Genomic DNA, 72,089 nt, shown 5'->3' with positions numbered 1-72,089 from the left:
AGAACTCTGTTTTAAATGTCACCTCCAAGAGGCCTTCCCTAAGCCTAAGAGTACTGGCCATGTCCTCCCTCCACTTATTCTTTTTGCCACAGTCACAGGGGCCCTGAGGCTGTAGCCCCAGGACATGACCGGGCTTGATGGCCCACTCCAGCCCCTCAGCAGCCAGGTTTGAGGACTAACCCTGAAATGTCTCCCTAGGTTGTGCTGCAGCAGTCCCCAAGTGAGCCTGGCTCTGACAGCGGCCGTGGCAGTACTTGCTTGGCTGGTGAGGAGGCGGGGGGGGGGGGGGGGGACATTGGGGGAGGGACTCTGCCTGTGGCAGCCCCCAAAGCCAGCTGTTGAGGGGTAGGTCCTGACAATGGCTGGCAACCTGGAGTCCCAATGAGTATGGATAGAGATATTCTGTGTGTGTGTGTTAGAAAAATTAAAATTGTCAAAATGGGGACTTTACCCAAAGCAATCAATATGCACATTCAATGCAATCCCTATCAAAGTTTCAATGGCATTCTTCAAAGAAATAGATCAAACATTACTGAAACTCACATGGAGCCACAAAAGACCCAACATCGCTAAAGCAATCCCGACAAAAATGAGAATGAGTGTCAGTATCATGCTCTTAGACCTCAAACTCTATTATAGTTACAATATTCAAAACAAAACAGATACACAGACCAATGAAATAGAATTTAGAGCCCAGATATAAACCCACACACCTATGTGTGGGTTTATATCTATGACTACTAGGCCAAGAATATACACTGGAGAAAAGAAAACCTCTTCAATAAATGGTTTTGAGAAAACTGGACAATCAGATGCAAAAAAAAAAATAAAAAGAAAGAAAGAAAGGAAAATAGAAACTAGATCACTATGTCATACAACACAGAAAAATCAACTCAAAATGGATAAAAAAATTAGATGTAAGGCCTAAAACCATAAAGGAAACATAGAAGGAAATATAGGACCTTCTATAAAGGAAAGGAAACATAAAAGGAAACATAGAAGGAAATATAGGACCTTCTATGTTTTCCTTCTAAAACATAGAAAGAAATATAGGCAAAACACTCCATGATATAGGCTTCAGAGATTCATCTCCAATATCAAGGAAAACAAAAGAGAATATAAACAATTGGGACTACATAAAACTAAAATGCTTCTGCATGGTAAAAGAAGCCATCACAAAAACAAAAAGACACTACTGAATAGGAGAAAATATTTGCACACCATACATCCAACAAGGGACTGATATCCAAGATCTGCAAAGAACTCTTGCAATTCAAGAGAAAAAAAAAAACAAACCCAATCAAAAAATGGGCAGAAGAGCTAAATAGTCACTTCTCCAAATGAGACATATAGATGGCCCACAGGCACATAAAAAATGTTCAGTATCACTTATCTTCTCTTAAATGAAAATCAGAATCACAACGAGATACCACCTCATACCTATGAGAATGGCCCATCAAAAAGATCAGAAACAGCAAGTTTTGGCAACGATGTGGGAATATAGGCTGGTCCAGGTCCTATGGAAAACAGTATGCTGGTTTGTCAGAAGATTAAAAATGGATTTGCAATGTGACCCAGTAATTCCACTCTTATGCATCTACTCAAAGACTACCAAAACACAAATTTGAAGGAAATATGCACTCCTATATTCATTTCAGCACTACGTACAATAGCTAATCTATGCAAACACCCTAAATGCCCAAATACAGATGAGTGGATCGGGACTATGTGGTATATATACCCAATGGAATACTACTCAGCAGTGAAAAAAGTTTCACTTTTGCCATTTGGAACAGCATAGATGGAACTGGAGAGAATTATGTTAAGTGAAATAGGTCAGAAGGAGAAAGATGAATACTGGATGGTGTCATTTATATATGGAATATAGAAGAAGCAAACAAAGGGTCAGATAAACTCAAACTAAGAACTAACCCTAGAAATATGATTATACACATGAACTACCAGAGGGGGAGGAGAAGAGGGAAGGGCAAAAACTAGGTAAGGAGGGAGCACAATGGACTATTGTGATGGATTATAGTGTTGATGGAGGGTGTAGTGTCATAACAATTCTGAGAGGGGGATCCTATACTCCTAATATGCTAATAGCAATGTAAGCCAATATTACCACAGTAAAAAACAAAAACACAACAAATCCTTCATCATGGGACAGATTGCTTTCCATATGAACATCCAAAGTCTTAAATGTTATAAAACATATTCCTCCCCAAAAGACAAGAAAATTATTATTTTAAGCAAGAGAACCAGCTCTTTGAATCTCGTGTCTCGACAAAACAGTAATAAAAGACACCAGTTCAAGCCATGTAAACCTTAGGATGCTGTGTTTTCTGCAGCAACCCTGGAGAATCAACCTACAAGAAAAAAATTTACTTGAGCTCTGAGCTACTATTTAAACAGCAACTGTCCAAATGGAGGTAATGCTGCTAGCTCAGAAATCCTGCGGTTAGGAGGCTCTTCAAACATTTGTCCCATCCTCTTGGAGAAGTCTCATAACTGATGCTGGCAGGCCTCCACCTGAATTTACCTTCAGGCCCTATGAACCGTCAACCATTTCTTCATTAATTGGACACTTACTATGTGCTCATTACTGTGCTAGGTGCTTTGGAGTAAAAACACAGTGGAAAAGCATTGGAATGGGAGTTGGGGGACCTGGAGACTATCCCAACCTTCCTGTTTTCCCCATTAGTTAGCAACCTGATTTTTGCAAAGATTTTGAAACATTTTTGGGCAAATATTTCCTGATCTGTAAAACAGAAGGGCATACTCTATAATTTAAAATCTTCTCTAGTTCTAAAATGCTAAAATCTTGAAAGTAGACAAATCATATCTAAAGATTTTAATCAAGTATTCCTAAGAGAAAGGTACTATGAAGATGATAGACTCCCCAAATTCCTTGGTTTAAATGTTATAACATAAAGGGTATTCCAAATTAGGTTGACATAATTAACAAACTGTTGTACCCAGAAGTGACTTGACATGTGTTAGGTGTTCTGTCTTCTAGAACCCCCACTATGGTGAAGTGGAGGATGGAGAATCCCCACAGTGGTCCTGCTCAAGTCTTGGAAGTCATAATATATGAATTCCATATTTGTGTATAATATATGGGCAATTAAGGGTTAGATTTCTGCGTACATTTTTATAAAGCAATAACCAACTCAAATAGAGTTATACACCAGGGTCAATTACTTTGGCACGTGACACTGAAATGGCAGAAGATTGGCAGGATTTGGCATATTTTGATCCAGGAATTCAATGATGTCCCCAGAACTTGGTTTCTCTCCAACTCTTTTGTCTGCTCATCTCCATCTTGGCTTCATTCTCAGATTCCATATAGAGGCAAGATGGGTACCAGGAGCTCCTGGCCAACAGCCTGTCTGGATGAGTAACTGCTCAGTGTTCTGGAATTCACTCTGACTAGACTAAATTGGGAATAACTTAAGAGAGGACATTTGAGTTGGAACTTTTTTTTTAAAGATTGATTTATTTATTTATGCATACAAGAGCTGGTGTACAGGCCAGAGATGCAGGGGGTGAGAGGATTCACCAGACACAGAGTGGGGAACAGAACAGGCAGACTGACTGAAATACACTGCTGAGGGGAGCAGTGGGCGAGACAGGAGAGGTCTGCCGCGCCATGTGGGTAGCTCCCTGGCTGGGTGGGGATCAAACTCGTGCTACAGAGGCTGCAGATTGCTTCATAGTGTGGTGCTTAACCCCTCGTGCCACCAGGGAGGCCCTTGAGTTGGAACTTAAAGGAAGTTCTGTAGAACTTGAGAATTGCTGGTGGGATAATGGAAAAAGAATTGGCAAAGATAGGAGGCTATATAAGAACAGTGTGTTTAGGGAAATCTCAACCTCCAGTTCATAAGAAGCAAGTGTAGTGGGCCTTAGGGAAAGTGAATATTGACAAGTCCAGAATTTTACATAGCCTCTATATCCAATCTCTATAGTTTTGGAAGAAACCTTTTCTTCTAACATACCTATCTCATTTGAATTTTTTTAAAAGTTGAAAATGTCACCAAATAAAATGCAAGAGCTTAATTGACATAGACTTCCACCCCCAGAATTATGTGTTATATTCAGCTCTTAGGAAAAGTAACCAATGAGTTAATAGTGCCCATCCAAATCTTGGGTCATTTTATTTTATTTTTCTTGGGTCATTTTACAAAGAGGTGAGTGTCACTGGAAGGTTCCACCTAGGTTCCACCTGTTGAAAGGAGGATATGTGAATAAGGTTTGTCTTTAACCCTAATAAAACCCTAATTGCTTGCCTGTCTTGAAATGGGTTTCCCTGGAAGCAGGCACTGAAATTATGATTTGAGTGCATGTAGTTTATTGGACAGTGATCTCAAGTAATATCAATTAGGGAGTAGAAAAGTGAGTCAAGGAAGGTGTTATGGGTTGAATTGTATCCCTCCCTCCACACATTTGTTGACGTTCTCACCCCCTGGACCTTAATATGGGAACTTATTTGGGAATAGGATTGATGGGGGACTTGGCAGGAAGGGAAGGGCCCTGTACCTAGTATACGAATCTGCACACACACATGGGGTAAGCTGCATGGACACACTACATGACTAATGATCTGTTTTATTTAAACTAAAACTTATATTTTGAACTGAGGTTCCTGCCCTGATGATACCCAAAGAAGTGCCGGACATTGGTGTCATCAGATGTGCCAGGATCAAAATAACCCGGAGGCTGATAAATTCTGGGGCTGAAGGTGATAAATACCAGGAACATCATTTGTGATGGACTGTTTGATGGGCTGTGTGTTTATGACTAAACTGTCTTTGCCTAACCCATTATAAAAAGGTCAACTAGAGACCAGAGGGCAGAATGGTTTCTTCGGGGTTTATACCCATCATTCTCTCAGATCACTGGCCAGTGATCCAAAAAATAAAAGTGCTTGTAGACTCAATTCCTGTCTCTCCTTGTTGTCTTTTTGGTAGTACAGGCAGCACCAAGAACCCGGCCTATTCAGATGTCATGTTTACTGCACAAGCAATTAGATAGGATAGGCTGAGGTCATTTGGAGTAGATGGACTCTAATCAAATATGACTGATCCAATGTCTTTCTCAAAATTCAGACACAGACACACACAATATGAACCTGAGGGCAGAGATAAGAATGATGCTTCTACAAGAAAACTAAATATTCGAGGCAAACCAGAATGAAGGTAGGTTAAAGGCATGGATGATTTCCTCTCCCAGCTCTCAGAAGTAACCAACACCAACATCTTGATTGTGGACTTTAAGGCTGCAGAACTATGAGAATATAAAATTCTATTTAAGCCACCCCGTCTGTGATACTTTGTCACAGCAATTCTAGTAAACTAATACAGAAGGAAAGGCATCAATGAAGGATGTGTTTTCAAGCAATTACCAGTAGGACCAAGTGAATCTTTTTTTAAAAAAGATTTATTCATTTGTGCACACAAGAACTGAGGTACAGGTCAGAGGTGTGTGTGTGGGGGGAGAGGATTCACCAGAGACAGAACAGGCAGATTGACTGAAGTACACTGCTGAGGGGAGCAGCAGGTGAGACAAGAAAGGTCTGTTATGTCATGTGGGTAGCTCCCTGGCTGGCTGGGGATTGAACTCGTGCTGCAGTGGTTGCAGATAGCTTCATAGTTTGCATCTTAATCCTTTGCACCACCAGGGAGGCCTTCAAATGAATCTTAATCCCAAATGGAAAGCCCTGTAGACAGTGCCGACGTGCACCTCAAAATAATCCAGCCAGCTACAACTCAACAATCACAAGACAACCAACTTTAAAATGGGCAAGGCTAGACAATGATCCAAAGAATATATGAAAGTATGCAATAAGTACAAGAAAAGATGATTAGCATCTGTCTTAGTTTGGATTGTTCTTACAGAATACCATACTATGTAACTTAAGCAATATATTTTTTTAATATTTTGATTTTCAGGAATAATTTTAACCAAAAAAAATACTGATTTTAGCAATATCCTTTACAGATGCTAACTGCTTCTCTGCAACCAGTTCCCCTTTGAATGGGCATCAGTTTTTGGATAAAAAAGGAGAGTGTTGCAGGCTGGAAGTTCAAGATCAGGGTGCTTGATCATTCTGTCTGGAGCGCGAATGACCTGGAACTAGTCAACATTTCAAGCAACCTGCTTGCTCCGAGGCATGATTTTGAGCGTAGGCCTACCTGAGTCCAAACCCCCACACTCTTCCTTCTGCAAGTTTATGCAATTTTTTCATAAGTAAAATGGCAGAAAGGTAGCTCTGAACAGTGATGCCACCGGAGACTTACACAGTGTCCCTAAGTGCCAGTATGTTTAGGTTCTTGGAGAAAGTCCTTTTGTGGTTTGTAAATGGCAGTCTTTCTGTTGTAGCCTCATGTGCAGACTAGCTCTCTTCCTCTTCTAATCTCACCATGGGCCTCCATCCATACGACTGTTACCTTCCAAAGTCCCTCCCGCCAAATATTTTCATATCAGAACTTCAACTATGAATTTTGAATACAAACATTCAGACAGTCAGTGCATAACAACGTCATTTGTTGTGAGAAAAATGCAAATAAAAGCCACAATGAGCCAGGATGACTGTAGGAAGTCAATGAACTTATGGTGAAAGTCTAAGTGGCTTTGAGATTTACTGTAAAAGATGGAAATCAGACTATAAAATATGGACTGTCTCAAGAGAAGCCAGGTTGTCAGAGCCAACGCTGAGGCCACTGTACATTTGCCTCCAACAGAAGCAGCTCAGGAGGGCCAGTTTGAGGTGGGGAAGCTCTCAAATAGTAATTTCCAGTTGAAAGTAGGATTAGGCAGGATTTTTTGTTTTTTGCAGCTTCTGAGTTTTTATTAACATGACTTTTTAAAAATAAGCAACTATACCAATGAGGGTAAGTAAGGGTGGGAGAAATGATCAGGGCAGGGCAGAAGGACAGAATTCTGCATCAGGGGTAATAAATCTCCAGGTTCATCCTATTATAGATTTCATAGTCCCCCAGGACATGTGGTCTTTCAAAATCCTGTACGACCTTTTCAAGAAAATCTTATTCCAGTGGGTGCCAGTTTTGGCTCTGATCAGCTGCTAAAAGTCCCGAGGGTGTCATCCTTGTTGCACTTAACTTAGACCTTCTTCCCCAACTAGGTTGTCACAAAAAACCTTGATCATTCTGTCTGGAGTGTGAGTGACCTGGAACTAGTCGACACTACAACCTCCTCGTTCCTAGGTAGGATTTTGAGTGTAGGCCTACCTGAGGCTAAACCCCACACTCTTCCTTCTGCAAGTTTACGCAATTTTTTTGTAAGTAAAATGGCAGAAATGTAGCTGTGAACAGTGATGCCGCTGGGGACTTGTACAGTATCCCTAAGTGCCAGGTGCAAATTAAATGGTGTTATTAAATGCAGCTACAATCACAACAATATCTAAGTCTCAAACAGCTGGTGGCTGAAGTTGCTAGGCAATTATATTTGCAAGGCACAACTGGGCCACTGTGAGCAGGTAAATGATCTACATCTCCGGAGACGCTCTCCTAAGCTTTTGCTCTTTCTCCATTTGGTAAAAACCTCCTGCTTGGGTTTTTTGGTCCTAGTACATCTGTCTCCATTCCTAAAGCCCTTCCTTCATTCTCTATTTTTACTACATAGCTCTATGTGTCATCAAAATCTCCTTTTTTTTTTTAAAAAGATTTATTTATTTATACACACAAGATCTGGGGTACAGGCCAGAGGTGCAGGGGTGAGAGGATTCACCAGAGACAGACTGGGGAGAAGAACAGGCAGATCTACTGAAATACACTGCTGAGGGGAGCAGGGGCAAGACAGGAGAGGTCCATTGGGCCATTTGGGTCAGCTCCCAGGCTGGGGATCAAACTCATGCTGCACTGGCTGGAGATAGCTTGATAGCGCTGATATTTTAACCCCTGCGCCACCAGGGAGGCCCTGCTCTTAAAAATTTTTGAGGATGCTAAAAGGTTTCTGTCTCTATAGGTTGTTTCTACCAATATTTATTGTGTTAGAAATTAAAGAGAATAATTATCAATCAGTTTAAAAATAACAATGAGTTTACAGGTCAACATAAGTAGTATGTTTCATGAAAAATGTATTTTTCAACAACAATTTGTCAGAACAATGGCATTATTTTACTTTTTGTTTTTTAGGGTGAACTCAAACAACCTATATTTGAAGGGGGGGGAAACCTTCACATTAATGGATAAAAGGAAAATGAAGGAGACAAGAGATCAAAGTACCTAGGCTCTAAATCCATCAATATATAAAAAAAATTTCAACAACATTCATGTAGTTATAGAGCCTATGTATGACAAGACATGTTTTCAAAGTGGAAAAGAAGTTATTAGAGTGACTGCTTCAGGCCCTCAGTGACCATCAAACATAAGTGACATCCTTGTAACTGAATGTAATCTTCAACCACTGCAAGATTTTAAGAATGCATTCTGGGATAATAATACATTCCAAACCTATTGTAACAAATCACAAACATAATTTGTATGCATGTATTCCTCATGTGTCATTATAAACATCTTTGATCATTAGGATAGAATAGCCATGTTGAAATTAATAAATTTAAATAAACTCTCCCTGACTTAATATATTACTAAGACAAGGTAGCTCAAAGCTTTAACTTCAAATAAACTGGACAGAATCATGTCAGGGCATGTTTGAGAAATTTGTCCTTGTTATCTGACCACATTTCTGCTTTCTTTAATGAATTCATAAGAGGAATGTTTGAAATGAAAAAGTGGCCTATGGCCTCTGTCATTGGGTAAAAGCAGAACGTAAGCAACTTTCAATATACCTTTTTATGCACACCAAAGTGGAGGCCAGTGGAATGTACACAATTAAGCCCAGATAGTATTAAAAAGTGAAAAAAAAGTCATAGAAAAATAAAGACAAAAGATGGTTATGAAGAAGAAAAGGAATGCAGTCAATATATTTGGATCATTTGCAATCTATAATTGTATAAGAATTACTTGAATTCAAACATCTTTTAAATAATATATTTGGTGAAATAAAACTCCAAATATATAACTTGGGATTCCTCCTTCTCCAAAGTAGAACTTAATAAGCTAACTAGGTCATTTGTTCTCTGAAATAGTCTGCAAATTCCAAGTGTGCAAAGTAGGATAGACTGTAAATGATATGTTTAGGTGAACAGCTACGATAATTCTAGTTTTTGCTACCTCAGGAAAGTACTGTACACATATCACATGACTATATTAGAAATGGACAGTTTCTGAGGACACAGTCTACATTTTAAGACTAAATCGGAGGAATGTCTTTTAACAGGAATTCATTGACTGCTCTCAACGATATTTTAAAAATTATAAAAACACGTCTCAAAATTGTCCTGAACATATTTTTTATACAAAAAGCAGTCAGCACCCAACTGCTTCAAAAATGAACACAACTGGTGACAATATTCATTGTACCTGCTACTTTATGCAATTTAAAGTGCAACTCTTTTTCTAAGCAAGATGGATAAAGCAGGCTTAAATTGTTGGGGTAACAGGGCCTCCCCGGTGCCGCAGTGGTTGAGCGCTGGGCTGGGAAGCATCAGTTTGATCCCCGCCGCCGGGTGAGGGTCCCACATGGCTTGCGGACCTCTCCTGCCCCCTGCCGCCCCCCGCTGCTCCCCTCAGCAGTGTACTTCGTCAGTCTGCCTGCTCTGCTCCCCGCTCTGGCTCTGGTGAATTCTCTCACCCTCCCACACTTCTGAATGTACCCAGTGCTTGTATAAATAAATAAATCTTTGAAAAAAAATTGTTGGGGGGACAGGATGTCCTGAACAAACCCCACAAACTGGTTTGTTTTCTATACCCCACCTCCACCCCAGACCGGAGAGATCCAAGACACCAAGGACTACAAATCCCATGTCATCTTCACCGTAGGGAGGGTTGCTGGGAACTGAGGGTGGAGTTAAGCAGCCAGGTTTGGCATATAACCAGACATGCGGCCCTTGGGGGCCGTTGGTTTTTCGCCAGCTTTCAGCAGCATGCTATCGGAGACTCCAGCTCTGCGGAACTGGTCGATGCATTCACCAATCTCTCTCTCTTTCTCCCTGATGTATTCATTTCTTCATCTCCTCCCCCCCTTTTTCTTTGGTAAATAAATCCTTTATTAACATTTTGTGTGTGCCTGCAGCTGAGTCTCATTGTAAGGCCCTGTGAGCATGGTGAGGACCCACAGTCAGGCCAACCCATTTCACACTGGAGTTGCCCTGTAACAAAATGACAGGACCTTAACTAGAGAAAAAAATGTGCTGCATTTTTCCTCCTGTTACCTAAAAACATAATGGGTATACATATATTAATTATATTCTTAAAAATATCCAGGTTAAGAGGGCGGAGCAACATGGCGGCGAGGAGACGCTGCGAGTAAGATCTCCCATTAAAAAAAGTTAATAGGGAGGAAAAGCGGCAGGTCCCAGTGAGAACTGGGACACGGAAGATAAAGGGACGACTCCAGCAAACTGCCCAAAGAAGAAAGTTGCCATAAAAGAGGACCAGAAGGGAGGGAAGCGCAGAACCCTGCTCCCCTCCCCCGCCCACAGAGGCGGCACTCTCCGACCGGCAGAGAGGAGGGAAACAACAAACCAAAATGGCCAACAAGAAAAACGGACGCAGCAAGTGGGAATGTGAGTGGAAAGGAACTATTTCAGCCACCACACCCTGTGAACGGGAGCTGTGGAGAACCCTGCAGGATCCGCGCGGAGGTGAGCTCCAGGCGCCATTAAAGAGAGCCCCGCCCCCCAGGAGGAGACCAGCACCAGCACACAGCCCCGGCCACCCGGTAAGCTTGCGCAGAAAGCAGCGCGCTGATCCAGATCGGATGGCAGCTGCCCAGGTCCCCGCGCCTGCGACCTAGGCTTGCGGGGAGACCGCGGAGGCCCTCCCTGAGTGAGCAGGAACAAGGCGCCCAGGCAGGGGAGCGGGATCAAAAGGCGCCATTCCCGCGCCACTGATCTGGGCTACAGCCCGCGTCCTGGAACTGAGGGCTTTGGAACTGAGACCCGGGGCACGAAATTAGGGGCGTGGGTTCCCCACGACGGTGGGGCACAAGGCAGACACAGCACCCCAAAGCCGTTGAGGTGTACCCTACCATCCCCGCTCTGCTCCCTGTCCCACGGGGTGGAAAATCACCTCCCCAAGGGCTCTAGGAGAGATCTCTGGCGCCACCTAGCTACTTGAAGCCAGCAGAGGCTCCTGAAGGAGCTAGTGGCCAGCTGGGGAGTTAGCCCACACCGGGCCCCTTCCGAACAAGTAGTCTGAGCCCACAGGGAGAGCGAGCACCCACAGCCGGGGCAGACCAGGCGCGCAGAAGAGTGTGCCTGAGACCAGACGCGCAGGGAGTGTGTCCCACATCACCATTTTAGAACAGGGACACTTCTTCAGTAAAGACTACCTGCAGAAGGCTTCCTCAGGAGCCAGAGGTGAGCGGGGGAAGTTCGCCCACGCCAGACCCCCTCTGGCCTGCAGTCCAAGCCCAGAGGGGAGCAGGAACCCACTGCCGGGGCAGACCAGGCGCACAGGGGAGTGTGTCCCCACATTGGCATTTTAGAACAGGGACCTTTCTCCAGTAAAGACTGCTTGAAACTGACAGATGACTCCTGGAGGAACCAGAGGGGTACAGAGAAGCCCACCCAAGATGCCGGCCAGTCCCATCAACACAGTGTCCCAACGCATACGGCAAATTAGAAAACAGACAGTAGGGAGGAGAAGAACCACACGCAACCTAGCAACTCTCCAGAGAAAAAGCACACCACAAAAAGAAAACCAGCCCCCAGATTGCAACGACAATAACTTGGAAGAATTTCTGAGCCTTCCAGAAAGAGAATTTAAAATTGCCGTGATTAAAAAACTGACAGAAGTCATAAAGGAAAACAATGATAAGGGAAAAATAATCAACGATCAGAAGAATGCAATTAAGTCCCTAGAGAGGGAAAACAATGGTCAGAAGAAAGAAATTGAGTCCCTAAAGAGGGAAGTAAAAGAAATGCAGGAGATCAAAGAATTAATGGAAGAACTAAAGAATTCTGGGAAAAGCAATGAAAGCAGAATAGATGAAATGGAAGAACGAATAAGTAATCTTGAAGACACAGAAATAAAAAGAAACAAAACAGAAAAGGAAAGAGAAGTACGAAGGAAAAAGAACGAAGAAAGACTCGGGAACTATCTGACTCCATGAGGAAAGGAAATATAAGAGTTATAGGAATACCAGAAGGAGAGGAGAGAGATGTAGGAACAGAGAAAATATTCAAAGAGATAATTGAAGAGAACTTCCCAAATGTGAAGAAGGAGCTGAAAATTGATATACAAGAAGCAAGAAGAACACCAAACTTCCACGACGAAAGGAAAAATACAGCAAGACACATAATAGTGAAGCTCCCAAGAATCCAGGACAAGGAAAAAATAATGAAGCTGGCAAGAGGGAAGAAACAGATAACATTCAAAGGAAAACCAATCAGGCTGACATCAGACTTCTCCTAAGAAACACTACGGGCAAGGAGAGAGTGGAGGGACATAGTCAACAGACTCCAAGAAAACAGATGCCAACCAAGAATACTCTATCCCGCAAAGCTCTCCTTCCTCTTTGAAGAAAGAATATGGACCTTCCCAGACAAACAGAAACTCCGGAATTTCATTGCAACTAAACCCCCACTCCAAAAAATACTACAAGGAGTCCTAAAGCCAGAACCTCAGAGGGACGAATAACAATGAAAGAAGGCCAAAAAAAAAAAAGTTATTAAAAGAATAAATAAATAAAATCAAAGGAAAGACAAACACAATGGCAAATACAGATGTTAACATATCAATATTAACTCTAAATGTAAATGGACTAAACTCTTCAATAAAAAGACACAGAGTTGCAGCCTGGATTAAGAAACAAAACCCAACCTTTTGCTGTCTCCAGGAAACACATTTAGCTACAAAAGATAAAAATAGGCTCAAAGTTAAAGGATGGAAAACAATCCTACAAGCAAATGGACCAAAAAAGAAAGCAGGAACAGCTATACTTAGATAAAACAGATTTCAAACTCAAAAAGATAAAAAGAGACCCCAATGGTCACTACATTATGATCAAGGGGACAATACTTCAAGAAGAAATAACATTCATTAACATATACTCACCAAACGAAGGAGCACCAAAATATATCAGACAACTGTTGTCCTCTCTGAAAACAGACATCAGAGAAAACACATACGTAGTGGGAGACTTCAACACACCACTATCAACAATGGATAGATCAACAAGACAAAAAATAAGTAAAGAAACCAAAGCTCTAAATAAGGACCTAGAGCAATTGGGCTTAACAGACATCTATAGAACACTGAACCCCAAAAAAACGGAGTACACATTTTTCTCAAGCGCACACGGATCATTCTCCAGGATCGATCACATACTGGGGCACAAGACAAACATCAACAGATACACCAAGATTGAAATCATATCAACCATCTTTTCTGACCATGAAGGCATCAAACTAGAAATAAACCATAAAAAGAAGGCAAGGAACTTTCCTACCCCATGGAGATTAAAAACCACACTACTGGAAGACCATTGGACTAATGGGGAGATCAAAGAAGAAATTAAAAAATTTTTTGAATTGAACGACAAGGAGGACACCAATATCCTAAATGTATGGGATGCAGCAAAAGCAGTAATAAGAGGAAAATATATAGCAATAGAAGCTCACATCAAGAAACAAGAAAGAACGCAAAGAAACAACCTAATCTCGAAGCTCAAAGATCTAGAAAAAGAACAACAAAAAAACCCCAAAACCAGTAGAAGAAAAGAAATAATAAAAACCAAAGCAGAAATAAATGAAATTGAAACTAAAAAAACAATCCAAAAGATCAATGAAACCAAGAGCTGGTTCTTTGAAAAAATCAATAAAATAGACAAACCCCTAGCCAGGCTCACAAAGGAAAAAAAGGAGAAAGCACAAATAAACAGGATCATCAATGAAAGAGGAGAAATCACAACGGACACAGCAGAAATCAAAAGAATAATCAGTAACTACTATGAACAGTTATATGGAAACAAGTTTAACAATCTAGAGGAGATGGACAAATTCCTACAACTCTACAATCACCCAAAGCTAGATAAAGAAGAAATAGAACACCTAAACAGACCAATTACAATTAGCGAAATTGAAATGGTAATCAAAAACCTCCCCAAAAACAAAAGCCCAGGTCCTGATGGATTTACAAATGAATTCTACCAAACATTCAGAGACGAATTAGTGCCTATCCTTCACAAACTCTTCCAAAAAATTGAGAAGGAAGGGACAATACCAAACACGTTCTATGAAGCCAACATTACACTAATACCAAAACCGAACAAGGACAACACAAAAAAGGAAAACTACAGGCCAATCTCCCTAATGAACACTGATGCAAAAATCCTCAATAAAATTTTAGCTATCAGAATCCAACAATGTATCCATAAGATAATTCACCACGACCAAGTAGGATTCATTCCAGGGACACAAGGATGGTTTAACATCCGAAAATCAATCAACATTATCCAACACATCAACAAAAAGAAATATAAAAACCATATGATAATATCAATAGATGCTGAGAAAGCTTTCAACAAAGTGCAACACCCATTCATGATAAAAGCCCTTGAAATTCTTGGGATACAAGGAACATACCTCAACATCATAAAGGCCATCTATGACAAGCCAACAGCCAGTATCATTCTCAATGGTGAAAAGCTGAAAGCAATTCCATTAAGATCTGGAACAAGACAAGGATGTCCACTCTCACCACTGCTTTTCAATATAATACTGGAAGTCCTAGCCAGGGCAATAAGACAAGAGAAAGACATCCAAGGAATCCAAATAGGAAAAGAAGAAGTCAAACTATCACTATTTGCAGACGATATGATATTATACATAGAGAACCCCAAAAACTCCACAGAAAAGCTAATTCAACTCATCAATCAGTTCAGTAAAGTGGCAGGATACAAAATCAACACGCAAAAGTCAGTAGCCTTCCTATACACAAACAATAAATCTGAAGAAGAAGAAATCAAAAAAACCATCCCTTTTGTTATTGAAACAAAAAAAATCAAATACTTTGGAATAAATCTAACAAAAGAGGTAAAGGACCTATACAAAGAAAACTATAAAACACTGTTAAAAGAAATAGAAGAAGACACAAAGAAATGGAGAGACATCCCCTGCTTATGGATTGGAAGAATAAACATTATTAAAATGGCCATCCTTCCAAAAGCAATATACAGATTCAATGCTATTCCAATCAAAATTTCAATGTCATTCTTCAAAGAAATAGAACAATTAATGATGAAATTCATATGGAATCACAAAAAACCCCGAATAGCCAAAGCTCTCCTGAAAAAAAAAGAAGGGAATGGAGGCATCACACTCCCAGACTTCAAACTATACTACAAAGCCATAATCATCAAAACTGCATGGTATTGGAACAAGAACAGACATACAGACCAATGGAATCGAATAGAAAATCCAGAAATAAACCCACAGATTTATGGTCAACTAATCTTTGACAAAGGAGCAAAGAATATGCATTGGAGCAAAGAAAGTTTGTTCAATAAATGGTGCTGGGAAAACTGGGTCGCTACATGCAAAAGAATGAAGCTTGACCACTACCTCACACCATACACAAAAATCAACTCAAAATGGATTAAAGAACTAGACATAAGACCTGAAACCATAAAATATATAGAAGGAAATATAGGCAAAACACTACGTGATTTGCACATCAAAGACATCTTTACAGACACATAACCCAAAGCAGTGATAGTGAAGGCAAAGATAAACAGCTGGGACTACATCAAATTAAAGAGCTTTTGCACAGCAAAAGAGACAATAACAAAAACAAAGAGAAACCCCACCGACTGGGAGAACATTTTTGCACCCAACACTAATGATAAAGGACTGATCACAAAAATCTGCAAAGAGCTGATGAGACTCAACAACAACAAAGAAAATAATCCAGTCAAAAAATGGGCAGAAGAGCTAAAAAGAAACTTCTCTGAAGAGGAAATGCAAATGGCCAACAGGCATATGAAAAAATGTTCAACATCACTTGTCATCAGGGAAATGCAAATCAAAACTACCATGAGATACCATCTTACACCAGTGAGAATGGCACATATTAAAAAAACTAGCAACAACAAATGTTGGCGAGGGTGTGGAGAAAAAGGAACTCTTCTGCACTGTTGGTGGGAGTGCAAACTGGTCCAACCACTGTGGAAAGCTGTGTGGAGATTTCTGGACCTACTAAACATAGAGCTTCCATATGATCCAGCAATTCCACTCCTAGGTATTTACCCAAAGGACACAGAAACATCAATTCCAAAGAGCACCTGCACCCCTGTGTTTATAGCAGCACTATTTACCATAGCTAAGCTTTGGAAACAACCCAAATGCCCAAAAATAGATGACTGGATCAAGAAGATGTGGTACATATATACCATGGAATATTACTCAGCATTCAAAAAAGATAAACACATGCAATTTGCAGCAACATGGATGGAGCTGGAAGGGATCATGCTCAGCGAAATAAGCCAAAAAGAAAAAGAAAAATACCGGATGGTCTCACTCATAGCAGGAATCTAGAAAACTTAAATAAGGGACCAGGAAAATGAATAACTATAAGAAAGTGAAAATCAAAATCAACAAAAAACTATGAACCAGAGACACTTTTAGGCGGGCGGGGGCGGGTGGGGAGGGATTGGGGTCAGAATGGGGGGGCTGCAATTGTATGGGGAATATAACAATAAAATTTATTAAAAAAAATATCCAGGTTATATTTATCAACTGGGATTCTTTTACTTAATGTGTGGGTATTCTGCAGCGTGATATTTAACCAAGACATTAACATGAGTAGATGGTTGTTGATTTAAGACAAATTTGAGATCCACTAAAATTATATGTTGGTTAGTCCTTCTGGTGGCTGTGGAAGCTTTGTATTTTCTCTGGACATCATTAGATGTCTTAGCTCTTGAAGTACAACTTTAATGCTGTAAGCATGTTGCTACTTTGCTGACGCTGGTATTCTTGGTGCACCCACCATTCCACTGGAATTTTTTTTTAAGATTTTTTTTATTTATTTATGCATACAAGAACTGGGGTACAGGCCAGAGGTGCAGGGGGTGAGAGGATTCACCAGAGACATAGTGGGGACCAGAACAGGCAGATCAACTGAAATACACTGCTGAGGGGAGCAGTGGGCCTGACAGGAGAGGTCTGCTGCGTCTTGTGGGTTGTTCCCTGGCAGGCCGGGGATGGAACTCATGCTGCAGAGGCTGCGGATGGCTTCATAGTACAGTGCTTAACTATGAAGCACTTGCGCCACCAGGGAGGCCCCACTGAAATTTTTTATTCCATTCATATTAACTTTGGTTACAAATCTGACTGATGGAGGAGTTTCCGGGTATTTAGGCCCACATTCCACTTTCAGGATATATCTTGTTCTCATAATTTGTCTGTGGTGGCCCAATAATCATGCCTGTCCACCTTGTAAGTGTCATATCTTCATCCTCTTCAAGGCCCTAGCTAAGGATACCATGACCCACCCCTTTTTGTCCTTCTTCAGTTTCTTTCAACAAATGAAAATTATGAGGATGATAATTAAATAAAATTAATTTTTAGTAATTAAATTAAATAATTAAATAAAATTATTTAATTCATGGGGGAATTGCAATCATCTTCTGCAGCCCCAGCATTTACATTTGGAACAAACTCTTTGAATGTTTGGCTCCATAGAAGAAATATAAATTCTTATTATCTGCCTCTGCATTCATCTGTTGCCATATCACACTGGAAAAGTCCACTGTAAACTGTGAGAGACGTCACAGGCATTACATGGTACCATTATTATGAAAATCATTTGTCCTTGCAGACCTCCCAGGAGTCCCCAGGCCATGTGTTGAGAACTGCTGCCGTTTGGGGCGAGCTTGCTTCCTTCGTATGGATCCAAATTTCCATCTGGGACATTTGCCTCCTACATAAAGAGCTTCATTTTCTTTTTCTTCCAATATGGATCTGTTAGTAATGAATTCTTTTAGCTTTTGTATGTTTGAAACAGTCTTAATTTTGTCACTGCTTTTGAAAGGTATTTTCACTGGGGTGGAATTCTAGATTGCTGCAGTATTTTAAACTGTCGTTTTACTTGCCATTGATGAGAAATCGACTGTCACTTTTCATCTTTGCTTCTCATGTCGTGTGTATTTTCTCTTTTTGCATTAAACATTTTCTCTTTATTCCCGGTTTTCAGTAATTTGATTATTATATTCCTTGGAGTTTTTTCCCCATATTTCTTGTGCATGGGATTCTGCATATGTAGATTTTAATGTTTTCATTAAATTTGGAAAAAATCTAACTATTGTTTTTCTTGATATTCTTTCAGTACCCCCATCTCCCACCTTTCAGGGTTTCCAATTACACATACATTAAGCTAGTTGAACTTGCTCCACACCTCACTAATGCTCAGTTCATTTTCAAAAACTTAATGTTTTTAAATAATTACAGCCTCAAGAAATTGCAAAACTATACATAGAATCCTTGTACTCTTTTCCCAGTTTCTCATTGATGTAACTATAGTGCAATAACAAATCCAGGAAAATAACATTGCTATACTTCTATTCACTAGGTTATAGACCTAATTTTCATCATTTTTAACGTCAGCACCAGTACTCTTGTGCTTTTATTAAGTAAAATAAGAGTTAATTGAAACGTAAGTATTCTGATACCACAGCAATCAATCTGGTATCTCGGAGGCTAAGTGACGCATGGTGTAATAGCTAATGCAGAGTTGAGATGCTGAACACAGGGGTGAATCACATCCTGGGTGGGTGGAGTGGGATGGTCAGAGATTATTTCATGGTGGTAAATTTGTGAATTGTTCCTTTCTGGAATTTTCCATTTAATACATTCAGACCATGTTGACTCCATGTTAGTGAAACCCCAGAAATTGAAAAGATGGATAAGGGGGAAATACTGTACATTAATATAACCAGCACACAGATGAAGGATAATTACAAGCACCAACGAAACTCTCATTAAGCCCCGCTTCAGTCGCTGCACCTCACCAAGTGTACCCTACTCTGATCAGTGTTTTCTGTTTTGGAGCCTTATATGAATGGAATAGTGTAATAGTATGCTTTTGTTTCTGGTTGCTTTTTTCTCACCCATGATGTTTTTGAGATCCATCCATATTGTTATAGGATGTTGCTGTAGTTTATTTATTCTTACAGCTGTTTAGTGTTCCATTTTGTAAAAATATCAAATGTTTATCCAGCCACTGTTGATGGACAGTTGTGTTGTTTCTAGTTTTGTTTTTTTAAGATTTTATTATTTTGTTTTATTATTTTATTTATTTTTATTTTATTTTATACATTTTTTACATCACTTTTCATTTTTGCACTATGTTTGCATTTTCATCTTGGTTATATTCCCCATACAATTCCAATTATGTTAATTTTTGAAGCAGTTCTATTGCAGTTCTATTGTTCTAGCTAGGACCTCCAGCATGATACTGAACAAGAGGCAATCTTATTTCATTCTTAGTCCTACTATAAAAGTTTTCAACAACTCTTCCTTAAGTGTGATTTTTTTATAAAGATTTTTGTAGGTACTTTATCAGATTTAGAAATTTTTCTTCTATTCATGGTTTGCCAAAACTATTTAAAAAACATAAAAAGAGTTGAATTTTATCAACTTGTTTGTAAGATGATTTGTCATTTGAAAAAATACATAAAATGTATTATAGGATTTGATTTATTAACTTCGTTTTGGGATTTTTACATATATGTTCATGATACAAATTATCTATACTTCCCTTTTTTCTTATGTCATCATATATTTATATCAAGATTACACTAGTATCATAACATTAGTGGGGAAATTTTTATTTTCTGGAAAAGTGTATAACATTGGTATTATTCCTAAAAAATACCAATTGGTTCATCCTTGAATATTTGAAATAATTTTTATGAAGTCATCTCATCCTGAAGTTTTCTATGGGGGAAAGTTTTTTAAAAATTGGATTAAATTTCTTTAAAAAATACATTGCTTTTCAGACTTCCTATTTTTTCTCATATTCATTTTGGTAAGCTGCATTTTTCTAGAAATTTTTCATTTCTCCCCTGGGAAGTACTATGGTGTTCTTTCTCTGATTATTTTTCTTGTAAAAAAAAAATTCCCTGAATCATCTCCAGTAAATAAAATTTTAAACTTTATATTATAAACTACAAATGCAAATATGCACATAAATGTATAAATTGTGCTTCATCTAGTATACTATGGCAAAAATTCATCTTTTTAAAAATAGTTGAGTAGTATTCCGTCACATGTATATGCCACATCTTCTTAATCCACACCTCGTTGTTGGACACTTAGGTTGTTTTTATAGCTGCCTTTGTAAATAGTGCTGCAATGAACATAGGGCTGCGCAGAGTCCTTCTAACTAGTGTTATTGTATCCTTTACGTAGATACCTAGCAGGAGAATTGCTGAGTCATATGGTATATCAATTTTTAATATTTTGAGAAACTTCCACACAGTTTTTCATAGCAACTGGACAAGTCTACTTTCCTACCAACAGAGTTTAAGTTTCCTTTTTCTCTATATCCTCTCCAGCATTTGTTGTTTCTGTTTGGTTTTTTGTTTTGTTTTGTTTTGTTTTTTGTTTTGTTTTCATAAAGACCATTTCATGGGAGTGAGTGATATCTGATTGGGGTTTTGATTTGCATTTTCCTGATGATAAGTGATGACGAACATTTTTTTTTCCATGTGTGTGTTGGTCCTCTGTATGCCTTCTCTGGAGAAATGTCTATTTATCAAGGGATTTTTAAAAATATTTCAGTAAGTTAGCGGGGATATTTTAAAAATAGAATTGACAGAATTTGGTGACTGACTATCCATGGAGAGTGAGGATGACTGCATTTCTAGTTGGGTCGACTGTGATTTGAGGTCAGTAAGTGGACAGTCTTACAGGGGTGGAGAGTTAAGTTCCACTTGGGATGTGCTGATAGTGAGGTGTCCTTGGATTTAGGTCCAGATTGAAAGTGAAGATTGGAGTAAAATATTTAGAGTCACACCTGGAGCCAAGGAAACAAATGTAATTACTTGAGGGAGTATAGAGAATGAGCATAGAACAAGAGAGAAATTTTGGGAGTCCCAGTTTTAAGAGGCAGATAAAGGAGCAGTGGTGAGAAATAGAGCATAACCAAGAAACAATTATGAGAAGATGGGAATGAGGGAGTGGTGACTGATGGTGATGAAAGCAGAGAAAAAGTAGAATGAACGAATACTGGAAGAGGCTCTTTGACTCAGCTGTTGGGTAATACCTTACTTTTGGAGGTCCTCTACCTAGCACTAAAAATCTGAGAGATAAGGGTAAATTGTTCTCCCTCCTTTGCACCTGGAGGAAAGGCCAGCCCCATCACCCATGCTCAGCCAGAAGAGTGCCCACTCATGACACTGATGTGGAAAGTCAGGCAGTTCTCTCAGTGTAGCAGATCTGTGATGGGAGGATTCGTTGGCATTGAGGACTTGAGTGGCCTATTCTGGTTGCCAGATATTTCTAAGTTCCTTCCTGTTTTCTAGGCTGACATTTCCAGCCTTCCCTTTAATCTAGGAAGACATTCACATGCATCTCTAGAAATTGCATCTTCTGCTTCCTCGAGCCGGTTAGTTCAATTCTTTGCAGAACTCTATAAAGAACTCTGAGGCATACAGAGATCTCAGAGTAATTTCAGGAGAACGTTGAATACAGAAACCGATATGAGTTAAACTGAGTGGAGAATAAAGATTCTTAAAAAGGACAGGAGAGAAGGGAGGGATAAACACTTGAGAGAGAAGTGAGGTAGACAGAAATTAATTGTTGGAAAAGGGGTGTCTGAACAATTTGTAGGCTGAATGGAAAAAATCAGTGGAAGAAGCCACTGGAGAAATTCCTTCCTTTGACATTTAGTCTTCTGCTCAGTGATTCCCAGACTCAACCCCCAATATTCCTTATGATTTAGGCAACTGAGACATTTAATATTTTCCACAAAATGCCCCATTTTTTGTTTACTTATTTGTTTTTATCCAAGATTTATGGTTTTGATTTGATTTCTGCATTTCATCCTGTATTAATCCCATTGGTCCTCTAAGGCTCTTTCTGACCCCTCAAATGAGTATAAATTCCACTGATTTTAAGATTTGCAAAGCACCTTATATCTCTCTTCTCCTCTGATCAGTTTATGCGCTTGAATTCTAGTTATATGTATATTCGGTTGTCCCTCCTTTTTAGTGGGAGCTGCTTGATGGCTGAGGCTGTAATCCCTGGGACACTCATGCAGCACCAGGATTTATATACAGGAGGTGCTCAGCAAATGCTGGTTGAATTCACAGCTAAGGAAATAGAAAAATTTTTAATAGGGATTCCATGCAACTGTCAGAGAGCTCTCAGGAAATTATTATTCCAGTCAGGAATCCACCCTCAGTGGACAATGTGGATCTCTCTGTTCATGCTGGACTGGGGAGATGAGGAAATGGAGCTGTGCTTAGAGTCTCTGAGTGAGGAAAGTCTCACACTTATCTATGTCATTCTCTCTTCCATCCTGGATGTGCTGATCATCTGTGCAAAGAGAGTGAAAGAACTGCTGTTACTCACAATATGGACCCCACAATGTTGACAAGTTTATTGCACAAGCGTCCATAAGATCATTCTATTTATATGAGGCTAACAACAGGAAAAAATTAGTCTACAGTGTCAAAGTAAGCATGGGAGGGAGAAGAATAAAGTGGCTGGAAAGGCACTGAGGGTTTGTGGGAGCTGTTCTCCTTCATGGTCTGTGTCACAGGGTGTGTTCACATTGTGATAATTCTCCGAGCAATATGCTTGTGATTTGTGCTCTTTCCTTTAGGTGTGTATTTTATTTTAAGAGCTTATTTAGAAAAAATTTGCTGTGTGTCATGCCCTAAAAATATAGTAGCAGAGGACACAAATCAATTAACGTCAAAATTCTGTCAATTTTTTAAAAAAGATTTATTTATTTATTTATGCATGGAAGAACTGGGGTGTAGGCCAAAGGTGTGGGGGTGAGAGGATTCACTGGAGACAGAGTGGGGAGCTGAACAGGTGGATCTACTGAAACACACTGCAGAGGGGAGCAGCGGGTGAGACAGGAGAGGTCTGCTGTGCCATGTGGGTCAGCTCCCTGGCCAGGGATGGAACTCATGGTGCAGTGGCTGGTGATGGCCTGATAGCACTGAGACTTTAATAACCATTTGTGCCACCAGGGAGGGCCCCAATTCAGTTAATGTTTTAATTAAATGAATGGATTATCCAATGAAGGTGTTCCAGCAGTAGAACATTAAAAAAGGCAACGGTAAGTTGGTCTCACCCAATATATTTTTTTTTAATTTTATATATATTTTACATCAGTCTTCCTTTTTGTGCAATGTATGCTTTCTCTTCTCAGGTGTAGCCTCCACATAATTCCCACCACCAAGTCACCCGTGCACCGTCACCATAGTCCCTTGTGCTCTTCCCTCTCCTGTTTTGATCCTTTTCCCTTCCCCTCCCCTGCGGAGTGACTCTGGTCCCACCCAATATTAAAGCCACTTTCTGTAAATGCAGTTTTGGCCGCCTCCCCTGCAAGAGGATCTTATGTTGCTGCAAGAGGGACTGAATTTATAGCACAAATTTTTTTGAAATTTTTTTTCTGATAATTGCATATGGTATCAAGGAACAACAAAAAAACCTCAGCTAACAGGATGGAATTGTTCTAGCAGCGTAGAACAGTGTCTTGTGTGGCTTCCTGTTTATAATGTGGCTGGAGGGTGTAGGGTAGACGAAATCAACATCCTGATGATTTTAAGCAGATTTAAATATGATAAGCGCCAGATATTTAGAGACCAATGGAATGATTATTTCATATTGCCCCTGACACTAAGTCTCTTTATCACAAGAGGGCTAAGGTGTGACCCTTTGGTTCCCCTCCTTCCTGCTCCAACTGTTAGTTGTTATTTTTACTGAGATTTGTAAACTACTGGTGGGCAATATTCTCAGGTTTTGTTTTGTTTTTTTTTTTTTTTTAAGATTTTACTTACTTATTTTTGCATAGAATAACTGGGGTGTAGGCCACAGGTGCTGGGGCGGGGGATGGTGGTGAGAGGATTCACCAGAAAGAGGGGGGAGCAGAACAGGCTGATTGAAATACACTGCTGAAGGGAGCAGCGGGTGAGACAGGAGAGGCCTGCTGCACCATGTGGGTCAGCTACCTGGCCAGGGATCAAACTCAGGCCTTTGTGTGGGCTGTCATGGTGGGAGCCCTGAGACTTAACCCCTAGGCCACTAGGGAGGCCCCAATATTTTCAGTTTGGGAGTGCATCTGTTGATAAAAAGTAAACACAGGGAGTGGCCAGATGGCTGCTTGCTGGGTGTCACCATCTCGCCTTCACGTGCACTCTCTCAAAGCCCCCCAGCACTAATGTCTTATTTCTGTGGCCCAGAGTGTTCAGCTTTGTGGTGGTTTGTTCCTTACCAGGCTGCAAGCTTTCAGGTGGCAGAGATTGTAGTTATTATGGTGGAAGAGGGGTGTTTTCTTACATCATGTCCTCTTGTATGGGAAGATGCTGGGTTTTGCTCTTTCTCTGGACTGTGAGTTGCTTGGTGACAGGAATTGTGGGTTATTGTGTTCGTATTTTTGTTGTTTGGCACATAGCTCAATAAATCTTGGCCAAATGAAGAAAAGAAGATGTGGTAGTTAGCTCACCTAGTTACAAGAATCTTCATTATACCTGCCTCCTAGGTATTGCAGAAAAATACAATTGCCTCTTGAAAAAGCAGTTTATGGTCTATATGGGGGGGGGGTATAAATAGCATTCCTTCTGTGCCTACGGACTCCCACATTCTTCAGTCTGTTTAAGGTAAAATAAAGAATGTGAGGTGACTATGGGACTGAATTTGAGCTTATTTCCCAAGACTTGGTTTCCTGCTGTAGGGATATGATCTGTTTATAATTGTGCCTTGGCATGGGATGGAACCTTAAAAAAAAAAAAATAACATGCTTCCCTCCAACACTGTTATTTAATAAGTAACTTAGGGTGGAGACTGAGGGAAGCACTAGGCACCTTCAGAGTCCTTGCGTGTGTTGCTTTTAAAAAATGAAATTTGTAGCTGGCTTTTTGAAAAGACACTAAGTTGGGTGTAGGATGAAAGGTAAGTTATGAGAAAATTTATAGGAATCTGAGAAGTGGGAATTTCTTTTACTAAGTGAAATAAAAGTTATTAAGACTAGAGATGTCAATCTGTAAGCCTTGTAGAGTATATGCAACTAGAAAGCAGGGATGACTATGCCTTGTCTGATTTTATGTAGCATCCAACAGCTCAGTTGTGAGGTCTGACAGATGCTGCATAGTCAGACAACATAAATGCGACCAGTTTCTATATGCCGATTGTTTGTCCTCAGTTCCTTCTCAGTGATCTTTACTTTTTCTTTGAAGTGCAAAGTTACATAATTATAAGAGATGAAGTATATTTGAAGGTATGATAAGATTAATCACAAGATCATCCTCATCTCATTCCTTCCTATGTTGATTGTCAAACACCTGTAATGTGAACTTTTAGCCTGTAACTCACATTTAGCATATACTTAGTCTAAAGTCAGCATAAGTTCACATTTGAAAGCTCAAATTTGGTGAACAGAAATAGAATTTAGAATCATAAACTGGGCAATTTGTTTCTGGAATAATATTGACTGCCATTCTGTCATTTCACATGTTTTATTTTCAAGGTCATCCATTTCTTCATAGTCTAAGTGCAAGACACTATTGTATGATCTGGTTTAATACTATTTCCCACCTCAGTGAATACACAGGAGCACATTACACAAAGAAGAGTGTAGAAGGATATATACAAATTCTCCCATTGTGTATCCCTAATTGGTACATGGGGAATTTTCTGTTTCCGTATTTTTGCCTTTTTTTTTTTTAAAGATGGACAAATTTTAATAAAATAGAAAAAGGAAAAGTATAGAAAAAGATACAAAATAAAAAATTACCTTCCAGAAAGAAACAATGTATAAGAACAAAAAATCAAATTATCTCTTTTGGCAAGAGGTCATTTCATAGGAAAGTCTCTCTTTTTTTTTAATATTTATGTGCAAACTTCTCCAGGTAAGAGTCTCTCCCAGGAGGATCTGATCTTATCACATTTTAATGGAGAAGGCAGAACTTAAACCTGCATATCCTTGTCTACTGTGCCCCCCCACCCCCAAACTCCTTAGCTAGCCCTCTCTTCCCACCAAAGACCTCTGTCTTGCTAAACATTTTTTTTTTCGTAATTTTTCTTTTAATTTGTGTTCTGAGCTTTCCATATTAAGCAAAACTTTAAAAAAAGTATTTGAAACAAAAGAGGGTAATTGTGGTTATAAAATGGAAACCGAAGACCTATTAGAAATATTCTGAGAATGTGATGACTCTAACAGTCACATAATTTTCCTTTCTTGGGGACTTGACCTTTCCAGCCCATTTTCCACTTGGTTAGTGTAGTGTCACTTCCCTGTTTTGAGTCAACACCCTTAAAAGATACTTCAGAGTCATTATTCAATATTACCATCTGTGTAAGCCAGTCATTTTCAGTCCCAAGTGACTGAATTTCTCACTCATAATAGCTTAAACAAAAATGAGGAATTTTTTTGGGTTCATGTAACTGAAAAATCCAGGTTGGCTTCAGGCAGGATTAGATTTAGGCCCTCAAAGATGGTGTATAATGCCTTGTCTTTCCCGGTTTTGCTTTTTCATGTTGGTTTTATTTCTAGACACTCTGTGCCCAGGCAGAGGCCACACAGCCATGGGCATCCCTAGGCTGTAAGCGCGCCGCTCAGCAGCTCCTCCATCGGACCCAGTCGGGCCAGCGCTCGCAGTGGCCGGAGAAGCGCTTCCTGTTGTGTGTTCAGGGTGCCTCTCACCTGCTGCAGGTGGATCTTGTTGCTGGCGAAGCAGCCCATGGGGATAATCACAGAGGCAGCCAGGCAGCCAGCCGTTCCCCAGCCGACCACTGCGGTGCTCTGCGATTCTCCAGACTGCTTTTCTAGCTGCACTGGCGGCCAGACGCACTCAGCTGTCTCTAATTTTGCACATCTTGCTGTTTTGGTCCTAGACAGACTTCCTCTAATTTTTCGCCAAATCATCCTTCAATATCTAACTCATGATGCTTTTATGGGAAGCCCTTTCCCGTCTTCCTCTATGGGCAGGGTCTTCATTTATGTGATCTCTTTTTTTATTTACAAGCACTGGGTACAGTCAGAGGCGCGGGAGGGTGAGAGAATTCACCAGAGCCAGAGCAGGGAGCAGAGCAGGCAGAAGGACCGAAGTACACTGCTGAGGGGAGCAGCGGGCGGCAGGAGAGGTCTGCGCGCCATGTGGGACCCTCCTCCAGGGTCCAGGGAGCAGCCGGGGATCGAACCGGCGCAGCAGAGGCCGCCGGCAGCTTCGCAACCCAGCGCTCAACCGCTGCGCCACCGAGAAGGCCCTTATGTGATCTCTTAAGCATGTAAGTTTATACTCTTGACATCACACATTTTGTTGTAACTCTTTGAATAAGTATTTGTCTTTCTCTTACCGAACTCCTTGAGTTACATAGTAGTCACCCAATATATTTGCTGAATGACTGAAAGTTAATCTCAGCATGGGGAAGATCTTGCTCTGATTTCTACATTCAAAAGTTGCTACACAGGGGGCCTTCCTGGTGGCACAGGGGTTAATGTCTCAGCGCTATCAAGCTATCACCAGCCACTGCACCATGAGTTCCATCCCTGGCCAGGGAGCTAACCCACATGGCCCAGCAGACCTCTCCTGTCTCCCCTGCTGCCCTCAGCAGTGTATTTCAGTGCATCTGCCTGTTCCGCACCATGTTGTCTCTGATGAATCCTCTCTCTACCCCGCACCTCGGCCTGTAACCCAGTTCTTGTATGCATAAATAAATCTTTTAAAAATTGCTACACATTATGCTAGGTGACACATGTCACAAAGAATAAGATGTATACTCTATGACCTCATATACACATGAAATCTAAAAAGGAAAAGTGCACAAACTCAAAGGAAAGGAAGTCAGGCTTGTAGGTACCACAGGTGTAGAGTAGGGGAAGGGGGAATTTGTGGAAGGTAGTCAAAAGGTTAAAAACTTTATTATAAACAAGTATAGGGGATGTTATGTACAACATAATAACTATATGCTGATACTGCTATAAGACTATAATGACTAGAAAGCTAACACTACTTTTTGCTATATAGGAAAGTTAAGAGAGTAAATCCTAAGAGTGTCATCACTAGGAGAAAAGTTTCTTTTCCTTTTTTCTTTCTCTTTTTTATTGTATCTATATATGAGATTGATGTTAACTGAAGCTACTGTGATCATTATTTCACAATATAAGTAAATGCCTTAAATGTATGCAGTGATGTACATCAATTATTTCTCAACAAAACTGGAGAAAGAAAAAATTAGAGTCCCTACAAAAAAATTTTAATTTTTGTTTAGGAGTAAGGTATTTATTTTAAATAACATCTCACATATGTAACTTGCTAAATATATTTCAGTGAAGAAGACTTGAGATGCGAATAATATTGAATACTAAATTACGCTAAACTATCACTGATGTTTAATTATGATGTTATGGTCCCCTTTGAAATATTGGTGGAACTGATAAGCTAGGTCAGGTGTTCTTAACTTGGAGTCCATAGATTGCTAAAGGAGGGGAAGTGAGAATTCAAAGTTTATGTGAACTTGTCAGGGGGGAAATCTATTTTCACTAGACTATAATCGAAATTTAATATTTCCTTTGATTATAAATGCATACAACAATCCAGAATTGTATTTGGCAGTAAATGTGACTTTGCCAATAATTGAACCAGGTATTTTCATACCTTTGTAGAGATTTCAATGTCATAGCAGTTACTTTTTTTTAAAGATTTATTTATTTATGCATACAAGAGCTGGCATACAGGACAGAGATGCAGGGGGTAAGAGGAGTCACCAGACAGACTGAAATACACTGCTGAGGGGAGCAGCGGGCGAGACAGGAGAGGTTTGCTGCGCCATGTGGTTTGCTCTCTGGCCGGCTGGGAATTGAACTTGTGTTGCAGAGGCTTTGGATTGCTTCATAGTGTGGTGCTTAACCCCTTTCACCACCAGGGAGGCCTCTGTCATGGCAGTTATTAAACTTGCTCCTGGATCTTGTTAAATGAACACACACATATATTGCTGTTACATATACTGTGTTACACATTTATACTAATGCTTTAATGTAATTGGGTTTCATTTGTAATTACATAAATTTTGTTTTCTGCATTTAAAAAACATTCAAAACATTCTGAGGGTTCACGGCACAAAAAAATCGAAGTGATCTAGGTATTCACTTGAATGAGACCAAAGTGTGATAATTTGACTCTAGAAAAACTTAGCCCATCTCTTTCTGATGCCACACTAAGATTAGAGATCATAGCTTTTTGGACAACCCTGAAACTACAAATCTGAGAAAAGATACTTTCTCAAAATGAAAATTTTATCTGGCTGGAAATGCTATATGATTCACTTAAGTGTCAGAGGGTCTCTGGGCAAGGTTGGAAATGTAGAGTAAATATATTTGCATACAGGGCCTCCCTGGTGGTGCAGGGGTTAAGGTCTCAGCACTGTCAAACTATTGCCAGTTACTGTGACATGAGTTCAATCCCCTGCCAGGAGCTAACCCACATGGCACAGCAAACCTCTTCTGTCTTGTCCACTGCTCCCCTCAGCAGTGTTCAGTAGATCTGCCTCCCCGTTCTGCTCCCCGTTCTGTCTCTGGTGAATCCTATTACCCCCTGTACCTATGGCCTACACCCCAGTTCTTGTATGCATAAATAGATAAATCTTTAAAAAAAAAATGTATTTGGATCCACTTAGAAATTCACAACTAAATGCTACAGACTGGGGTCTCCCTGGTGGTGCAGGGGTTAAGACACAACCTATGAAGCAATATGCCGCCACTGCAGCAAGAGTTCGATTCCCGGCTGGCCAGGGAGAAACCCACATGTTGGGAGAGACCTCACCTGTCTTGCCTGCTGCTCCCCTCAGCAGTGTATTTCAGTGAGTCTGCCTGTTCTGTTCTCCACTCTGTCTCTGGTGAATCCTCTCAGCCCCCGCATCTCTGGCCTGTACCCCAATTCTTGTATAAAAATAAATAAATCTTTAAAAAAATAAATAAATGCTGCAGACAGACTTAGGGCTTGCCAAAGAAGACAAATTCATTTCTTTGTGTATTCAAAATTCCGAGGACATACTCTGAAAGATTGTGAGAGTCTATTTAAAAGTATTTGGTGATAAGGACTTGTCAAAGAGGTAAATCCTCACTGGAGTTCTTATTTGCTATGAAATTCTCTTTACTGGTCTTGGTTCTAACAGGAAACAGACGGTTCTTAAATTAAAATTCTTGAGGAGGTAGTAAACAAAGGTATGGGTGTAGTAGAGTCACAGAGGAAGCACAGTAGGTTTAGCAATTCGAGGCTAGTAGCAACAGCCAGAAGAGAAGAGGCCAGGCAGTGGCAACTCAAAGGAAAGTTTAGAAGAAGTGATGGAGCCTCCCCGTTGGCACAGTGGTTGAGCGCTGGGGTGCGAAGCTGCCCGCAGCCTCTGCAGCGCTGGTTCAATCCCTGGTCGCCAGTGAGGGTCCCACATGGCAAGCAGACCTCTCCTGCCGCCCACTGCTACCCTCAGCAGTCTGCCTGTTCTGCTCCAGCCACTGCAACATGAGTTCCATGCCGGGCCAGGGAGCTAACCCACATAGCCCAGCAGACCATGTGAATTCTCTCTCCCGGGCTTCTGACCCGGTGCTTGCATAAATAAATAAATAAATCTTTAAAAAAAAAAAAAAAAAAAAAAGAGATGACCTTTCTCTGCTGAGGCAGCCCACTGTGAAAGCTAAGAGAATAGGTACTGACCTTCCTCAGGCCTCTTGCCGGGATACATTTTGGCCAGAGCCACCCAGAATCTAGGAGGCAGAAGAGCCAAATGAATACCAGTGGCACCAGAATAGTGAGAATGGCCCACTGAATTTTTCCCTGAGAGCAGTTTAGGCTGGGGATTCCATCCAGAATAAATACATTACATCTGATTGCTAAATGTCTTGGTTGTAACAGTTTCTCAGAAATTTTTTTGATAACTTTGAAAATTTTCAGGAATACCAGCCAGGTTGTGAAGAATGTCCTTCATTTGGAATTGTACGACCTCTTATTATCAAACTGGAGTTGCAGATTTCGAGGCAGAAGACCACAAAGATTATATGGAGTCCATTTGTTTTAAGCAAAGAAGTAGAGATAGCTGAGTGTTTTCAGACCAGGAAGCTAGTAGAACACATTTGGAGGACCTCACCAAGATGGCTACAGAAGAGGCTCCATCCTACACCTAACCAGAGGGACACTACCCAGTGTCCCACGGCTTGGGGCAAAATGGAAACATTTCTGGAACATCGGAAACCAAACACATGGCACAGGGGAGACACAAAAGAAAATCACACTTTTTTGAACAAGAGGTGGGTAGAGAAGAACACTGGAGGTTGTGAGCCAAGGCTGCATATAGAATGGATTGCTAACTCACCCAGAAGTCCTAGGGAGGGGTGAGCAAAGTGGTGTGAAGGAACATATGCTTGACTGAGGGGGAAGCATGTACAGAGGAGCTGGGTGCTCCACACAGGTACACACAAGATGGCTACAGAGGAGGTTCCAAGGATAATAGTGCTCTGGACCGCATTCCCTGCTCCCCATCTCTCAAGATTGGTACTGATCTCACGAAGTGTGTAACAGCACACAGACTGCAGAGTCTCAAACCCCAGAGAGGAGGGATATTGTTGGTTCCACAAATATGAGCCACAACTCCACCAGCGCATTCACACTCCAGGCACCCCTTCTCCACCCCCGATTTTCAACTGCAAAAACAAAAACAAGTTGCAATACCTATGGAAGGCAGCAAAGATGAAAAAAATCAAATCAAAACAGCATTATCTGCAGGACAAATAAAACAAATTCAAGTCTCTTACTGCTACAGATCTATTTTTTAAAATAGGGACATTTAAAGCTACAAAATGGACAAAGAAATTTAACATATAACACCTTGAGACCTTAAGAGAACAAGAAAAAGAGAACAAGAAACATAGAGAAGTATATCTCCCTATTAGATATGGAGTTCAAAATTGCTATAATCAAAACAAATATAAGAAAAAACAGAAAGATACATCAAAGTGATATGAGAACTCAGAAAATCTAATCAAAGAGATACAACAAAATTCAGAGCAACAAATGAACAAGCTCAGAAATAAAATTGATGAAAAGAAGGTGGATATTGAAGCTTTCACTAAGAAAATAAGATTTAGGATGTAGAAGGGCCTCCCCGGTTGGCACAGTGGTTGAGCGTTGGGTTGCGAAGCTGCCTGCAGCCTCTGCAGCACCGGTTAGATCCCCATCTGCTCCCCGGCCACCGGAGGAGGGTCCCACATGGCGTGCAGACCTCTCCTGCCGCCCGCTGCTCCCCTCAGCAGTGTGCTTCAGTCCTTCTGCCTGTTCTGTTCCCTGCCCTGGCTCTGGTGAATTCTCTCACCCTCCTGCGCTTCTGACTATACCCAGTGCTTGTATAAATAAATAAATCTTTAAGAAAAAAAAAAAAGATTTAGGATGTAGAAAGCCCAGTAGATGAGATTTTTAAAAAAAACTAGAAAGAGACATTCTGTAAGGGAGAGGGAGGCAGAGGGATCAAAACAGGAGGGAAGAGCACAAGGGACTATGGTGATGGTTCACAGGTGAATGGGTGGTGAGAAATTTACAGGGACTACATGTGAGAGGAGAAAGCACACATTGTACAAAAATGAACAATGATGCAAAATATATAAAAATAAGTTTTAAAAAGTAGAAAAGGTAAAAAAAATTCTAAAGAAAGCTATGGAAGCAGAGTCGATCAAATGGAGGATCTTTGCTCAAAGATACTAATACACAAAGGATCTGGGTGGAAGGAGAGAGAAATAAGATGCAAAATGAATAAAGAAGCACTATGAGAACTATCTGAATCCATTAGGAAAGGCAACATATCCTGGAAGGGGAAGAGAGAAAGAGAGGGGAAGAGAGGTCTCATTCCAAGAAATAGAGGAAAACGCAAACCTGGGGAAAGGATTAAATATACAAGCCCATGAAGCTCATATAAATAAACAAATATATAAATAAAAAAATAAATGAGCAGGCTGCCTATTAAGGCTCTCCCATCAAGCTTACATCAGATTTTCAACAGAAATTCTATAGGTAAGAAGAGAATGGGATGACATATTAAAAATACTCAGACAAAAACCATCTGCCAAGACTATTATATCCTGCAAGACTTTTAGATATGTGGGAGAAATTAAAGCCATCCTAGACAAACAATAGTTTGCCAATAGTAGACTTCCACAACAAGAAATATTGACAGGTGCTCTCCTTCTAAATTGAAGAGAAGAAAGCCCACAAAAATATTGAACAAGTAAATAGAACCAGATAACTAAAGACAAAATGAAAGCAGCAAGTCCTCATATATGAACAATCACCCTTAATATAAATGGACTGAACGTGCCAATCAAAAGGCAGATGATTTCATTAGTGAGTTCTGTCAAAACTTCAAAGATGAAATTATATGTATCCTTTCAAATTTTTCCAAAAGTTTCAGAAGAGTGAATGCATCCAAACACATTTTGAGGCTAACATTCCTCTACTACCAAAAATAGGCAATACCACACACAAAAAACTATATTCCTGATGAACATAGATACAAAGATGCTCAGCAAAATCTTATCAAACACAATTCAGCAATACATTAATACATGACCACTTGGGAATTATTCAAGGGATTCAAGTGTATGTCAACATCCGCAAGTCAATCAACATAATTCAGCACATCAAAATGAAAGGATTTCATGCTCATATCAATAGATGCAGAGAAAACATTCGACAAGCTCCAACATCCATTAATGTTAAAAACTCTCAGATCCACAGCGATCATCATACTCAATGGGAAAAACTGAAAGTTTTCCCTCAAAAATCAAGTACAAGACTAGGATGTTCATTCACCCCTACTATTAAACATATTATTGGGAGGCCTAGCTAGAGCAATCAGGGAAGAGAAAGATGTACAAAGAATCCAACTTGTAAAGGAAAGAAAATTGTACTCTTACATACAATGAACTAGAAGGGAAAGAAATCAAGAAAACAATCCCATTAACAATTGCACCAAAAAGAATCAAGTACCTAAACTTAATAGAAGGTAAAAGACTTGTACAGTGAAAACTATGAGATATTGTTAAAAGTAATAGAAGACACAAAGAAATGGAAAAATATTCTCTCTCATGGTTTGGAAGAATTAACATTGTTAAAATGGTCATCTTACTCAAAGCAGATGAATGCTATTCCTATCAAAATTTGAATGGCATTCTCCAAATAAAGCAAACAACTGAAATATATTTGGAACCACAGAACACCCAAATAGCCAAAGCAATCTTGACAAAAAAGAAGAGGCACCACACTCCCAGATTTAAAACTACATTATAAAGCTATACAAATAAAAATAGTATAGGTGGAATGAAAAGACACACAGACCAATGGAATAGAATTGACCACTCAGAAATAAACCCAAATTGAAAAGGACAGTTAATTTACAACAAAGGAGACAAGAATATGCCATAGAGAAAGGAATCTCTACAACCAATGGCAGTTAGAAAACTGGACAGTTGCCTGCAAAAAAGGGAAACTAGATTACTAGCTGATGATATACAAAAATTAATTCAAAATGGATGAAAGACTTGGATGTAAGACCTTAGAATCATAAAACACATAATAGAAAATACTCCACATATCCATGACTTCATGGATTTGAGGACTCCCCTATAGTGGCAAGGAAAACAAAATCAGACAGACAAATGGGACATGTGTCAAGTTAAAAAGCTTCTGCACAGCTAGAGAGACTGTCATTAAAACAGATGGACACTTGACTGAATAAGGGGCATACATCCAATGAAGAATTAATATCCAAATTCTACAAAGAACTTACACAACTCAACAAAAAGAAAATAACACAATAAAAAAAAAATGGGCCTAAGAGCTAAATGGACTTCTCCAAAGAAGACATAAGAGATGGCCAAAAGTGAAAAGATGCTTATTATCACTAATCAGGAAAATGCAAATCAAAACGATGAGATTCCCTGTCACTTGTATGTACCCTTGCAAAGAGCCCATTAAATAAACAAGACAAACAGTACACCAAACTGAGGGGAGAAACCAATTACTGCACAAAAATGATCAATGATGTAAGAAAATAAAACAAAAGCAGAAACAAGTCTTGGCAACAGTGTGGAAGAGAGACTCTTATATACTGTTAGAATGTAGAGTACTCCTGCCACAATGAAAAGCAGTATGGAAGTTTCTCGAAATATTGAAAAGATCTACTATGTGAATCAGAAATTCTCCTTCTAGGTATCTATCTGAAGAAAGAATAAACACTAATTTGAAAAGACATGCACTCCTATGTTCATTGCAGTACTATTTACAATAGTTAAGCATGGAAACAATCTAAGTGCCTAACAGAGTAGTGGGTCAAGAAAATGTGTTGTACATACACAGTGGAATACTACTTGACTATAAAACATTCTCTTCTGCCATTTGCAACAACATGGATAGAATTGGAGGGGATTATGCTAAGTGAAATAAGTCAGAAGGCAAAAGACAAATACTGGTATTTCACTTGTGGGAAATCTGAAAAAAACAAAGGAACAGACAAAACAAATCCTACAAAACCAAACAAATCCTAGAAATATGATTGCAGAAGTTAGTTACCAGAGAGGAAAGGCTGAGGGAGTGCAGCAAAAGAGGGACTATGGTTTAAGATTATGGGTGCTTTGTTCATGGGTATGGTAACATTCATCTGAATAGGCTGAGTCTATACCCCTAAATCTTACACAGTGCTGTACAACAATGTTATCTCAATTAAAAGATATATACATAACTAAAAAAATTTGGACATCATATGTAAGAAAACAAAAGAACCCACTGATAGGTCTAAGTCTACTCATCAGCCACATGGGATAGAGAACGGATCAGGGCTGGAAGGAGAGATATAGCCAGGACATTTGGCAAACCCCTACCATAGCATTTATCACACATTTTAATGAACCAGGAGGGCCGCACCATATTTTTTAAATTTATGGCTGTGGCCAGATTCTGGCACAGTTCAGTTTTATTGAATGAACAAAGAACTGCAATAATCCTGAAATGAAGAGTAAAAGCAAATTACTACATTCAATTAGGAACCGAGCATTTACTTTAAGACACAGTGAATATTTAAAATGTTTCCAAAATTCTAGATTTTAGTAATAAATTCTATTTTGTACATTAGGTCATATGTTATAACCTTACACTATAGCAGTCGGTCCTCATTATTTATGGATTCCATGTTTGCACTCACCTCAAAACTTCTGTGGTACTTTCATGGTCATGTGCTCAGTGGTGAACAATTTGATTTGCCCAATGCATGTGTCCCCAGTTAAGGCTGAACAAAGAGGACCTGCTTTTAGCTCTCAAATTGTAAACATATGTCAATTTTTTTTGTTTGCATTTTTGTGCATTGTTTTGATAACTCCAGTTTAAAATTACCCCAAATGTAATGTTTACGAGCTAATACAAGGGCTTGTCCTAAGTACCAGAAGGCTGTGATATATGCCTTATGGAGAAAGTATGTGTCAGATAAGCTTCAGCCAGACAAGAAGTTATTGCTGACTGTAACTTATTATTAAATCAACAAAACAGAAAGATGCCTAAAACATGTTCATATCATATTGATTAGTTGATGAAAATGTTACACACAGAACCACAAAGAGGGAAAAATATTAAAATCCATCACTACTGCAAAATTTCAATGTAATATATTAAAATTTATTACCTTTGAATAGCATTTGACCAAATCCAAATTACTTCAATTAAAATCGATGAGAAGGCCATATAGTTTGAAAATGAAATTAGTGGGAAGGGAAAAGGATAATCTATTTAAAACATTGGTTTTAAGTACAATCACTTATGCTTTATTCTTATTAGCTGGACTCAGTTTGTTAATTTAATCCTGCTAAGGTCAATTCATACTTACTCTACAATAAACCCTACATTGTCCAAAAATTTCATGCTTCTACTTACGGTAGCGTTGCGAATCTGAAGTTTTTTTTTTAAACCTCCATTTCACTGACTAATGTAAACAATTCTCCATTCTCTGGCATAATATTTAATGTTAACCAACAGACAGCAACCTATTATTCTAAGTTATTAATAGTGGCAGTCTTTTGATTTTTTTAAAAAATTTGTCTGAAGTACACAACCTTGAATCGTCAGACACTTCTCATTTTGTACTCATACTAAGAATGACATTATCTCCCAGAAACCAGGAGTGATGAAAAATGTGTCCTAACACTAAGATTCCACAAACATTAAGAAGCAGACTTATCTGCCATGTTTCAAATGGCTTTAAAACTAGTTATAGTACACATATTACAGAGAACTTTAGGATGAACATTGAGTGCCTGGGTATTATAATAAAGGCTAACTAAGTCAGTTATATTTCCTAAAACTTTTGGTACCAGTATCATACTCCCAATAAGTACAAATGCTACTACTGGTGATTAAGAAGCTCAGAAGCTATAATTATGCATACCTTTACTGTAGAATTGAAGCAGTAGAGTTCTGAAAATGTGAGGTAAAACATCCAGGCACCTAAATGAACGAACATTTTGTAGGAGGAAGGAAATTTTAAGATGACTGATTTTGTAGGAGGAAGAAAATTTTAAGATGAAATTTTGATGGCGTAACATTTACATCAGTCACATTTTTGTTCACTACAAGGAATACTATAAAGAAGTCAAGTCATTTTAGTCAGGATAAAGTATATTTTTCACAATTAGAAATGTAACATATCCAGTCACATTTAGATGGGAAACAGCCTTAAAAAAATAAAGACCTATACAAACCACCTATTTCAACAGAGCAAAATGCTTTCACTGTGACTGAAGGAAAATAATTTAATATTATCGGTTTAAAAGAGTGTAACTCCAGGGATTATGCTCCTATATAAGCATAAAATTTTTCCAAAGGATTTATAACTAAGGTATGAAAGACATAAAATCAAACTGCAAAGCTAGTTCAAAGCAATTAGAGTCCAGTGGTTCTCTTATTTCTTTTATGTTCTTTATTTTAAATTGGTATTTTAGAACAGTAAATTATCTTTCATAGCAGTGCCCCTGGTCTGATAGTACAGTACCCCATTTCTGAATGTAGAATTTTAAGATAAATCAAAATGAACATTAAGGCGTACAAACAGCTACTTTAAGTCTGCTCTTATTTAATAAGGACTGTTTTAACTCATATCAAATACATGGAATGTTGGCACAAAACCGAAGCTGCTGTAGAAAGATCACAGATGTTCTGTGAGTTATTGAAACTTCCATTTTTCTAAAAACATACCCTAATATGGTCTTAATTTTTACAAATTTAAGTGTTGAGAAAATGTCTAAATAATGAGTAACAATTAAAATAAAATGTTTATTTGTAAATTATGTACAGAATACATTTTTACTTTACCACAAGGAAATGGGGAAGGAAGAAGTCATCACATTCCGACCAATGTTGTTTGCTTTCTCTGTTGGAGATGATCATCTTTTTCTGAATTAGATGTGTACAAATCAGTTTGGATTTCCTAAGTTGGAAAAGGAGAATTTGTAGCTAAACTAAAAGTGTTGCTGCATTATTTCTAGTTGGCTTATTTCCACAAAATGCTTCTGAACCCTGCTAACTCAGAATCTTAGAAATTTCCTGGTACAGTTTTATAATGAACAAAAAAGCTTAGCTATCAAAAACAATGAGTTTTAGCATTTCATCTTAAAGAATCTGAGAAATGGCTATATACCTATATGCACAATCGGAAATATTGGTGTTTCTCTTATATCCCTTTCAGTTATATTTGGATTATTCTAACAGTAAAAAGCCACACATCTGTCAAAAATCCCATTAATTTAAATGTTATGAAAAGTGCATCTTTGAGAATTATCAAAATGAATGAAATCTACTCACTATAAAATTATCAAATGGATAAAACTTATAAATGGCTTTCGGCTGTACCAATAGGATTCTATGAAATGAAGGACTGAATGTAACTGCTAGGATGTCAATACATTTCAGCAAATGGACTTAAAGAATGCTACAAATGTCGTGTAATTATGATGACCCAGCCAACATAGAAAATCCAACTTCTTGCACTTATTCAGTCCCAAAATTAGTCAGATTATGATCTTTCATGTGAAGATTTCATTGTTTCTCCATCATTGTTGTCTTCTTCCTCCTCTTCACAATCCCCATCTGTTTGCTGTTCCAGTTCCTCTTTTGTGATCATTTCAAAATCATTCCCATTTCCACTACTGTGTTGGGATCGGTCATCTTCCCTCCTGTCACTGTCCGTGTCTGAATGACGTTCTCCACTTGAACCTTCTGTTCCATGATTTCCTGGTCCTAGTTTTCCCTCCTCATCTTCCTTTTTCTCACTGTCTGACTTTTCCTCACTGTCGGATTTTTGTTGTTTTTTGGTTTCAGATTTCTCATCTTTCTTTAAGTCTGCTTTTGGTCCTTTATACTCATGTGTATACAGAGGCCTGAAGGAATCAATGAAGCCCACGTCAGCAGTCAGATTTGGCAAGAACCAGAAGTGGTGTCTTCCTCCAGTTATCAGCCAAATGATGAGAAACAGAATACAACGAGCTGTGGGAGAAAAATTTCTCTAGTTGAATAATTTAAGCACTGACTCAGGTAGCGGGGGATATTTGTTAGTAAATTGGGGAAACATTCAGAGTACTTATTAGTTACACATTACCTGTACCTTAAATATGAACAATAAAATCCTGACTAGTTTAGTAGCTATCACATTACACTAAGCACAGAACATTCTGTTCTGAACTTGAGGGCATAATACTACAAAGTCACTCAAAAATTGTCTTTTTCATCTGGGTGCTGCTTTATTATATATGCTTATAATTTAAGTATTTTGCATGTTAAAGTTCAACAAGCATACCTGTCAGTTGGATGTTTAAGTGTGCATGAGATCATGGTATAAGAAAAAGGAGATAAATAGAAGGGATAAAGGATATGTTAAGAAGCCCTTTACAAAGAAAAAAAAAGGCTTAGTCATGGCTTTCCTAAACCTGATTGCCTTTGTAGGACAATGTCTCCTTGAAGAAATATTAACAATTACGTTTTATGACCATGTTGATATAAATATTATCGTGCATAGTTATTATATACATATAATTTTCTGATTTTAAAAGAAATGTTTCTGTGGGTTCCTAAATGTATCATGGGTCCAAGACATGTACCTGAAGGGTAAGTCTTCTAAGTAAAAACACTTCTGGACAATAAGGGGACATTTTCCCAAGTTATATAATTTTGCTAGTGCAGTACTTATATAATTTCTGCTCAAGGACAAACCCTCTCCCAATATTAGGAAACAGCACAATGCTAATGAAAGCCAGATCACTTCAACAGTATTTGAATTACTAGAAGATCTATGATAAAAATGTGGTTAAATAATGGAAGATTTTGAGAATTTATAGTAATGAATTATCATACACCCTAATACCTCACATATTTTTGGTTGATTTACTATTAGTATTATTAAATATTACTTTGCAATACTACTTAATATTACTACAGAGCCCAGTGATTTTCTTTTTTTTAAAAAGGTCATAATGATTATGTGAATGTTAGGGACTAATCATCTATGACAGATTTTTGTTTTATTTTTTTTTCCAGACAATTATATCCTTATTTTCATTTAAGGCCTAAGGCTCATCTATAAATCTTCCATTATTTTATTCTGGATAAATAAAAGGAAATGGTTACAGCTGCCTTGTTTTTTATAAAGTACAATTTCTATTTTCACCAGAGAATGTAAATATCTTAAAAGACTGTACATAATAGGGTCTTTGACGGTACAAATAGGAAAGGCAAATATGCTTGACATTCCACTGATAAATAGAAATAATGAACATCTTTTAAGGAGGCAGTGTGTATTTTTCCCTCAAGATAGAAATACAATGCTATCATAGGATTTATAAGATTATAAAACAGATGGCTCATACTGTGAAATCTTGTGTTAAATCCAAGAAAAAGCAATAAAACTGGCACACACAAAAAAAATCTAAATTCTCATAATATATAAACCTGGCATAACAGAATTTTAACATGTTTGAGTTTTTTCATTTGTGGTTTTCTCTAGGTGGCATTAGGTTACCAGGGTCAAAAGGAGAAAAATCATGGGAAAGCCACTGGGACATGTACTGTCATTCTGCTCCTTTACTAAAAGTTACACATCTAAAAATTGCAAAGGGTTCTATTTTAAATGGCAATATCAACCATACATATTCAAAATGGCAACCAAATGTAATTTTGACCAGTATATAATACTTCACATTAAAAAAAAAAAATACATCCAATTTGTAAGTGGGCGACAGATCAAAACTATTTGTAAGACTACTTGGAATTGCATTTTCTAAAGGAAATAACAAAATATTGCATTTGCTTTCTGGTTATATAGTCAGAAGATTATTTAACATGCACTGTATAGTTAAATCCATAATATATTTAAAATGAATTACAGAAACAACTACTGAAGCAATACTTTATTTTAGGCTGAAATTAATTTTATTTTTCCTACTTGAATTTCAAACTAATGAGATATGACTGTTAACCAAGTGTGACTGTTGTCATATTGCTTTACTATTATAAAAGAGATAAATTGTTAATGAAATAACAGATGGTATACTATTCCTTAATAGTTCACATTTTTCTTTCTTTGCTTTTCACATTTTCTTTTCTTTAACTTCCCTGATTATTTTCTCTTTTCTCATTAATAGTATTCCAAATAAATGACAGATTTTCTCCCTACATAAAAAAATGAGGCATTAAATACTCACATTATAGTACAAATGTTTTGATAGTGAAAATGTTTTTCTTCTGAAAGATTAAAAGATTACTTTCTGTTTTAAATTGAATAAAGTTAATATGACAAATTCTCTAAGCTATTTTGTGGTATCTATGGATGACCCTATTTAAATGAAAAAACGAACAACTCCTGGAATAGTGACTGACAAAGGCATTTTGACCTTTTGTTTACTGCAGAATCATCAGACCCCAGTTTTCTTGCCTATTTCTCTTCTGTCTCATTCCAACTTGAATAAACACAATAACCATAATTATTGAAATATTGGTTTAAATAAAAGCTAAATAAGCAAGTTGGTTAATTCAATTCAGCTGAGATGAACTTTTGCTAAAAATTTTCAAAGTTTCTAAATTTTCATGAGTTTGAAGGCTAGAAGATTCCAATTTGATATCTAAAGTTGTATTAAAGTTTAATGCCATTCTTAAGGACAACAGTATACTGCCACTAGTTGTGTTTGCAGACTTGGGTATTATTTCTTTGCCTACAAATGTGCTGTGTTACATGCAGAAACATCAGGTGGTTTTCTCAAGGTTACTAAGCTAGAGAAATGAAAAAAATAAAATATGGGTGAAGAAGGTACCACACAGTGTCACAGATGACAGGAAAAAAGGAGGCCCATAGACATAGTAGTAAGTTGAATAAAATAATAAATTGGCTCCTCAGATCATAGATGGTAGCCCTAACTTACAGCACCTAATGCCCAGGGTAAAGGGATATGCAGTGGGAAATTGCTAAGGGTGATAGGAGTAATGCTTTAGAAATGTAAGAATCTACTGTATAACATGGAAACTCAGAATAACATATGATGAGTTCAGATAATCTTGGTCAAATTTAGTCTCCTAGAAGACACTGGGTCAATAAAGTGTGTGTTATTTTTCTATTTAGACAGAGGTATTCTTATTCTATATCCTTGGTAGAAAAGTTAATTTCTCACTTGGGGAAAATAATTAGGAAAATCACTTAATACCATATACCAACAGAAAATCTAGATGGGTCAAGGAGTCACATATAAGTTTAAAAAAAAATCACTTGACATATTGGTTCCCAAAGAGAGAAATTAAATTAGACCTGCCCACCATATATGGGGAAATCTTGAGAAAAGGATTTTATATAATTTTTTTTTCATGGTTAAGTAACATGCTCATTATAAAGATTATAGGCAAGTATAAGTCATTCGGAATTATCACCACTATTTATATTTAGGTATATTTCCTTCCAATTAAACTCTCCCTAGCACTATTTCCACTTCAAAAAAAAAAAAAAAAAAAAAACAAAAGAAATAATCTTATTAATAGGCGAAAAACACCTCATTCTCTTAATTTTATTGTTTGATTACTAGTAATGGGCATTTCTCATGCATTTATTAATCACTTGCTTTCTTCTGAATTGGGTAATTTTTATGATGATTTATTTTCAGCTATAAAGGAGCCCAGTCATCCAAAATAAAAATAAAAAAAATCACTTAGGTTTAAAATCCTTAATGCATCTTGAATTGATATTGGTCCATGGGCGCAAACTGACTTTTCCCCAAATGGCAAATCAACTATTTAGAATCATTTATTGAACATATACATAGAAATTAAATATTTGGTATGTTTCATTTGCTTTTAGTCAAAATACAAAAATTTTACTGAAAGCATTATGTCTAATAAATGATCAACTATTAAAGAATATTTTAAAAATATTAAAGTATATTTACATATAGATTAAGACAAACTAAGCCTGCTTACTTCAGAAGAGACAAAATCTAATCCAGCACATGAACTACTTCAAATCTGCGTCAGTTCTGGAATACAACCCAAAAAGTAGGTCCATATTCTTGAGTTGCCTACATAATTTTGCTATACAGCTTCATTTAAGTTTCAAATTACAGTTGAAATAGCCCAATATCTACATTACTGGTCAGTTTTACTAATCCTACTACTTACCAACAGCAAGGAGAAGAATGCTGGCTACAAAACAGCCTGCTCCCACGCTGAGGTAATAGACACCTACTCTCATTTCTGCAGGCCAAAGAGGGAATAGGGTGGCTGCTATCACTGCAATCACTGGAACAAAAATGACAAAGTTACAAAGATAATTTTTAGATTAAAATTTTAATGCCTTGGTTGCAATAACAGTGAATATATTCCTAGGGAAAAAGCTAAAACATAAGACATATTGAAACATAAAGTTGCCATTTTTTTAAAATAAAAAACGGTCAATTATCAGTCATTTCACATAGTTCAACCTAACATTTTAACAACTATTCATATTTTTTTTTCCCCCTGATCCCTTACTTGGTTCCCCTACATTCCTTCCAGAGGTGAAACCATCCGATATTTTTCTTTCTTTCTGGCTTATTTTACTGGGCACAATCACCGCCCTCTCTTCCCCCAAAATAATATATTAAAAAACAAAATTAACAGGCAACTATAAATCAGAGAATAGACATTCTGCAGGGGAGGGGAAGGAAGAGAGATCAAAACGGGAGTAAAGAGCACAATGGACTATGGTGATGGTGCACGGGTAAACTGGTGGTGGGAATTTTACGGGGACTATGGATAGCATACATTGCACAAAAAGGAAGAATGATGTAAAATATATATTAAAAAAACTTAAAAAAAAAAACCCAACTGTTCATAAATTATATTAGAATTTTTTTATTATAAATTACATATAATTAGAAAAAGGTGCTACTTTTTTTTTCATCAGCACATGGCACATTTATTAAGGAAAGGAAAAAAAGGAGATGTCTGCATAGATGCAGGTGGGCAGAGAGCTGCTGAAAGAAGTGCTAGCTAAAAATGTGAAATTGCTAGCTCTTTAAATGGTTAACTGCTGCTGTTTACAAGCAGTATCTACTTATTTTTGAACATAGATATCTACTGAATAGGGGAGCTTAAGGAGAATAACACAAACAACACAACTAACCAAAAAGTGATTCCAAAGATCCCTCCCTGAAGAATCTGATTTGGAGTAGAGCTCTGACATATATAGATTGCAATTCTTTGGTAGTAATGGAAATCCTACATTTTAGCTGAGCAAAAAGATATACAGTATAAAAAGCACATTTTATTGCTAGATGATATTTTGGTATGCCGGGAAACTGTATACAAGCACCTCCAGCTTTTATCCAAATATGGTGAGACCACATGGAACAATCATAAGAGGTCAGAAGTCTGGCAATCAGGTATTTAAAGAGAGATCAGGATTCAAATTACAGTTCTATCATTTATAAGCTAAGTAACCCTGGTAAGTTATCTAACTATTTTGAGGCTCAGTAATCTTTTATTTAATACACTGCCTACATTACCCGCTCCTATTCCTTAAAGATGAATATGAAATATTCCTTAAGGATGAAATGAATAACACATGTCAAATATTTAGTAAACTGACTAGTACATAGTAAGTGATCAACAGCTCTTAACTATTTGAGTTGGATTTTGATTTTCAACTTTATTATAAAAGTTATTTTGAAAGGGATTCTGTGCTACTGTACTGATCAAGCTTGTGTATTTAACTGCTGTCTATTTTTTTTCTACTTGTTAAATCACTGTCTCCCTGCTGCCTCTCACACCCTAACCTGAACTTACAGGAATAACATAAACTCATGATTAAAAATATTAATAAATAAAAACAAAGCAAAAAAAGGTATAAAGTGCTCTTCATTCAATTCTTGTTTCACTTCCCACTGATTAACTATTATTATGTTTCTTATGTGTTCCCAAAGATTGCCTATAATTAATTAAAACTAAAAACGCAGAACTTCTTTCTACATAAACTTATACCACTGTTCCTCTTTCACAATTTATTTTTTCATTTAATCTGTTATAGAGCTCTTTCTATCACTAAATCTCATCTAATTCTTTAAAGGCTAAATGATAATATAGCAAGCAATTGTACTTTAAATTACTTCACAATTCTTCTATTAGGGACTTGAATTGTTTCAGTATTACACTCTTAGGTTATACACATGGTGCAATAAACAACAATGTACATATATATTAGTGCAACTTGATTACAACACAGGATAAATATGAAGTGTAATTGTTAGGTCAAAAGGTAGAAACATTTAATATTTCAAAGATTTTTGCTAAATTACCCTCTTAAATATAGTCTGGAGGATTTGTGTTAGTACGGATAATGCAAACTCTCAAATAGATAATCTGTTTTATTGTATTAAGAACAACCACTGGATAAATTCCTAGAAGTTGAACAGATGGTCAGTACTACATGCATTTAAAATTCAAAAGATAGTGCTAGACTGCCAGAGTTAGCCAGACTAAAACAAGTGAAACTACACTTTCAGGGATCATTTCCATAGCTCATAGTGCAAAAATGGAAATGGGCATATTGCCAATAGTTAGAAAGTGTTGGTTTCTCCTAAGTGTTGGAGACTAAGACTACATCCTACTAAACTTTATAATCTTTGTGGCTTTCACTTTTTTTATTAAGGATCATTCACTATTATTGGTCATTATAAATTTTTTAATCTATGAGGTATTTTAATATCTACCAGTTTGTTAGTCTGTTAAAAGATCTTTGCTTTAATGTGTTGCAAATATTTTCCTCAGTTTTTCTTCTACCTTCTTGGACTTTAAGGTATACATTTTAAAAATAGCTCTTTTATGTTAATTTTTTTCTTTATGGCTTAGTTTTTATTTTCCCTAACAAATTCTTCAGAGATGATACTTACCAAGAATTAATCCCATGACAAATGTTTTAAAGTGAACTGGGTCATAGATCCACACAAACACCTGGAAGAATTAAGAAATCCCAGTGCTTAAAGTTCTAAAGTCATATTAGAAAGTTAAACTTAATTCTACACTTTTGATCCCTATAAAAGTCACTTCCAACCTCTTAACATATAAGAAATACTTTCTAAGGTAAACAAATTCCAAAGGTCTTTCCTTCAGCAGTAGTATAACTTTTGATAGCCATTAGTTAGAAAATTATTTTAAAAATGATAAACTTCGTAATGCACTAAGGTAAATTCTATATAGTTCCATGCATTTAACAATTTGTTGATATGACCAATTTATTACTTATTCAACCCAGAGTTCAGCAATTATACTTTTAGTCACTAAAGGATGTATAATGGCATGATGTACTAGACTAAAAGCAGTTTATATAACAGATTCCAGGCAGGCTCTATTAGAGATCCACCAGCTCTCAACTCTACCCAGTTCCCTCTAACTGATGAGATGTAAAAAATGATTATTAAAAATCATGCTCATTGAGTATAAAGGTTCGATGACTCCTTGCAAGAATTTCACTGCTTATTACTCCATGGAAAGTCTACAGCCCACAAGTTGGTAATGACTACTTTAAATCCATTTTAGACAACAGAAATTTATTTCATTTGGTACAATCAGAACTCTGCTAATCATCCGTAAAACACCTAGTTTTACCGCTGAGTTTCTAGTACTCTTCCATCTCCTGGTTCTGCTTTGACCAGAATTCTGTTACTATCTTTTTGATCTGGTTCTATTTCTACAGTGATGTTCCATTCTTCTTCTTTCACTATGTATGATTTCCCTGGAAATCAGATTCACAAACACCACTTCTGCCAATTAGAATTCTTAAAAACCAAAAAACAAAAAAACCCAAGTTCTTAAAGACATTTCTCAGAATTTCAACCTTACACCTTCAGGAACCACTACTTTATATACAATACCAGTCTTAGTAAGAACAGATATGTCTTGAAATTTACAACAATTCAATAGTCAGTATATTGGTTAAATGACTAAATTTTAAAGCAGCCTTCACAGAGAGCTATATGACAAAAATCTCCCAATACAAAAGAAATAAAAACTATCTCCTTGAGTAAAGCACCAAGTAATATTGAAAATTTTAGGCTCCTGAAGTAATATGTCTGACTATATATTGTATATGAGGTACATATGTATTGAGGTGTATATATATATATTGTATATTTAAGTGTTCCCCATTAACCATTCTGCTTTTTTCTTTGGTAGTAATAGAAATCCTACATTTTAGCTGAGCAAAAAGATATACAGTATAAAAAGCACATTTCTAAGACTTTAAAATAGGTAGGCATAACCATGTCACTAGGTTCTGGCCAATGGAATCCAAGCAGAATGAAACTATCAGCCTCCTGGAAAGTGGCCTTAAAGAGGAGGCATGCTGTCATTCTCCTTTTCTCCTCTGGGTACACATATAATATCAGCAGTTATTTTGGATATGATGTAATCTTAATTTACTACTATACACAGGAGGAAGAGCTTGATTCAACATGAAGATGCCATATCTATATTGCTTGCCCTTAGATTTCACAGATAAGAGAGAAGTAAATACTTTAGTGCCTGTTTATTTCAGGTTTCCTATCACTCACAGACAGCTGAAACTGAGTATTTTTAATAAATTTTTTATAAATCAAAAATCAGAGGCATTATTTCTAAAAGACTTATTATCTATATGGTTAGATTTATCTAAATTTCTTCTTAGTGAAGGAATCAAAGATAATTCTAAAAACTCACAAAACTGGATTTCTAGTTATAGGCTAAATACTCTCACCTCATTTCCATCCAGAAAAACTTGATCATCATGTGGCTCAAGCTTGAACTTTTTCTTAGTTTCTTTCTTTTTAGGAGTTCCTGGAGTTTCCTCCTATTAAAACCCAAGTTGAATAGAAGAAAAAAAAACACAAACTAGTAAAAAGGATTATGACATTTAATACAGAAAAAAATTCACTATTTGAGACACAAAAATTCTCAACTAGGTATTTCAAAAACCCATATAACTGGTTACTGTATAAAATATTTTAAAAGTTTTCATATGCCTGAATTGTCATGTACACATAGTCATTTTTGATTTTTACTGAATTTTAGTTGAAATCACCAAATCACCTTTTTGGATTCTTCCTTTTCACAATCTTTTTTTTTTTCTTTTTCTTTTTTTGTCTTTTCATCCTTTAGATTTTCTTTCTTGCTCTTTTTATCTTCTTCTTTTCCACTTTCAGCTTTTCCTTTCTCTTTTTCTTTTTTTATGTCTTTATCATACTTCATTTTCATTACTTTTAGTGCTCGGTGAAAAAACTGCTTCTTTAAAAGCCTTTAGGAAAAAGTTACAAGATTAATTCCTTATTAGTTATATACAGACTTAAAAGCAAAAATACGTAAATCAAAATAAAGTGAACAAAGGAATACATAAATTGGCAACTCACAAAATAAACTACAACTAGTAAGCATATGGGAAACAGTCACGCCCACCTCTAGTAAAAACTGCATAGCCTAATTGATTATATAAAAGTTGTCAACCTAATTTCCATTTTCAAGCCATACATAATATTATAGGTATATATAATATAGGTATAATATAGGTATAAAATACCTATATAATATAGGTATAAAAGATTATAAATTTGGATTTATCCTTATGAAGCTTTTCTCTAGATTCATTAAGAGTAATAAAGGACCTCCCCTGGTGGCTCAGGCAGTTGAGCCGCAGCACTGTGAAGCTGTCCGCAGCCTCTACAGCGCTGGTTCGATCCCGGCCAGCCGGCGAGGGTCCCATATGGCGCAGCAGACCTCTCCTGGTGCGCCCGCTGCTCCCCTTAGCAGTGTATTTCGCCAGTCTGCCTGTTTTGTTCCCCGCTCTGTCTCTAGTGAATCCTCTCACCCTCCCACGCATCTGGCCTGTACCTTGTTTCTTGTATGTTTGTATAAATAAATAAATAAATCAATCCTAAAAAAAAAAAAAAAAGAGTAATAAAAACTGTTTTACTCAGTGTTAAGCTCAAATTAAAGAGGAGACATTTATAATAGTTTAAGAAATATTAACAGATTAAAAATGTGTCCATGATTTGACTAATCTAAATAATGTCTTCAGCTGGGTTTTTTGGGGGGTGGGGGATGTTACATACTTCTCTCCACCCTGTTCTTCACATTATTCAGTCTGTCACTACAATGAAACATCTTCAATTAAGAGATGGATGAATATACTAAAGTATATAGCACAATAGCATATAACTGTGCAAAACAACACTGTACATTTCTTTAGTTTCTTTCAATACACTGTTCTTCTATTAAACATGTTTTTTTAAAAAATATAGTTACATTCCTATCTCATCAGCATGTCCTTTTCGTTCACTCCCTCACTTCCTTCAAGTCTCCCACCAGACATTATCTTTTCAACTAGGCTTACCTTGTATAAAATTATAAATCTAAGCCCCATTCTCCCTCTTATTTCATTTATCCTATTCATGGCACTTATTTTCTAACAACATATACTTTGTTATATCTATTTGCCACTTTCACAAGAGTGTAAATTACTTAACGGTCAGATACCTGCTTCATTCATTTCTTTATTTGATGAGCTTAGAGGTTGCTGACCTGCTAGATAAAGTCAATCTTGGTGGTGGTTCTTTCTAACTGTATTACCCTACTCAAGAAACTGGGCTGGTCCTTCCTTTCTTATCTAAAAGTCATCTTTTCAAATCCTATGTTTCAGAGTTACTGATTTGTTTCCTCATCCCATTGATAATGTACAATTACCAAAACACAAACTAGAAGCGAGGTCTCGTCACTATCTGTGTACCTTTCCCTCTCAACTTTCTACTTGCTCCAGCATATCACACTGCTTGTTAACTTGATGCCTCCTTCTTCTAGAAATAACTGACCACTTATTTCTAGTAATTATATTGTGCAATCTGGAGCACCTGCTTCAAACAGTGTGCCTGGGCTTCTTTCTGCTGTGCAACTAGATCCACCCCATGAACATCTCCACATAGCTAACTTCCAGGTCTACTCATTTGGCCCATTTTACTTGTTGAGAAGATCTACTTAGCATATAATTGTGCAATGATCTGAAATACCTCAAAAGACTACCATTAACATTTGCAAATATATAAATAAGTCTACATTAAGGGTCTGAACCAAGACCCTTTGCAATTAACTACTTATGACTAGAAAATGAAATTTAATAGTAGTGGCAGCTATGCTAATAACAAAGGGGATTTTTAATTTTTATCCTACTTCAGAATGTCCCACAAAAATTTATGACGAACATACTCTAATTTAAAAAATTTTGGCACTTATTTTTGTGATTTCTAGATTTTCTATCAAAAACATTTATTACCACTTAATAAAGACAAAAATACATCCTATTTATTGTATGTTAACTGAAAAACCAGTGTTTATATTGTAGTTCATATTATAGGCTTCCATATATTAAGAAAACATGTGGACATACACAGATACTTGAAGCATACACAGTAAGTCCTCACTTAACATTGTCAATAGGTTCTTGGAAATTGCTACTTTAAGCAAAATGATGTATAAGAAATTAGGTCCTTCATTTTGTTCAATGTTGGTCATTATTTTTGCTACTGTAAAGCCTTCAATTTCATTTAATAGCTATAGAATAGGCACACATAAACACTTTATGACTGTTCATAAATTATTCCATTATAGGATCGTTCCATTATTTTATAAGTAGAATAACTGACCTATCCCTTGATAGGTCTTTAGAAAATGTCTACTTCAACTATGCTTTGAAAAAGATGGCATTTAATACTGTAATGAAATCAATAACTCTACTTACTTAGCGTCAACTACATCATAGAGAATAAGTCACACAAAGCTCTCCAACATTTTTATATAATTCCCTATTTTAATTTGTCCTGTACCCTTTGCCAGGATCAAATGTCCTTTCTGCTATTGTTTGCTGGATAATCACCTATCTATATTTCAAAATTTGATTAACATGTTCCCCTATTAATGCATTCTTGAAGTTTCCCCCTCTCTGTTCCTCCTTATAGAACACAACACGTTGTAATTAGTCTTAAATCTTCTCTAACAAACTAGATATGTACTTTGGAGGCAGGGTATCAAATCACTGTCATCTTTGTATTCCTGGCCTGGCATATAAAAGATATTTGAAAAATATGTTGAGTAAATAATCATCCCTTGAATATTTTGTCTGTAGCTAGGGAGGAAGCCACAGAGGCTGGTCATCATGAACACTCCCAGGTTGTATTAGAAGTGGCTCTGAAAGGGCCTCCCTGGTGGTACAAAGGGTTAAGCACTGCAGTATGAAGCAATTTGCAGCCTATGCAGCATGAGTTTGATCCCCGGTCAGCCAGGGAGCAACCCACATGGTGCAGCAGACCTCTCCTGTCTCACCTGCTGCTCCCCTCTGCAGTGTATTTCAGTCAGTCTGCCTGTTCTGTTCCCCACTCTGTCTCTGGTTAATCCTCTCACCCCCTGTATCTCTGTCCTGTATCCCAGCTCCTGTGTGCATAAATAAGTAAATCATAAAAAAAAAAAAAAAAAAAAAAAAAAGTGGCTCTGAAGAACTCAGGTATTATGCTTCTCTATTTTTGTGCAGAAAGGACACAAATGTCTTAACATGAATGAGAATGACATATACAATGAAGAGCATATCTCTAGAACATTCTCTGTACTTAGGTCTTTGGGGCTTTTCATGTAACAATATTATCAAAGATCTTTAAAGGCCAAGTGGTATGGATTAACACTGTTTCTTCGTCTGAGAGATTTAGGTTAACAGACTTCATATTCAAGTAGTATTGATGGGTGAACCCTTCACCTTAATTTATGCTTCATTAAATGCATATCATTTTGTTGGAGATAGTATAATGTAGTAGTTAAGAACATAGACTATGGAGCCTGACTATGGAGACTCCGGAGAAGTATGGCTCTGCCACTTACCAGCTACCTGACCTTGGGTAAGTTACCCAACTTCTTGGTTTTGTATTTATAGTATTTCTTGATTTTTATACCATATACAAGAAATAAATGTACCTTAAAGTTGACAGGGAAATTTGTACTTTGGGTTTCTAAATATACAAATAACTATAAAGGTAAATAGTGATGTACCACTGTTAGATCATTCTTGTCCCAGCAATGAAATTTTCAGTTTCTGGAAGGTCCATTAGTGACCCTGATTTTAGGCCAATAAGAATTCTAACATATGTCAATTTTTTAACTTTACATTCTTAGAAAACAGTTTGTGAAATAGTAGTTTTAAAGAAGGTTTCCTGTGACTGACACTCTAAATGCTATAAACAATATATTAATAAATGCTATATAATAAATTCTCATTGAACATAAAATAATCCAAAATGTCACCAACAATCAAATTTTAGTGTCACAAAATTTATTTTGTTAACATCTTAAAAAATACACTTATTTAAGTAGTAAGTAAACCAAGCAGGAAAAATGGAAAGAAAACTAGCTTAGTTCTTCCCAAGAGGAAAGTGATTTTTGTACATCACTATCAAGTTTTTCCCCAAAGGAGACATACCTATTATGAAAAACATGAGTATGCTACTTAATTGTCTACACTTCATCTTGCTGTCAAGACAAGGTAGATGTTGTAGCTGTCTTGATTTTAAAAGAAATACATTAGCAATCACTAAACAAAACAGGGAAGGGTGCCTGCTAATGACTCAGTGTATGGATAAACAAACGAACAAGAAGTCTATTAGGTATAACAGCCAAAGTTTTGGAAAAGATTCCCCAACTGTGCTTTAGCATAGGATGAACTTTTTGGTTCAACACAGGCATTGGTATATGATTTTTAATTGTTGACCCTTTAGTTCAGTCAATCTGGCAGAGGCAACAGAATACAAATAAAAATTTTAAAAATGATGGGCCTCCCCTGGTGGCGCAGCGGTTGAGCACTGGTTCGATCCACGGCCACCAGCAAGGGTCCCATATAGCGCACAGATCTCTCCTGACGCACCCGCTGCTCCCCTCAGCAGTGTATTTTGTTGGTCTGCCTGTTCTGTTCCCTGCTCTGGTGAATTCTCTCACCCTCCCGCACTTCTGACTGTACCCAGTGCTTGTATAAATAAATAAATAAATCTTTAAAAAAAATTAAAAAAATAAGGTAGTCTCACACCAAATAAATGCACTTCCAGAGGTACCAAGGAACCAGGCTGCATGTAAAAGATGTTTGAGCTATGTTGTACTATCACATTTAATGATGAAAACGAATAAGGAGTTCAAGACTAGAGAGGAATTTTTATGTTACTGATTTACATTATCCTTTAACTAAGAAATATACACTACCTGTTGCAGTAGTCAACCACAGACTCCCTTGTTGTAAATAAAGCTTCCTCTCCTTTCTTGGCCTTTGCCCACTTTGAATCCAAAAGGCAATCCACTGCTTTTGAAGCTAAAGAAGAAATTTATTATTTCTACACCATATATAAATTATTAAATTTATTACACATGGGAATTTACGTCTAGCTAATATTTTATAAGACAAAGTTCAACATTTTGGCATGAGAAAATAAAACCAAGTTCAACAGAAAATTAAGTCTGACATGATCATGATAGTCTTTTAAAACCTCAATTTGTAAAACAAATTGATAAACATCTTTTTACAGTAGTGCTAGAAATGACATTCAAAATAAATCGAGGTAATGTTCTAAATAAATACTTCAAAATAAAAGCAAATATCACTAATTCAATCACAATTAAATGTAGGAAAAACAACCCAAAATCTTCCTTTCCCACAACAGTACAGAAATTCTGTTATCAAGCTTTACTGTAAGCCACTGAGAAACAAGCTCTGTACACAATCTTTTGTTAAATAGCAGCTAAAGACATTAGATCTAAAGAGAACAGCATATCTATTTTTCAAATCATTAATCATAACACTAAAGAAAGAAAATGGAATTTCTTCTCTAATAGCAATTCAATAACAATTGATGAGACTACTTATAAGCTGTGGGGCTATATATATATGTATATGTTACTATACATTAGCTTATAATAATGTTGTTTGGATAATGTGAATAACCACAGCTGGTTCCAATGGACTTGTTTAACACTGAATTCAAATCCATAATAATAAATTTTATATACTTAAAAAAACATATATCTGAATAAAAGGTAGTCTAAAAAATTAAGCCTCTTTTTAAGATTTCCAACAAATGTCATAACTAAGCACTTTCTCTTACCTTTTATGATTGATATTTTCATTCATAAAAGGAAAGAACATACACATCATCCAGCATCACCAATCACACTTGGAAATCACTTTTAAAACATCTACATATTTCAAATTTAGGTATCCTCATTAATACATGTTATCTAATAAAACTTTACTAGTGTAATCCTACCAATAAAATAATCAACTCGGTGACCCATCATATTGGTGGACTTTGTAGGACAGTTGAATCGAAGATACTTAGCTACAGCCTTCTCTTCTTTTGATGGTTCACCAACTTCCTGCAAAAAATGAATATTAATTTAATATAACCATTTATTTGAGAAATTCATGCACTAAAGAATAATTTATAGATCTGTTTTGCATATCATTTTAAGTGGAAAATAAAAGGTCTTTCTTTCAGGCTTTCTCTGGATCAGATATGGTAATGTATTCAAGACACAGAGAAGAGATTTTAAAAAAATTATCTCTTTTTAAACATTAAATTGATAGGTTCAAAACTGGACTGTCTCTGTCCTCAGTTACAAGGCATTTGGGTTGTTTTTCTAGAATGGTAACTACTTTGTACCAGTTTACCTTTACTCTTCCTTGGTCTCTTTTTATAAGCCACAAAGCAATAATTTAAAAGATTAAGAGGCTGCCAATAATAAGTGCCCAATGTCAAACTAAGTAGAAACAGGTGCGATAAATAAATGTTAAATAACAGTCAAAACTAAGTACCCGGAACAATGGACAGCAGACCATAAGAGGTGTTCTCAAATTACTAAAGACAGCTATTCCAATGTGGAAGCCACAATAATTACTATCTGAGATGCTGAAGATTTGTATTTCCTCCCCTTTTCCCTTGTGGTTGCAGATCCCAGATAATGGCTGGGACTTCTAATCCTTTCTTCCCCAGTTGTAGTAAAGCAAAAATAAAAGTGCATTTGACAGACAAATTACAATCTCATTTGAAGAACCATTAATGGGAATGCACAGTTTTGGAAAGGCTGATCTATCCTGTAAGTACACATATGTATCTACATGCAACTGTACATACTTTTATAAGTTGTCTTATTGCTGTAAGCTGTTGAAACAAAAGTACTGTCTTTAATAACATGTTTAAGTATGATATTTAGAGCACTCAAGCAGTATTTCCAGCAATATATAATCTAAATTGAATAATTTTAAGGCCTATTTCTTAAACAAAATGCCAATAGTAAAGAATTATCTGCCAAGAATCTAGGATGCTGAGAACAATCAATGCTAAAGATAGATAACAAAGCATTCTAAAAATACAATATGGAAAAATAATTTATCTAATCATCAGTGTTTGTCAGTTTTCCCACAAATTTCAGATACATCTGAATTCAGTTGCTGGATGAAAATAAGGAACAATTAACAAACCAAGGTTTCAGCTTTCATTTTATCCTGAAAAGGGGTAATTTGTTAGATGAAGTGAGAACCTGTGCTTTGGTAGATGAGTCATGTGGCAGCTACTTCTCATATTTCTTCCTTTGCTTTTCTCAACTCCTCTACTTCTAGAGGCCCAATTAGATATGATTCTTATACACTGTCTCTACCCTATTTGTGGGTTATTATGTGTGGCAATAAAAACTAAGAGTCCAAACCATTCAATTCAAATAAAAGAATCTAGTAAAAAACAAATATTCATGCAAATAAAAAAACCCTTCCATTTATATATAAAAACATGTATCACAGAAAAATAGAATCTTTAAAATTGCAAATTCAAATTTTAACCCTCAAGTTCACTAATATCTACAAAGTTCTTAATGACTTAATTTGGGCCTTGCCTCAAAAAATACCTTTTTTTAAAAAGATTTATTTATTTATTTATACAAGCACTGGGTACAGTCAGAAGCGCGGGAGGGTGAGAGAATTCACCAGAGTGGGGAGCAGAACAGGCAGAAGGACAGAAATACACTGCTGAGGGGGGAGCAGCGGGGGCAGGATGGGCGGGACCCTCCTCTGGTGGCCGGGGAGCAGCCAGGGAGCGAAGCGGTGCTGCAGAGGCTGCGGGCAGCTTCGCACCCATCGTTCAACGCTGCACCACCAGGGAGGCCCTCAAAATATACTTTAACATACCAAAAGGTAAAAATTTGTATTTAAATTTTTGAAATTACAGTAAATCAACATATGTCAGTATTCCATGAAATATTTGTTTGCACAATACACTGCATTTCTAGAAGTCTCAATTATTAGTAAATTATATATCGAAAGCCAAAAAAATACAATAAATGAAAATAATAAAATGCTGTAATTGGCTTATAGAAACCAATTCCTTTTTTAATTACACCCATATATGCTAATTTCTCTCCCTCATTTGATAAAAGCTGTTGTCAACTTTTTTTTTTCTGATTAGCTGATGTTACTAAGAAAAGTTGATTAAAAAATTACGGGAGAAAGTCTAAATAAACATAAATCATTCAAATGATTACTCAGTGTTTACCCTATAGTTTTGGGTGCTACAATTAATCCAAAATTTTGTCAGACATGATACCTACACTTTATTACAACTATCCAAAACAGCAATTGTTATATTCCAAAATGAGTGGCAGAAAAAAGTATTTTAGGAGTACACAAAACAGTGGGCTTATAAAGTGGATGAGGACAGCTATAAAAGGCCTCTTGGGCAAGGGAGCTGGATTTTGAGTTCAATGAGTTTTGAGTAAATTGACTTAGAATAAGCGCTAACTGTGGGCCTAGTGAAGTATAGTTAGGAAACCTTGGGAGATTAAATATGTATATATAGAACAGGACTAAAGAATTTCCAAGGGAGTCTCAACTTTACCCTACAAGGAACATAAAGCCTATCAGTAGATTTTGAATAGAAAGAGGACATAATTATAAAAAATGATTTAGACATATTATTTTTTTGGGGTCTGTGAGTAAACTGAATTAGAGAAAAATTCACAAGGCAGAGAAATCTGCTGGAAGTCTACTGTAGTATTCAATAAAACATGGTATGATGCTGGATTAGGAATGGGAGGGAACTTCAGATATTTGAAAAGTGTCAAATGCAGAGTAGAAATGACATAATGATAATGGGTGAATGAAATGGCTAAGCAAAAAAAGTCAGATTTCTAATTTGGTCAACTGAGAGTTTTTGAATAACAAATGTGGGAGAAAGGTGATTCTGGATGAAAAATAGTAATATCAACTTAGGCATGACAAATCTAACTCAGCACTCAAATGATTTATTGAACTCAGGCATAAATATGTTGATTGAGGAGTCATGTAAAATTTGATTATTAGGATACATAAAAAATTATTTAGCTTTACAACACACCAACATATATACTATAATGAAATAAGGGTTACTCTAAGTATATATCCATATTATTTGGGCCAGTTCTTAATATAACCTCTTTGAGAAAAGATATTAGATGAGTCACTAAGTCATTCTTACAAAAATTTTTGATTTAGAAGAATTTTTTTTTACATTACTATCTTCAATAGGAATAAGCTTACTTGATTTGTCAAGAGTGAAATGAATATAAAAAAGGCTAGTTCACAGATTTTTAACTTGTATGTTTATATAAACAGCATAAGAATGGACAAAGGTTTACAGAAATATATCTGAAAGCTGGAGGGGATGTTAGATAAGTCACTTGCTTAAAAGTCAAATAGCATGTTACTAGTAAAGCTTTACAAAGAGTCTCGGTATGTTGCCCATGGTAGAACTCTTCTGTAAATACCTCCCTGCTTCACTGCTATTGTATGCCCTCCATTAAGCCTCTGGGGGCAGTTTTCAGGTTTAGGACTGCTTTCCTGGGATCCTTTTCTTCTGAGTGAGACTGTATAGTCCCAAACTTTCTCTTTTCTGAAATTAAGCAAATAAGGCCCATGATGTATCAGGGTTTTATTACCAGGGAGACACATGGGTGCAACAAAATTAAGAGATACAGATTATAAATTCTATGAATTAATAAGTCATTTAAAACACAAATGGACTTTACATATAAGCAGAATATGAAATGGGATAATTCTCCCTTTAGCTGGGACAAGTCATGTTAAGTGTTTATACAATTTAAAATAAAAATTTCAGGATTGAAGGATTTCAGAACAGCTTATTTTTATTTTATCAATGATGATGGGGAAAGAACATTCAATCAAGAATTGGAAGGAAGTCCTGGTCCAAAGTATCTTGGTGTGTGACCCTGAGTGAATTCATATAACCTCACTGAACCTGTAAAATGAAGGAGATGGTTTAGAACAGTAAGTTTTACATCTAGAATTACTCTTACATCTAAAAGAAGCTTTAAGGACCATGGGTATAAGGATAATAGTAGTGTGGTAATAAAGTGGAGGACAGAGTTGCTTTTACGTTAGAACTGCGTTTGTGAAAAGGATTCCCTAGTAAATCTTACTATTTGAAAATCCTTCTGCTTGCTGACATTTCATGATACCAGGATAGTAAAGCAACCTTTTGAGTAAGCCTGTTACCTATAATTATGCACTGTCCTTAATTTTTAAGCATTGTCCTTAAAAATTTATGTAATTGCCTTTCTTAAATAACTTACAATTACTTATTTCAAATGTTTCATTAATTATCACTCTTAGTTGTGAGGCTCAATTTTAAAAATATCCCAATATAATGTCAAGGAATATGTATCTCACTTCTGGTTTTCAGTGATGAATAAAGTCAGTCCAAGAAGGAAATGTGACAAAATGATCCTCATGTTTCCAGCTTTGACAGGATACCAGAATCTGAAATTACGCTACACTAGAAAAAGCAAGTGAATTAGCTACTTAAAAAAAACCCTGAACTTGTTTGTATCAAGCATTTCCCCTAATATACAAGTTACAATTCAAGGGCACTGAATCTATTAAACATAATTTTGTTTTTCCCTAAACATGAAACATCAAGTAACAAACAACAGGAAACTCAGTTGCTATTACAGATCATTTTGCCCAAAAGTCTTACAATAGAATCTTTTCTGTAATTTAAACTCTGAACTTTGCCATTACATTTGATCTTTTTGTCTAAAGTGATGCCAATATTATAGTTTCTGATTCTCTGAGGCTGGGGGGGCGGGCAAGAACTTTTATAAGATATTGTGTATTTTTATTAATTGGTAAGACTGTACTAGCAGTACTGTAATAGCAGTACTGTAATAGCAGTACTCCAACTAGCACTCCTAAGATCTCTACAACATTGAACAGTCATAGAAAACTACAAGAATGGGGGAAATAAATGTTATTTATTTTCACTTAGCAGTATGCCAAGCTAATTTTTAACAGATCTTCATGTATTTACATGATCTTCAAATAAAAAATAGCAAGTGTGTTTCATCGGTCAGCCTGTTCTGTTCCCCGCTCTGGCTCTGGTGAATTCTCTCGCCCTCCCTCGCTTCTGACTGTACCCAGTGTTTGTATAAATCAATCAATCAATCAATCTTGTATAAAATAAATAAATATTTAAAAAAAAATAGCAAGTAAACAACTATACTTCGTGGCACTCAAAACCTGACGGCTTATTTACTGAACAGAAAGCTGTTAATCTTTTTTTCAGCATTATCATAGTGCTTATGAAAACCCAAAACAATCCTACTATTTGAAAATCCTTCTGAACGTTAAAATTTCATAATACCAGAAATACTAAGACAACCTTTTGAGTAAGCCACACTGTTAACCTATAAACATCTAATAATCATAAATTGTTACCCATCATTATTTTCCTATTCCCTACTAAATCCTTCCAACCTGGGGAAGGAGGAAAAGGAGTTTGGTGCCAAATACTCTTTCAAAAACTTTTACAACCTTTAATAGGTTGTTGACACGCTAATTTTTTTTTTCACCACAACCTTATAACCTCATGAAGTTTTAGTTTAGTTTTTTTTTTTGAGATAAATATTCCTTCTTACCGGTTTGGAAATTGAGATAAAAAGTTAAGTAATCTGCCCAAAGTACACAGCTAAATAGTGAAAATGAGCTACACAAAGGCATTGTCTAGCTCCAGTTTTTGCCAGAAGCCACTGTCTCTACCACACAGCTTCTTAATCTAACTTTTTGTTTAATATATAATTAGAATAAGAGCAGCTATTCAAAAAAGGGATTAGGCTCTCCTTTACAACAAAATAAAAGAACAGAAAACTGTAAAACCATGTGTATTAAAAGGACAAAAAATGCAGTAAGTACAAATTTGACAGACAACTTTGATACAAACGCTAATGAATATATGTATACTCAAGCTTAACCAATAATACTAAATTTTAAAAGACTAGGAAGAGTATAATTAATGACGTCTTTCATAAAAGTTCTGGTTTTTTGAGGTCTAAATTTGGGGCAATTAGTCTCTTTCCGATCTCAGTACCCTGTTGATACTATTTCTGCTCAATTTCAAACTTCCAAATTTGTTGATCACTGGTGTCTTTTTTTATAGCACGTAAAAGTTCTCAGGAAAATTTTAATTTGCATAGCTCAAATCACCTAGGTGTATAAACCTATTTTTTAAAATGGAGGACTAAAACATTAAATAGAAAAAGTCTCCTAAGCAATAAATAGTAGGGAACAGAACAAAATGATGGGTAACAACTTATGATTAGTATATTAACAATTCACAGCATGCTATCAATTTATGATGACATATTGAAGATTTCTAGACACATGAGCCAATGAGACAACGGACTAATAGACACTCTGTGGCTCAGACGATCCACGTATTCACCTTGGCAAAGAACAAGAACAAAAGGGGTAAAATTGCAAGAAATGCCTAGATGACATGCATGTGGAATGAGGGAGAGATGTTATGTAGGTTATGAGGATGACACACTGGCATGCGAAAGGTTTCTGGGCGCGACCAAATCGTTGCAGTACCAACGGGGTTGTGTTTGTTTACACTGTGGCGCCTGCAAGAAAGCCGGCAAGCTTCAACTGGACTATTAACTTAATAACATCGACGAGAAAGGAAGGTAAAGGCAACTGAACGTCTGGATGGGCAGATCGTCGTCTGGGCCCCCGGGACTGTGGCCCAAACCCAGATTACTCCCCCTCCTACGGGCCTTCTATTTGCGCACAAAGAACCCGCAGCTTTGGGTCGGTCCTCCGCCTCCGTTCACCCTAATTACCGTGGCCTTAATTTCGGGATAGCTGAGACAAGTGGATGGGCTGGAGAAGGAGGGGAGGAGCCCGGGGAGGGTCGGTGTCTGTCTGGGCCAGAGGCTGACCTCCCTCGACGGCCCGGCCAGCACGGCCGCAGGAACTCCAAGCATTCCGGGCGCGGCGCCCCCAGCCTTCCGCCGCTGCCCCGGCACCTCCGCCTCGGTCGTCACCAACACCGCCCCCCCTCAGGCTCCTCACAACGACGCAATCGGCGGCTTGCGGCGGAACCCCACCCCGCCTCGCCTTTCCAGGAGGCTTCCCCCGCTTCGTCCACTCCCGAGTGCCCCGAAAGCCCTCCACCCCCATGCTCGGGTTTGCTACCTGGATCCGCTTCTTGTGTCGCCTGCGTTCCGCCATGTTGGCTGCTGCGCCGGGTTCCCTTTGACGTGGAGGGAGGAGGGGGCGACGGAAGCCTCGCGAGAGCCCGCGCGGAGGCCCGTTATGTAACCTGCCGGCTGGCTCCCCGGGCGGGGGGAGGCGGGGGGAGGCGGGGGGAGGCGGGGGGGGGGGGCCCGCGGGGGGCCGAGCCTCCACCTCGCCGGCTCTCTGTTCCCGCGGCTCCTCTTGCTGCTGAACGTCGTTGGCACCAAGAGGAAGTTGAGAAGTGCTTTCGAGAACAGGGGAACTGGAAACAGGTCTTGGTTTTCAAACCTAAATGAGCATCTGAATCACCTGGGCAGCTGTTAAAATACAGATTCCGGGGCCCCACCCCTCAGAGTCAGTATGCTTGGGGTGGTGCCTCTCACCGAGGCATGGACTAAGAACTACTGAATTGCAGATGTCCCCAACTATGGCAATTTCTGTTTTGCCACCGACCATGGCCATTCCCCACTACAGTGTAAATTCTATCACCCCATTTCAAAGATGGGTAAGCGGGCATAACTGAGTTTCAGACACGAACTGATTTGTCTGGTTGACAGCAGAGCCCAGTCCTAATTAATTATCTTTTCCTATACACTACCCGGAACAGTACAGTTCCTCTGGAACTTTGGATTCTTCCTTCTATTTTCTACTTGCTTCTTAAAACTTACTTTTAGAACCCAAGAGTCAGCAGCAATCTTTCTGCCCACCTGTGACTATGCAGGTGCTTTCTTTCACCAGCTCTCTTCCCTCCGCAGGGCAGGCGCCGCCTGTCTGCCCATGACCTGTACCATGCAGGGACTTATCCTCACTGACCTCCCTCAGCGGAGGCAGCTCTCCTCAAGGCTGCCAGCCAGCCACATGCAGGCCTCTCTAAGCAAACCTGTCGTCTTGCGGGCACCTCGTTGCTTGTGCCTATGCAAGTGGCTTTTACTGTCCTGTCCCTTTTCTAATAAACGTGCGCTTTAAATATTATTCAGCACTTCTTGACTTCTTTTTCTTTGGCATTTATGATATCAAATTCTTCCTTTTGATTTCGCCTTGGCTTCTCTTTCTTCACCCAGCTGCTAAATGTTCCTGGCCACCCACCATGCTTGCATGCTCAGCTTTTCCCCTTCTCTCTTTGCATTATGGGAATTCTCATTATTGCTAGCAGTTTAATTCTAAAACACTGCATAAATGTTTAATTCCAGCGTTCTTCTGTACATCCCCACTGTATATCTAATTAGAAGTCACTATTTTCCCCCACAAAACCTGCCCCTTTTACTGTGTTTTAAAGGTCTGATAAATACATCATTGTTCAGTCAGTTACTCCTACTTGAAATACCTTGGAGGTATCCCAACAATGTCACTGTGCCAATCACTCACAAATCCTATTCATTCTACAAGTGAGATGTTTGGAATTCTTCCTCTCCTAGTCACTCCTGATGTCATTGCTTTGATCAGGACTTTACCACTGCCTGCCTGAACTATTATTGCAAGCGTCTCCTCTAATTATTCTTCCTAACTCTGCCCTCTCATACTCTAGACCATTTTTCACTCCCTTGCTTAAATAACCTCCACTATGATTCCCCGATTCTGTAGAGCAGCATTAATACTGGCTAATGTTTGCACCTATAACCCAAGTGTCAAATTTATTAGATCCTCCTTCCGCCTAATGTTTATATTAAAATAGCATACTTTTCCCAGCACTGCAATTATAATTTTGATGATGGTAGTGGGGAGTCTTTCCTACTTGCTTCTTGCTCTGGTTTCCCTTTAGATTTGCAAACTCCAGTCATTTGTTCCTTTCTTTTGTCAAAGCAAAAAAATTCTTTGCCCCCTTCCCCATCCATTCTGTCATTTTTTCTTAGACCTGCCTTGAGACTCAGAATTTCTCTTGCTTTACAGAGTACAGAAGTTGTGAACTCTTTACTCTTAACTGGATGCCTCTAGGCATACAACTTTAAAAGTTAATTATTATGCTCTATTAAACAAAGGATTCTTTAATATGAATCCCCTCTTTGGTAGACCGATGAGTAGGTGGGACTTGAAAAATTTTTCCCTGGGATCTGTCATCTAGTAAGTGGAAGGGAATAGTATATGGAAATATTATATGTTCCCATTGATCAATGGGAAAACAAAACAGTTTCTGCAAAACAGAAACTGACATATTTCACTTATTGTTTTAAATAATGTTTTCTCTCCATCCATTTTATATGTTAAATATATATGTGTGTGATGAAATCAAAAAGAAAAAATATATAGGGAATTATAGAAAATAATGGCCAGGCCTTTTTGGGGGCATGGATTTTATTAAAACCAAAACCAAATATGTCGTTGATAATGTCAGTGATTTACAACAAAGAAAAATAAATTTAATATAAATTTATTTATTTACTTCCAACTATATTAGTCTCATTTTATTCTTTAGGCAATCTCCTCCAGAGTTAATTTCCTTTGTTGATAGGTGACAAAATGTATAAGAATCCACTTAAAATGTTGGCACTTCTGCCTTTCCTGCTTCATCCTTACCACTGTAAGGCCATAATTCTCCTCCCATACCCCATCCACCACATACATTTTCACACACACACGTTCTCTGTTTTTTCCTTTCCCTTTCTATTTGGCTTATCCTTCAAGAGTCAGGTAACATGACACCACCATAGTGAAACCTTCCTTGAATTCTTCTTCAGCAGACTCAGTTATTTCTTTTTCTGGACTCCTACGACATGTTGTACAACCATTACTATAGTATATATAATTTACATTGTAATTTATAGTATTTCTTTTACCAAACTGTGGGCCTTTCAAGGGCGAGTATTGTGTCTAATTTGTACTGTTCTCAATGCCTACCCCAGTGCCTGGTTCAGACTGACTGGGTGTTGATGGTGTGAATAATGAATGATGAAAATGACATGGTCCTTATCCTCTGTAGCTTTAGTAAATGGGAGAAATATGTTCATAAGGCAGATAAAATTATGTTGGCACATCTTTAATATATACCACGTCGTCTGTTATATATACTTCTCAATAGAATTTAGAGAAACCAGTTTAATAAAAGGCTTCCCTAGATTTAATTGAAGAAACACTTTCTTGTGCAAGAAGAGAGGCTCTAGCTATCAGTCATTCTGCCTGATTTCCTTGATGTGTACTTACTGAGAGACGTGTGAGGACCCACCCTTCTTAAATTACCTCCAGCCCAGCAATTAGAGAGAAAATGCAGGGTTTGGCAAAACTAAACCCCCCAAATTAAAATCTCTTGGACAAGGAAACAAAGCTAAACTTCATGTTTCATATTTATAGTCAGTATATCTAAAACTTGTTTTCTGTGCAAACCCCACATCTATGAAGATGGAAGAGAGGAGAGGAATGACAAAGATTAAAGAACTGAAGTTCAACTGGCACAGAATTCCTGTGTCTCCAGGAACGCAAAGAAAGGCAGTGCTTCTCCACCTGACCTCATATGAAGTTTGGGAGAAAGATGGTACCATTTTTCTGCCTTATACTGGCCTCTGATAATTTTCTTGTACTCAAGACTAGTTCAATAATGCTGATATGTCAAGTACTAGTTCAATAATGCTGATATCTCTGAAAAAATAAAGAATAGGCCAATATTTTAACTTTTGGGTAGTGTTGAATGGTAAGCAGCCAATTATTTCACTGGTAAAATGGATTTATCTGAAACAACAAAAAAGTAGGAAGTGTAGTCTTATGACAAACAGTTGCACACTTTTCTAGGGCAAAAGAGGAAACTTTCTTATACAGATTTTATACGAGTCCATTGGAAAAAGAGTCCATTGGAGGAAAGTAGAAGAAAGAAGTGCAGTGGCTTCTTTTTGTTAGGTTATGGCACTGTCTCCTTGGCTGAGCTGTTGCTGAGCAAGACGGCGTCTCTTCTTCCTACTGAGATGCAAAGTAACATCTTTCCATCAGAGATGCAAAGCATGTCTCTTTCCATTGGGTTCTGTAGTGCACATTGATGTTACAAGTGTCAAAATTCTCCTCTGACCTCTCAACCTCTTGTAAATAAGCTTTCTATATATTAATTTTCATAGTAATTAATTTGGTGTGGAGGCTGTGGTATTATGGATTAGGGACTACTGGTTGTTCAATAATTTTTCCTTATATACACATATAAGAAATTATAAAAATATACTACTTGGTAGTCCAGTGTGATTGTAAAATGTTCTGCTTCCTGTGTCTCCATTTACTGTTATTTTCCTTACCTGTTGCTTCTCACTTATGGAGGGTTTCTCAACTACAACCCACCACTTCCCAAATGAGCACATTACATTTGAAGTGGCATGTTTCAGATCAAACAGCAAAAAATATACAAGGTTCCTTTCCTAAACTATACTTCCTAAGGAAAGGGATTTCGGGGGTGTTGATGCTTTATCTACCAGAAATGGAAACTGTCCTCTTCTATTCATCTTCCATCCAGAAATTGCTGATCTGAAGGAGAGTATATTTAGTACCTGACTGTCATAATAAAAGTTTCTAGCAGAAATCTATCCATATTGTTACAAGTACAGACCAAGATTACCTAAGTGCTTTCATATATAACTGCTATTCTGGCCTTCAACTTTTGGCAATAAAATAAATGGTGAAAATTTATCAAGTGCTTTTAAGAAATGCCTGCATAATCCTAAATATGACTAATCAAAGGAGAACTTTGCTTGTCTAGTCTTAAATTCAAGGGTGAAGAGAATGCTTTACATAAGTATGTATTTTTTAATTTCACCACAAACCAACATTATAAATGAATTTTTCTCAGCCATGACATTTGAAATTATTTAAAAATTTTTTAAATTGTAAATTTTAAAATTATTTAAATTTTTTCCAAATATTCATTTTGAAACACATTCAAACCCCCAAGAAAGTCACAAAAAGATAGTGTGATGAATTCTTATATATAGTCTTCAGTCAGTTTCTACAACTTTTACAATAACATCTTTTATAACCACAGTACCATTTTCAAAACAGGAAATTGACAATATACTTTATTGAAATTTTCTCATGTCCCACTAATGTACTTCTTTCTGCTCAGGATATAACCCAAGACCCTGCTTTGCACTTAGTTTTCATGGTTTGTTAGTCTTTTATCTTTGAAAGAAAAGACTTGGGTTTTCTTTGTATTTCATGAATTTAACTCTTTGAAGATAATTGGTCAGTTATTTTGCAAAATGTTACACCATTTGGGTTTGTCTGATATTTCCTTATGATTGCATTCAGGTTACCCATTTTCAGCAAGAACATCACAGAAGTGACATTGTGCCTTTCTCAGTTCATCCTATCAGGAAGGTGGTCAGTAGTTGATATGCCCCATCCCTGGTCATGCTAATTTTGATCACCTAGCTAAGGTGGCATTTGTCACTTTCTATCACTGTAAAGCTACTCTTCTTCCCTTTGAAATTAGTAAGAATCCAAGGAGGTATGTACTTTGAAACCATGTAAATATTTACCTTTGTCACTTATTTTCCCACTCATTTCACCATCTATTATCTCTGTTTGAAATAATTGTTACTATAGTGTTTGCCAGCTGGTGATTTTTTATTTCCATCATTCCTTCCACATTTATTAAGTACGATAATACTGTACGGAAGTTTGCTTGTTTATGTAATTATTAAAGGAACCAATTTGGCGTGGCTCTCTACAAACAATAGTTAAGAGTGATTTATGAATGAGAGATAACAAGATTTTCAGTTACTGTTTTCTCCATAACATGTCACAAAACTGCTTCCTTTGTGATCTTGTAACCTGCGGCTGAAGCCGAAGACTGTTACAGGTGGTGCCCCTGGAGGGGGTTACAGGTGAAGAGAGATAGCTCCAGGAAAAATGCTAAAAAAGTATCACATTTTGGGGTGGAGTGACTGATCAGAAATATAAGGGACTGCAGAAGCAGTCGTGGATTATTTAGGTTTGGGTTTCAGCGTTGGAGTGTTCAGCGTTTGGGAATCAGCATTTTTGGATCTTTCAGTTCTGAGTGACACATTATCCCTGAGGCCACAGGATTCTAGTCTAACTTAGCAAATAATGGAAAATAATGGCCACAAATGACTCATGGGCAAATGAAAGATCCCTGAGCATCTTTGCAAATTTTCAGAAATAGGGACGCTGTTAAAGATTGGGCTCTGGCATAATTGAGCAAGTGGGAGTGAGTACTATTTACTTATTAATATCAGTGGGGCTTCATTTGTAACCATTTATTTAAGAGTGAGACACCAGGAATCTATAGATAAGGCAATGATTTTTCCTAGTCTACTTGGTCTCCAGAGCACACAACTCTAACTATTTAACTATAAAAATAAGCAGATCTTTGTGAGACATTGTCTTCCTGTTGCAAATGAATAATAATAATTGCCTCTTCTTTATTCATATCTTTTTGTCTTTTTAAAAAATATTTGTTTATTTATGCATATAAGAACTGGGATATAGGCCAGAGGTGGGGGGGGGGGTAAGAGGATTTGCCAGGGACAGAATAAGGAGTAGAAGAGACAGATCTACTGAAATACACTGCTGAGAGGAGCAGTGGGTGAGACAGGAGAGGACTGCTGCGCCAATTGGGTCAGCTCTCTGCCCTGGGGAATTGAACTTGTGCTGGGGTAATTGAACTCGTGTTGCTTCATAGTGCTGAGACTTTAACCCCTGCACCACCAGGGAGGCCTATTTATTCAGATTTTTTTTTAAAAAAGATTTATTTATTTATTTTTACAAGAACCAGGGTATAGGCCAGATGCGTGGGAGGGTGAGAGGATTCACCAGAGAGAGAGAGTGGGGAACAGACTAGGCAGACTGACGAAATACATTGCTGAGGGGAGCAGCGGGCATGACAGGAGAGGTCTGCCGCGCCATGTGGGACCCACGCCCGCCGGCTGGGATCAAACCGGCGCTGTAGAGGCTGCGGACAGCTTCACAGCGCTGCACTCAACCGCCTGTGCCACCAAGGGAGGCCCTATTTAGATCTTTTTCTTCCATATGACTCTAACTGTACTAATCCATGGTTCACAGGATGAACTTTAAAAATTTATATTTAAGGGCCTCACCGGTGGCACAGCGAGTTGAATGCAGTGGTGTGAAGCTGTCTGCAGCCTCTGCAGCATGGGTTCAATTCCCGGCCAGCCAGGGAGATACCCACATGGCATGGCAGACCTCTCCTGTCTCGCCTGCTGCTCCCCTCAGCAGTGTTTTCAGTCGTCTGCCTGTTCTGCTCCCTGTGCTATCTCTGGTGAATCCTCTCACCCTCCTGTGCCTCTGGCCTATACCCCAGTTCTTCTAAAAATGAATAGATCTTAAAAAAAAATTATACTTAACCCAAAGGCAACTATAGTTACTATGTAACTGGTTGCCCATATTCCAGAAAAATCTTACATGAGAGGAACATAAACAGTCATGACTGAAAACCTTAGAGCAGTTGTATTTTAGAAGCATAGATAACTCAAGAGTCAAAGTAAAGAATCTGAGAGAACAAATTTCAGAGGAACAAGGCATTTGCCATTTTGTGAGCACGCTAGTTGTCTTCTGTTTGCCCTTCTAGATCTCCTCTCCACCCTTCTCCATTACTTGGTGATTCTCAGGCTTCCACAGTGGTTTCCTTCTGCTCTTGTTTCCGCTGAGGTTCAGACAATGGGAAGTACTGACAGGAGATTGGAAGGGGAAGAGCTGCCAGATTTTTGAATTTGCTGGTTCACCTCTCTACTGGGTGGCACTACTTTAGTTGTGCCCTTGACTGAAGTTCTCGCTAGGTGGCCTACAGATCCACATAGATCTGCCATGTTGGGGTAGAAACACTTACCTCCCCTTGACCGTTTATGCTTAGTCTGGAGTAGGCTTTAGCTGCTATGAGCCTGAGAAATAAACAAAGAAGCTGTTTGACATTGGTGTTCAATCACATATCTAACTCAGGAAGATCCCAGCCAAATCCACGACAGAGGAAGGAACCTGCCTGTTGGCTTCAGGACTCCCTGCTTCATTAGAAAAAGGATGATGCTCTGAGGCAATGCTGAAGCCTGTGGCAGGGCTGGGTTGATGGAGGAAATACTGGGGTCAGTTTGCCTCTTCCAAAGGAAGAAAATGAACAGAAAATGAAGAGATAATTTTTGCACTTTGGACATGGGAAGTATTACAAATTAAAACTATACTGACATTTCTCAACCATCAGACTAGTAAGATCAAAAGTTTAGATAAAATTGTATTGGTGAGCATATAGGGCAACATTGCTGGCAACAGTGTAATATTTTGTTACATTAAAAAAACACCTTTCCAAATGCAGCGTGTTAATATTTGCATAAGGCAGGTAAAAATATGTGTACATATTTACTTGTTGCAGGAGACAGGGTTGGAATAGAGCATTTTCAGTGTATTCCCTTTTGAGTCATGTGACCATATGCATTAACTATAAAATTTAAATTCAAAAGACACAAGAAGGATTTTGGATTCGACTCTGTTTAAGATGATGAATTAGTAGCAGCCTGCATATATCTCTTCCTCCATCCATGCAGTGAACTCCCATCAATGAGGGAACAATTACACTTGAGTAAGCACTGAGAACTTGTAGATTGTCACCTCCACAAGCTGAGACAGAGACCAGTGGAAAGGGTAGGACAACCAGAAATGGTTCTGCTAGGAACTATACTGGGGTTCTTGGGAAGGGATTTGTTGCTCCCCCCACCTGCGGCTTACCTTGGCTTCTAGCCCACTGACAAAGGGCAGCACTTCCCAAAAGAACACTGTCTATTGGATGGGCTTGGGATTGACACACCTAGAGCTGCTGGTGGCTAGCTTGGTGTAGGGTAAGGAAAAAGTATCAGGCTTTTCTGCCTTCCCGCCATTAGGGTAGATGAGGGAACCCTGTGGTCCTGAATGCATGCCTGATGGCGGGCACCTGAAGTGGGTACACCTGGGCTGAGAGACTGAGTTTATAAGAGCAGTGTCGCGGGGATGCCAGCAGAAGCCAAGAATGAACAGAAGCCAAGAGAAGAAGAGAATCAGAGAGAATGCCAGAGAGAGCCCCAGATAGAGTGAAGATTTGCTGGGGGCTGGGAGAACTGCCAGCCTCCCGGCCCCCCAGCACCCCTGCCTGCCGTATGAATGGTAAATCTAAATAAAAGTCCTGCAAAAGCCACTGAGGCCTCCAGGACTCTTTCCTCCTTTACCCGGTCTGCTGGATCAGAAAATCTGCACTGTGTCCTTCCTGCCCCTACACTTGGCATCCCAAAAGTTACCTGTTCCTCCCTTGCATGGACTTCTAGGGCTTTCCCACAGTTTCTGGCTACCATTAGCTGGTGAGAACCAGCACTATAAAAAACTCTGACTGTTGGGTGAGTGTGGAGTTGATACACCTGGGACTGATGATGATTCAGATGGTCTTGGTGGTCCAGGCAAGCACCAGGCCCTCCCCCATCTTAGCTTGACAGGCCTTTGAACAGCACTACTACATAATCTGCAACCAACTTCTTATAAAATCTAACTACAGACCAAGTCCACTGCCCCCTGGCTACTCTGCTTGGGCCTGCATCTTAAGGCAAAGGCATTGCTAGCAAAACCTGTAATCAGAACCAGGCTGAAAGATCAGTTGCATATTGACTCTTCTAGGAGAGCAACATTGGGAGACTCTGCCCTAGCCAGGAAATAATTGAAGATTTCTCCCTGCATAAGC

At 37.8% G+C, this 72,089-nt stretch overlaps 1 protein-coding gene across 1 annotated transcript; it reads right to left on the bottom strand.

Annotated features, from left to right (window-relative positions):
• Window positions 1-39,358: 39,358 nt before the first annotated feature.
• On the bottom strand, window positions 39,359-62,449 carry SEC62 (SEC62 homolog, preprotein translocation factor; the record flags this gene model as incomplete). Its single annotated transcript, XM_084231898.1, has 8 exons — window positions 39,359-39,828; window positions 43,993-44,112; window positions 46,743-46,803; window positions 48,584-48,676; window positions 48,916-49,120; window positions 54,103-54,208; window positions 55,161-55,269; window positions 62,393-62,449. 8 exons carry the CDS (start codon window positions 62,447-62,449, stop codon window positions 39,359-39,361), a joined length of 1,221 nt encoding a protein of 406 aa, XP_084088024.1.
• Between the last annotated feature and the right edge of the window lie 9,640 nt (window positions 62,450-72,089).

This window comes from Talpa europaea (genome assembly GCF_964194135.1).
Source record: "Talpa europaea genome assembly, chromosome: 4".
Lineage (NCBI taxonomy): Eukaryota > Metazoa > Chordata > Mammalia > Eulipotyphla > Talpidae > Talpa > Talpa europaea.
The sequence above is the reverse complement of the archived record's forward strand: the minus strand, read 5'-3'. Positions and strand labels throughout refer to the sequence as shown.